We start from the raw sequence: 72,089 nt of genomic DNA on the forward strand, positions 1-72,089 counted from the left end.
ATTTCATCCCTTCAAAAATTTTTATTAAAAAGTTATACTTCCCTTTATGACACTGAAAACTGAGGCTTAAGAAGGTGAGTAGCTTGACTATAGATCTGTAGTTAGTAGGTAGCAGTGATAGAATTTTAACCATTTTAACCTTGTAGAAGACTCCTCTTTGTATTACTCTGGTACATTTTCCAAGTGAAAATTTACATACATATAGTTTTTTATTTCTGTATTTATTTTAAATGTATTAAAAATAAACACACTTAGTGTTATATTTAATCATTTAAAGAATAAAATCCAAAATGTAAAGATAATCTTGGAAATTGGTATCCATTGTTACAAGACTTTCCATTTCTTCATTATAACTAACTAGCTGTAAAAAACTGAGAAAAATATATGACACTTCTGTAGGTCTGTTCCTCAACTGTATAATTAATGGGTTGGCTTAGATTCTCTCTGACTCCTTGAGATTAAAGACTTTTTTTGGTAAAATTTTTGTAAAACTATTTTTTAAATTTCAATATTTTACTGTTTATGCTAATACAGTTGTCCCAATTTTTCCCTCTTTTTCCCCTCCACTCAGCACGCCCCCAACTCCCGCAGTCAATCCACTTTCCTCTATGTCCATGGGTCATTCATATATGTTCTTTGACTAATCCCTTCACCTTCTTCCAACCAGTCCCCACCTCCTCCCTTCCTTCTTACAGCTGTCAATCTGTTGCATGTTTCTATGCCTCTGGGTCTATTTTGCTCACTAGTTTATTTTGTTCATTAGATTCCACTTTTATTTTAGATATTAAACCCTTGTATGATATCTTGCTGGCAAATATGTTCTCCCATACAGTGGGTTCCCTTTTCATTTTGATGATGGTTTCTTTAGCTGGGCAGAAGCTTTTTGTTTTGATACAGTCACAAGATTGAAGGCTTTTTGCCTCTAAAAATATTATATAAATCAAATGCTTCAAAACACATTTTAAGAAAGTTATTTTGTAAACTTTTTGCTCAGGTAAAACTGCCCACTTTATTTTTAAATCAGAATGTCATATTTTTCTATGTATGTGGCTTGTTTTAAACAAGATATAAATTTTCTCACATAGATAAAATTCAAATTAGATACACATTTGGATGTGGGGAAAAAGATGTATGAAGGCACTATTAGCTACTTTCCTTCTGTCTATCCATTCTCCTCACTATCTCATTAATAGAAACTTATGTATCTATTTTTTGAGATATAATTGACATATAACACTGTTTAATGTGTGCAATGTGTTGGTCTGATACACTTATATATTGCAATATGATTATCATCATAGCATTAGTTAACAGCTCGATCACATTATATAATTAACATTTCTTTACTGTGGTAAGAACAATTAATATCTAGTTGTTTAGCAACTTTTATGTATATAGTGTAGTATTCTTAACTATAAACACAATGCCTTGCATGAGATCCCCAGAACTTTTCTTCAAAGTGTAAATTTGTACCATTTGACCACTATCTTCCCAATTCCCCCATCCCTCGGTCCCTGGTAACCACTGTTCTATTCTCTGTTAATAAAAATGAATTAAGTTCTGTATGGCAATGTGCCCAGCTATAAATTTTAGTCTCATCATCACACATCAAAGGGATGAGCATGTGACACAGTACTACAGGGCAATAAAATATGAAGTGACACTTTCTGGGAAGTGTTTGCTGTGCTGATTTAGATACCTCTCATTCTTCCTTCTTCCTACTCAGAGTTCCGACACATGGCTTTCAGGAGCGGCGGCCATCTTGCAATCAAGTAGACAAAAGCTGCAAGCTAAGAATGGCAGCAAAAGGGAAGAAGAAGCTTGGTCCTAATGACACTGTTTACAGTTTAGATGGTTGACTTCAAGATTTTTCTGTTACATGAGTGAATAAACCAGCATATTTTAAGTCACCAATATAGGGTTTTGCTGCCAAATGAGTTCATAACTGATAAAGCAGGTACTGATTTTAGTTTTCAACACTGGAGTGAAATATGAAGCACATTCCTTTTCTGTTCTCAAATTTAATCTACTCTCAGTATCCACCTACCCAGTCAATGGGAAATTTATCCTTGGTCATATTTGTGATTCCTTTTCTCTCCTCTCAAGAACTCCAAACTTGTGGTGCATTTATAAACAGAAGCACAAGGAAAATGCCAGATCCATAGTCTACAGTGGCTTTATTCACTCAACATTTATTTACCTACTCAACAAGAGCATATAAAGAAAGCAGAACACAGTGAAAACAACTTTAGATACACATTTTTTGTTGGACACTTGGCTTCAGGCTGACTTGGAAACACTTTGCATGTCCCCAGACTTGCCCATAGAATTCTTGGCCCTCGTGTCCTGACCAAGGTGCTGCATCCCAACTTTAGATATCCTTCAGTCTCCCATTGGGCACTATCTGGTCTTTCCACTAGTGGAAACATATAAAATTCTATCCCTATACTTGGTCTCAGGTTTCTTACCCTTTTCTGGGTTCTAGAAGCTTCTGCTTCATCCAAGTCAAACAATTTCTGCAATTCCTCCATCTATAGAAGTAACACAACTCAATTCTTACATAATAGCAAACACCTCTGTGCTATCCCAGCCATACAGATGAAGGAACTGAGGCACAGAGGTCAAGGCTAATCACCCAGCTTTTAGGTATCAATCACAGAATCTTGGTACAGATGGCCTAGCTTTAGTTCTTGCTCCTAACCACTATATTGTGCTTCCCTCTGTCTGTAACACAAAATCTCCTTGCTTCTGCCCACCATGGGGTATGAGCAAACATGCTCCAACTTGTAAAAATATATCACACCTTATTCATGGGTGTAATGACATTAACTTCAGTATTTTTTTCAATAACTTACTCTGTTACAGATCCAATAAAAATTTGCTGCTTTAAAAATGCATTTTTTTGTTGTTCAAGTACGCATGTCTCCATTTTCCCCCCATCACTCTCCTCTGCTCCATTCACCCACACATCCCACCCACAATCCCATCCTCCTTTGGCTTTGTCCACAGGTCCTTTATACATGTTCTTTGCTGATCCTTCTCCTTCTTTCCTCCATTATCCCCCTCCCTAAAAATGCATTAACTTAAGCTTCCTGTGTCTTAGTTTTCTCACATTAAATTGGGGACAGTCATTCAACCATGATTTTGCCTCTATATTTCACCTCATGAATATCTAGTGAGAGGATAATGTGTGTATTGTCTAAGAAAGTGTTTGAAATCTTTAAAAAAGTGATATGATCAAAAGAAAATTGATACAACACCAGGTACCAAAGCTGGTAAAATGAACTTTAAAATGAACTTTAACTTTGGTATTCCAAGATGCTCCCTATTCAGTTCTTAGTATATTTCAATCTAGAAGAAAATAGGGACCCTGCCAACTGTTATTAGTGCTTGCCAGCCGTTTAATTGAAGCACACTCATATGTATCTGGGGAAATATAATGCATTCAGCCTCAGAATAAATCTTTTTTTGAGTGAGTTGAACTGGGGATTTTTTTTTACTTTCCAGTCATTTCATAATGTTGCTGTTTTATCAGCTTCTTTTTCTTTGCTAAGTGGTAATGGTAATGCATACATTTGCCTTTCCAGTAGATCATCCTTTTATAATTTGGCTTTCTTTCAATCTCAGAGTCCCATCAGAAGGGTTTTATCTCAAGGCATATTGCAACCAATTTCCCCCATAATTAATGCCATATCTGCCTCAGAGTCTATTTCAACTCCCAAATGAAAATTGATGAGGCAGCCCACCACAAATAAGGCTCACATACCACTGATTAAACTATCAGTCTAGTTTCCAGGCTATCAGATTATAGTGCTGAATCATAACCAGAGGATGAATTTTCTGGTCTTTTGCACTGTATATTGTATATTGTTCAGTGTAAGTGTCCATAAATTGCCCTTAGCAGATGAGGAGAGGGGTTTTATATGACCCCTCTCAAATTCTACCAGAAAGACTAATGATTAAAGATACTTGTGTTACAAAGACTGAGACTCCACAGCACATGAAAAAAAAATGTGTCTAGACTTGATAAAACAAGCCAGAAACTGTGACAAAAACTTCCAGGAAAAAAAAAAAAACCCTACCGGTAAGACATTTTTTTTCTCATTCAGGTGGAGTGCAAATGGTTGAGCAAGGTAGCTGCATATTTCCTAGGAAGCATGGGCACCAAATCCTCTCCCTACCAGCCTTGAATTACAGAAGTCAGGGTGGAAGTGGGATTGAAGTGTGATATGTGAGGCAACTATTCATCAAATGGTAGGATCAAACCATTCATTCACTCACTTATTTCATTCATTAATTTCACTCAGTAACTTAACATTTATTTACCTATTTTCCAGGCACCATGTAAAGAAAAGACATCAGCTCTGTTTTGATGGAGTTGATACTCTAAAAAGGAGGGGTGTTAGGGGACAGATAAGTAGTCAGATTATTTAATACAAGGTATTAAATGCTGTGAGAGAAATAACTATATGGTACTAATCAAGTATGCAAGGGTGTGTGTGGGTGGGGGGAGGTTGTGATATTTTCATGAAGGAGATCACTAAAGCTCTCAATAGTTGGAGATAGGTAGCCAGGTAAGAATTGGAGCAAAGCAGGGCATTCCAAGCTGTAAAAGCAATTTAAGCCAAGTGTGTAATGGAGAGAGAGTGATTTGTTTACTAGCTTTAAAAGTTAATCATGGCTGGAACAAGGTGTGAGAACAGTTTTGTGGAGGAAAAAAAAAGACTAGAGGAAAGCTGCCAAATGTTCTCCTCTGAAATATTTGAACATCAGTAGCAATGAGTGTGGTCATGAAAATATAAGTACAAGTATGAGTATAGACGTACATATATCTGTAAAGGTATTACAGATTCTATCAGTAATGCATACATGTTGTTTGGGTATCCTTTTGACATATTTGAAAGAAAGGCATTTTAAAAATTAAATTCGGGATAATGTAGATATAAACCCCACCCCCGAGGAGCTGTTTTTGACACACTGAAACAGAATACTTTATTTCTCAATTTGATCTGACTTTGGTTTGTCTCACTAATATATGTAGCTAGCCTCTAAAATAGTAGCAGAGTTGATACAAGAAATCCCAGAGCTCTTTTCTATTAAAGAGCAACCTGTACTCAGTGTGGACTTAAATCACATCGACTTACTGAATTAAAAATGTATGCAACCCCCACAGGATATTACAGCCAGAGGTTTTGTCTGCCAGTCCCCACCTCACCTACAGTTTGCTGCCTTGTCTTGCCTCCTCTCTGCCTAGCTGCCCAACTCTGCCCCTCCTACAGGTCTTGATGAATGTTTCTTTAACTCCTTGGTCATCGGAGTTCCATGCAGTGTGATTTTCTGGCAGTTCTGGTCATTTTTTGTTTTTTAAAATGAAGTTCTGGTTGTTGTTATCCTTCTTTTAGCTGTGCAAGGAAGTGAAGCATTTCTATCTACACCTCCATCTTGTCCAGAAGCCCAGGAAGCCCATAGAGTCTCAATATTTTGGGCCCAAGGTAGAACATACCAAGGCACATCATAATTAAGTTACCCAAGATTAAAGATAGGGAGAGAATCTTAAAAGCAGCAAGAGAAAAGGAGACAGTTACCTACAAAGGTGTGCTCATAAGACAACCAGCTGATTTCTCAAAAGAAAGCTTATAGGGAAGAAGGAGCAGGAAAGAAGTATTCAAAATCATGAAAGGTAAGGACTGACATCTAAGATTACTATATCCAGCAAAACTTTCATTTAGAATAGAAGATCAGATAAAGTGCTTCCCAGATAAGGTAAAGTTCAAGGAGTTCATCATCACCAAGTGCTTATTATATTAAATGTTAAAGGGACTAATCTAAAAAAAAGAAAATATAAAAAATATGAACAGTAAAATGACAACAAACTCACAACTATCAACAAATGAACCTAAAAAACAAAAACAAAAATCAACTGAGCAAACAACTAGAACAGGAACAGAATCACAGGAATGGAGATCCATGGAGAGTTGTCAGTGGGGAGGGGGGATGGGGGGAAATGTACAGGGAATAAGAAGCTTAATTAGCAGACATAAAAGAGACAGGGGGAGGTTAAGAATAGTATAGGAAATAGAGAAGCCAAAGAACATATACATACAACACATGGCCATGAACTAAAGTGGGGGTGGGATACTGGAGGGTAAGGGGATTGCAGGGTAGAGTAAGATAAAGGTGAGAAAAAATTGGGACAACTGTACTAGTAAAATCAACAAAATATACTTTAAAAAATGTTGATCTGTCCACCTTTGAAAGACTTAACTTCTTGGTCCAATTTTCCAGCTGCCCAGGACCACTGGGTAACACAATTTTTAGACTTCTGCCACAGCAGTCCAAGGCAGGGAGCAAGGGCCAGTTTGTCACATATGCCCCACAGAATCAGTGGATACTCAAAAAAGGACCCTGATTAAAAGAGAGAGAGAGAGAGAGAGAGAGAGAGAGAGAGAGAAATATATGTTGAGCAAATGGCCAAGTACTATTGGCTCTGTTTGAACTTTTTTATATGTTGATATGCTTTCATAATTTATTTTAGAAAACAAAACTTTTTATTAAAAAATAATAAGCTAACTTTATAGTTGTGATAATTCTTAAAACTGATGATCATGATGATAGGAGTTACATGCCCAAGATAAATCCCAAGAGAGGAACACAAAAGAATCAAATGGAGAAATTTGGCTTTGCCTATGTTCCTCTGAACTAGAAGTTTCTAAAGGTATTTTGAGTGGCGTACTGCTCTGTGTGCAGTTTCTAACTTCAAGGACATCAAAGTATTGGAAAAGATTCAAGAAGGATAATAAAACTCTTATGGAGCTGCCTTACAAAAGTTGGCTAACTGCCTGAGAGAACAGAGCTGTCGAGTCAGCCCTTGCTAGGGAAGCCATAACAATAGGCTGCTGGGACCCCTCCACCATATATGGGACAAAGTCTTGGACACTTATTAATTACCCTGGCTGAACTTGAGGTGGCTGCCTTGCCTTTGAGGAGAATGCTCAGAGCACAGACCCATGCAGTGTGGTTTCTTCAAATAAAATTTAACTGTCAGTTTGCCATGGACAACTCCTTCTTCATCCTTTCAGTTTGGCCCTCAAACTATTACAAGAGCAGGGGAGTCCCAGGATCTACATCCTGATCCAAGAGTAGATTAATGACTGCAATGACTGCTTCAGGAAAATGCGCACCTTCCCACAGGCACTGGATCCCAGACCACCTGCTGAGAAAGCAAACGCTGAACTCTTCACAATAATTGAGTCCATCACTGGATTGAAGAGGTGACCAGATACACTACAAGATCTCAAAACTCCATTATTTTTTGTTTTGTTTTCACATGTAAACTTCCCTTGATGTATTTGTTCCTCTGCATCCAACCAGTCACTAGTTGCTTTTTCCTGCTCCTATGTTTCAGAAACAATTAGGCCAGGATTGGTATAAGTCCTACTCACATCAGAGTGAAAGAAACTGCCCCAGTACAGTTGAAACCTCATCATTTTCTCCTCACACACATGGATGCCTCCCCCTCATCTACCAGATTATAACAACCTCCTCCCCTTAGCATTTGGAACATTCCCCAAATTGGCCTCCATCTGCTATCTCAATATGACTTTTATTTATGCCTTCACAGTTGCCCTATAATTTATCCTAACTAAATTTCTTACTGCGCACCCCACTCCCAGACCATCACATTTCCACTTCTCTCTGAAACTAAGAGCAAGGGAAAGAAGGTGTTAACAAATTTAGTTTTCCTAAGAAGTTACCCCAAGAATCCAGGCCTAGTGAATCCCATAAAATTGAGCTTTTAATATTTGCTTCTTTCACTGGTCAAATATGTTCACATGGTGAAGAAATGTTTCCTTAGTCCCATTCTTAAGGGCAAATCTCAGTCCATAATAGGAATAAAGACCCTTATACCAGAGCCTGGTCTCTGACACATGATGTGAAAGTAAAGAGAAGGGAGATGAGATAGAAATTCATGTTCACTAAGTTCCCACTGTGTCCTGGGCACTGAACTACAGGTTCTGTGCAGATTCTCTCATTCAGTCCTCAGAGGCACTCTATGAAGTGCCCTTCAGTAATCCTTTGTTGGTCTCAAGCCCAAGCCATCAGGAGAATATATGATGAAGGAAAGTTTGAAACTAAGGGTCATGATGACTTAGAATAAATGTAGTTTTAAATCCTAGCTCTAGAAATTCTGTCTCTCTCCCTCTCTCTCTCTTTCCCTACATACACACACATACACACTGGGAAAAGTCCAGCCAATGTTAATATAATGAAAATGGTTTGTGTGACATCAGTGTCACCTGGCAGCCAAGGTGAGTACACTGGAATGTGTGTGCATGAACAATGATGGCTTTACTGTACTGGTTAGTGAAGACAGTAGATGCCATTGAGTGAGAACATGTACTGTGTGGCCATCACAATCAAAATGACTGAGCAAGTAGAGCAATGAATCTGCATTAAATTTTGCATTAAGCTTGAACATTCCTCAACAGAAAGTATTCAGATGATTCAGAAGGCCACAGCTATGGGTGCTTGGTGATTGACAGCTTCATCATGACAACATGCCATTCATACATCATGTCTTATACAAGGGTTTTTTTTTGTGAGACATCAAATCACTCAGGTGACTCAGTGCTCCTACAGCCCAGATTTGGCACCCTGCAACTTCTAGCTTTTCCTATAACTAAGATCACCTTTGAAAGGGAAGAGATTTCAGACTATTGATGAGATTTAGGAAAGTATGATGGGGCAGCTGATGATGATTCCAACAAAGGATTTTGCAGAGAGTTTTGAACAGTGGAAGAGGTTCTGGGAGAACTGTGTGAGGTCCTAAGGTGCCTACTTTGAAGGGGACTGAGGTGTCATTGTCTTATGTACAATGTTTCTTGTACCTTGTATCTTCTTAAGCAAATGATAGTGGCCTCAACCTGACTAGTGGTCATAAGGTCCAGATCTCTGGCTGGCTAAGGATAAGATCTTGACCTATATTGTGTTCAGCTCCTGAACCCTAAGTTGGAATGATCCCCTGACTACTTTCCCATGAGACCAGGAAGAAGGATGCTGGAAAAGATCTCAGAACTGTCCTCAGGACACGAAGAAATGATTTATCACCCATAAGCTCCCAGCATAACCCAGACCAACCCCGCAATCCACAGTGTATTGTAATTTCACCCCGTATAATCTGTAATCTACATTTCATTAGAGAGTTGGGTTTTCAGTATTAGCTTCCCACACTCCAGCTGGCCAATTTGACATTAAACTATTTTTTTTTCTGTACTGCAGACTCCTGCTCATGCATTTGGGCCTGTGCACACAGGCAGGAGACAGACTCAAAAACATTGAGGTCCTAGTAATAAGGTAACACCTGGATGTATCTGGCTCCTAAACCCATGCTATTTCCATTATGCCACATTTCTTTTCAAGGACATAGAAAGTAGGGGTTGGAACACTGTGGAAACAAAATAACTTATCTGCACTTAGTATCCAAAAAATACTATATCTTCTTCACTTCATTGATTTTTTTGCTTTAATTTTATTTATTTTTCTGTTTAGTTTCATTTTTAAGTATTTCTATTGATTATGCTATTACAGTTTTCCCAATTTTTTCTCCCTTATCCCCCCAACCCTAAAGCATTTCCCCTCACTTAGTTCATGTCTATGGGTTGTACATATAAGTTCTTTGAGTCCTCTGTTTCCTTTACCATTTTTATCTCTCCCTGTTTATTTTATGCCTACTAATTATGCTTCTGCTTCCCTGTACCTTTCCCCCACTATTCCTCCCTTCTCACTCCCCACTGAAATCCCTCTATGTGATGTCCATTTCTCTGACTCTGTTCCTGTTGTAGTTGTTTGCTTAGTTTTTGTTTTCATTGCTTTTCTTTTCTTTTCTTTTAGGTTCACTTGTTGATAGTTATGAGTTTGTTGTCATTTTACTGTTCATATTTTTGTTACATTTTTATCTTATTTTTTTCATTGAAGCATAATTACAATAGTTCTTCCAATCCCTCACTTCCCACATTCAATCCTCTCTGCTATTGTCTCTGTCCATGGGTCCTTCATACATGTTCCTTGATGACGATTCTCCTATTTTCCTCAATTATCCCTATTCCCTCTCCCCTCTGGTTACTGTTAGTTCTTACCATATTTTTGGACTATAGGACTCACTCTCTCAACCCCAACTTTGGGAATAATAATGGTCGTTAATGCTGCTGTTGAGTTCTGTTTACAATTACATTGGTGAAATATTATGTTATTTATGGTATTAAATATTTTATATTTTTGCTTCAATTTTTTTTTTATTTTTTTATTTTATTGATTATGCCATTACAGTTATTCTATTCCCCCCTTCATTCCCCTCCCCCTGCCCCCCTGCCCCCACCATTCCCCCCCCTTTAGTTTATGACCATGTGTCTCAAGTTCTTTAGATTCTATATTTCCCATACTATTCTTGCCCCCCTATCTATTTTCTACCTACCATCTATGCTACTTATTTTCTGTACCTTCTCCCCCCTTCTCCTCCTCCCACCCCCCTGTTGCGAACCCTCCATGTGATCTTCATTTCTATGGTTCTGCTCCTGATCTAGCTGTCCTTTTAGTTTGCTTTTGTTTTAGGTGTGGTTGTTAATAACAGTTTGCTGTCCTTTCACTGTTCATATTTTTTATCTTCTTTTTCTTAAATAAGTCCCTTTAACATTTCATATAATAAGGGCTTGGTGATGATGAACTCCTTGAATTTGATCTTATCTGAGAAGCACTTTATCTGTCCTTCCATTCTAAATGAAAGTTTTGCTGGATAGAGTAATCTTGGTTGTAGGTCTTTGGATTTCATGACTTGGAATACCTCTTTCCAGCCCCTTCTTGCCTGTAAGGTCTCTTTTGAGAAATCCGCTGACAGTCTGATGGGGACTCCTTTGTAGGTGACTGTCCCCTTATCTCTTGCTGCTTCTAGGATTCTCTCCTTCATTTTTACCTTGGCTAATATAATGATGATGTGCCTTGGTGTGTTCCTTCTTGGGTCCAAGTTCTTTGGGACTCTCTGAGCTTCCTGGATTTCCTGGAAGTCTATTTCCTTTGCCAGAATGGGGAAGTTCTCTTTTATTATTTGTTCAAATAAGGTTTCCACTGGTGGCTGTTCCTTTCCCCCTTCTGGTACCCCTATAATTTGGATATTGGAGTGTTTAAGGATGTCCTGGAGGTTCCTAATTCTCTCCTCATTTTTTTGAATTCTTGTTTCTTCATATTTTCCTTTTTGGCCATTTTTTTCTTCCTTCTGGTTCATTCCCTTGATTTGAGTCCCAGTTTCCTTTTCATCACTATTGGTTTTCTGTGCAATTCCCTTCATTTCAATTAGTTTAGCCTTCATATGCTCCTCTAATTTGTGACTAAAATCAACCAGTTCTGTGAGCATCCTGATCACCAGTGTTTTGAACTATGCATCTGAAAGTTTGGCTGTTTCTTCATCGCTTAGAGTTATGGGCTCTGGGGCTTTGAGATCTTCTTGAGCCATTTTTGGTCTGTTTCTGACCATTAAGTATGAGGAGCAGAGCCTTAGTTGTTCACCAGGGCGGGGCTGCCCAGGTCACTGGTTTGTGATGCTGTATGTGGGGGCAGGGTCAGAGCAGGGAAATGGCAGCCCCCTCTGTTGCCTCTCACAGCTGGGGCCTGCTCAGTCCCGTCTCACTGACCACTCCCTCGCTAGTCTATCTGCGCCCGAATGCGCAGTCCATAGTCAACCAGCCACCCTTTGCCCTCACTGGGTCTGCTGGTCGCTCATTGGATCACTCACTGGGTCACTCACTGGGTTGCTGACTGGGTCTGCCCGTTGCAACCCCACGCCTGAGATTCGCGCACCTGAGTCCGTCTGACTGAGTTTTCCTGTGCAACCCCGCTCCACCAGCTGCTGACTTCACCCCTCTTACAGGTCAGGCTGAAGAATTCATTGTTATCAGACTCCCGAAAAGTTCAATTTTCTGTGTTCTGGCTATGTTTTTTGTTGCTAATATTTTTATTGTTTATAAACTTGGTTGTGTGAGAAAGCAGGGTGTCTCCACCTATGCTTCCATCTTGGCGGAAGTACTGTTCATACTTGTTATCTTTCTTTTCTTACATAAGTTCCTTTAACATCTCATATAATAAGGGCTTGGTGATCATAAACTCCTTTAACTTGATCTTATCTGGAAAGTACTTTATCTGATCTTCCATTCAAATGAAAGCTTTGCTGCATAGAGCAATATTGGATGTTGGTCCTTGCCTGTCATGACTTGGAATACCTCTTTCCAGTCCCATCTTGCCTGCAAGGTTCCTTTTGAGAAATCAGCTGATAGCCTTATGGACACTCCTTTGTAGGTAACTCTCTCCTTTCCCCTTGCTTCTTTCAGGATTTTCTCTTTATCTTGAATCTTGGGTACTTTAATGATGATATGCCTTGGTGTGTTCCTCTTGGATCCAACTTCTTTGGGACTCTCTGGGCTTCCTGGACTTCCTGGAAGTCTATTTCCTTTGCCACGTTGGGAAAGTTTTCCTTTATTATTTATTCAAATAAATTTTCAACTTCTTGCTCTTGTTCTTCTCCTTCTGGCACCGCCATAATTCAGATATTGGAACACTTCGGGTTGTCCCAGAGGTTTGTAAGACTTTCTTCACTTTTTTGAATTCTTGTTTCTTCATTCTGTTCAGGTTGGATGTTTATTTTTTCCTTTTGTTCCAAATTGTTGCTTTGAGGCCTTGTTTTCTTCCTGTCACTGTTGGTTTGCTGAATATTTTGTTTTATTTCATTTTGGCTATCTTTCATTTGTTTTTTCATTTTCCGACCAAGCTCAATCAGTTCTGTGAGCATTTTGATTACCAGGGCTTAAATTCTCCATCAGATAAGTTGGCTATGTCCTCATCGTTTAGTTGTCTTTCTGAGATTATGCTCTGTTCTTTCATTTGGGCCATACTTCTTTGTCTTTGCCCAGCTGATATGTTTTAAGGTAGCGGAGCCTTTGGAATTTACCAGAGCAGGGCAACCCTCTTTGCTGCTTTGCTGTGCTGCCTGTGAGAAAGGGTCCAGAGAGGGGACAATGGAACTCACCTGCTTGTCCCTAACACACTTTCCAACAGACTCTCATGTGAGACTGGGAGTTTCTCCCAATGTAGCAACCACTGTATCAGCTCTAAGTCTCAGTTTCTCCTTGAGTCGGCCCCTTCTGCCTGGTCCTCTGCCTCACCTTGGTTTTTCTCTGCAGGCCAGCCCATGCTGTCCACTGACTTACTGGTTGGTCCGATTGATATTTTTAATTTTTTCTTTAATTTCTTGGTTGTTGGAGTTCCATGCAGTTTGATTTTCTGGCACTTCTAGTTGTTTGTTAGTTTTACATTGGTTGTTATCATCCTTTTGGTTGTATGAGGAGGTGAAGTGTTTCTACTTATGACTCCGTCTTGGCCAGAACCCTTTGTATTTTGTATTTTTTTAAAAAGAGGATATCGAACAGAAAGATAAATAAAAGAGAAACTTCTGGGCTCTACTTCATGCCTATTTTTCTTAAATATTTCAGTCACTAGAGAAGAAACTAATTAAAAACCATGTTTTGATTAGTTTCTGTCTCATTGAGGACAGCTTATTGAGGACTTTTCTGAATTTTCGGTATTTTTATACTTTGTTCATTAGAATGTATGGATATTTTTTGTATTTTATGATTTTCTGATTACAAGTAATGTTTTAATAATAAAAATTAACTTGTCACCAAATGAAGCCTTTTCATGCACCCAAAGAATTTCAGGTGGGCAACTGGTAGTCTGAGTAAGTCTGACTAACTCCCATTTTAATAAGGAGCCCAAAAGAACTTGGAGTGAATTTGTTCAAACATAGGAAGAGCTGTTGGCCCAGTATTTCCTTCAGTAATTACAGACATGTTGGTTGCATATGTCTTAGTTTTCCATGTCTCTTCATCCCACCCCACCTAAAATAATTGAGGGCTGGAGTTCTCTGATGAGCACAGAGATAGAAGCCAAGGACAGAGGATGTTAAGTCCCTCAGTTACTTGAGCTTAGAATTCTTTCTTAATGATCCCCTGTGTGGAGAAATGCCAGAGCAAAAATAGCTTGAGAGTTATTTCATGGATTACACAGCCACAATTAGATACACATTCAGCAGCTCTCAGACAACCAGAATGATAACAAACTCAGGAGTAAAAGGAGATAGGAAGAGATAAAGATACAAATATTGAGTACTAAAATGGATGACCCAGCAGAGCAGAAAAGAGTACAGTCATAGGCTGGTTTATGATTATCAGGCTTCATGAGTGCCAATCCCAAGAAGTACTGGGAAAGCAGAGTTAGTGGAAAGAATGACAGAGAGCATGGTTAAGGTCGGAGTGACATGGACAAGGAAAATGGAATGAGGGATGAATCATAAGAAGCAAAACAAGTGATAGCAGAGAGCAGAGACTAGGAGGAATAAGAATATACTCCAAGTTAAAGATGCAACAAAATAAGGAAAAGAATGACTCGTATGTGAGCACTGAATTTAGGAGCAAGCTGACTTAGAAATCTTAATGGTCCCTGAGGTTGGCATCACTGGATTACAGCAAAATACTAGAAATTATGCTTAAAATGATGTAGCTGAGTTACCAAAAACATTTTGAATTATGAAAGTATTATATGTGAGTCTGCAGAAAAGTATAATAAATTTTAGAAGGATTTAATGAAATATAGTTGAAATTTAAGCTTTATCAATGAATGCATAAACATTCAGCTTTTTGCAAGTATAACCAGTTCCTAATCATCCTGAGTTAAGTAAAGCATAGCCCAAAAGATCACTTGCCACATTTCCAAAGGAACCAAACTGAAAGTAGAGCCAGCATCCAGGAAAGGAATTGGATTTGTGTTGTTAGATCATAGGATACATGTAGTTAGGGTGCAGAGGGTATGGAACTAAAAGACTTGGGGAGCCACTGAAGGCATTTAAGCAAGAGTGTGCTCTGAATAGAGGTATGTTTTATCAATGTCATTCTTCCAGGATACTATAAGAATTTGCATTGAGAGAAAAATTACCAGCAGAGTAAGGTGAGTTAGGTAGTTATCTCAGATGCAAAATTTAAGGGGATACCAAAACCTCCAATAATCAAGATAAATGATATTATAATAGAATGTTTTTTTAAAGATTTTATTTATTTATTTTTAGAGAAAAGGGAAGGGAAGGAGAAAGAGAGGAAGAGAAACATCATTTGACTGCCTCTCACACAATCCCAGCTAGGTAACTGGCCTGCAACCCAGGCACCTGCCTTGACTGGGAATCAAACCTGTGACCTCCCAGTTCACAGGCTGGCACTCAGTCTACTGAGCTACATCAGCCAGTGCATAATGGAATGTCTTTAAAAATCAAAATTAGGGCACACATTTATGATGAACAAAAATATCAAACTTTTAAGTAAAGAGAAACAACAATGATCTTGAAAACACCAGGCTGGTTGAATCAGAGGAAGGATCAGGAAAAGGGGTTAGGAAACTAATGTAATGGGATGAAAGAGTGAGAAAAGGGAGTCAATGACAAAGCTCATGTTTATGACTCACGTGACACTGTCATCATCAACCCATGGGATTCAGCAAAGTAGGTAAGTGCTGAGTTTGTCACATGTCAGATGTACATGGGCTATCAAATGGAGGAAATCCCAAACATGACCGGAGAGATGAGATGATATTTGGCAGAAGACTGGGCTGGCGATAGTAAAAGAGGCTTTCTCTCATGCAGATGATGCTAGAAGCTGAGTGTGTAGGTGAGCCTGCCCAGAAAGCCAGTGTAATGAGAAAAGAGACAGATGATAGCACTGAACATAATAGTAAGCCATAGTAACATTTGGTGAGGCTTACTATGTTGTAGCTTCTCTGCTGAGCTGTTTACAAATATTATCTAATCAAATCTTCACAACAGTTCTAAAAGATCTATGCTATTATTATCCTCATTTTACCAGTGGGGAAATAGATGTTTAGAGAGGTAAAGTAAGCCATTTTGAGCTCACCAGGTAAACAGCAATGTTGAGACTTTAACTCAAGAAATCTGAAAAGGGAGGAAGCCTGCTTCTGGAGATCAAGGAATAAAATTTGAATTCCCACCTCTTGGCTTATGCCCTGTGTGGTGTTGGCCAGCACTCTAATCCCCCCAGAGTCTCTGTTTCCTCATCTGTAAAATAGGATAACAAAGGCTATCTCATGGTGTTGATGGGAAAAGGAGATAGGACACATCAATTGTCTGAAGCATAGTAGATGCTCAGCATGAGCTAGTTAACCATTATAGTCCTTAGGAACATGCCAGAGTAATGGAAACATTTAAAGAACTTTAACGAAGAGGAGACTGGGAGGAGAGTAAGATGGAGAGGTAAAAAACAGAGCCAGAAGAGATGGAATCAAAAAAGGAAAATAGTGTACCAGTGTTTGGTTGGTTTGCCAGCCATTGATGTCCTTAGCAGAAGCATTAAGGTTATAGAGGAGTGGGGGAGGACATTAAATAATATTGAGGAAGTAGCTAATGAATATGGACAATGCTTTCGAAAAGCTTGGCTCTGAGGGGAAGGAAAAGGAAGGATGTTGCATGGAGACACAGAAGTCAGGAAAAGGATAGTCTTTACCCCATAAACATCCCATGGTGGAAGAAATTAGATGGTTTTCCCCTGAGAGGGTAAGTTCATGGAAAGTGAAAGAAAAGAGTAAGCTTAAAAATCAGACTTTCCACTTAAACTTGTGCAATACTTGAGCACATGCAAAAACACTTTTTTACATCCAATGTGACATGGAACCTTCAGAACAATCCTGTAGAGTAGATTAGGCAGGTAAAATCTCCTATTGAAATAAAGACTTGGGCCCTGGCCGGTGTGGCTCAGTGGATTGAGTGTCAGCTTGCAAACCAAAGGGTCACAGGTTTGAATCCCAGTTTAGGGCACATGCCTGGGTTGATGGCCAGGTCCCCAGTGGGAAGTGTGTGAGAGGCAACCACACATTGATGTTTCTCTCCCTCCCTTTCTCCCTCCCTTCCCGTGTCTCTAAAAATAAATAAATATTTCAAAAAAAGAAATGAAGACTTGGGAGATTAGAGATCAATTTAAAAATTGTCAATTTGGAGAGATCAAGAGACTCTCTCCTCACCCCAGCTGGTGTGTAGAATGGAATGATTCTCTAGAATAGCCATGATAGGGGCTGTGCTCACAGGAGAGGGTTCTAGTGGGATGGGTGAACTCTGTGTAGGTGAGAATGCACTGGAGGAAGAAAGCGAGTCAGCAGAGGAGAGACTTTCACGTACTCCCCCACACAAAGACTAATCCATGAGGGAAATATCTAAAAAGTATTTAAAGTTTAATTTTCATTAAGAATATACCAAGTCTTTTGAATTTTCTTAAGACACTAAGAAAAGACTAAAATAGCTTATACTGTTTTGGCTTTTCTGGGGCCCTGGTCACATACAGCATAGTATTTGAACTACAGTTGGCAGATGGTGGCATTAGACTTGAGCACAGGTTTTCTAATACAGAGCCAGCATCCTGTCCACCAATTCACATGGTTTTTATTTGTGGGTAAGACTCTCAGTTTCTAGAAATAGAATAAAATATTTTTTTTACATTTTAATTCTGAAGATTCTGATCTCAACTTTACAGAGGATCATGAAGTAGGCTTCCAGAGAGACATAGGTTAGGGATAACTTGCATAATACTGGTTAGATGAGGAAAGGATTTTATTTTATTATATTTATTTAATAATAATTGAAGTCTGGATGTTATGCAGAACTTGGAGGGGATTGTGCAAAGAAACTAAAGTAGGTTTAACTTAACTTGTTCTTTGAGATGCCCCAAACCTGAAGCTATTTATGCCAAAGCAGAATTAGATTCATTGGCATGTACCTGACATGCCCTTTGGAAAGTATGTTAACCATTTTATGTAAGATGTGACATTTCATCCATGTTCTCCTATTTGCATACCTGTTATTTCATTTGCATATTTTAACTGTGCTGTGCTCTGAAAATATATTCACTTATTTTTATTACCTTTTAAAAATTCTTATACCAAATGTTAAAAAAACATTCTTGTTAAAAAGGAAGACAATAATGAAACTTATATATGCAATCTAAAATTGTATTTTATTCCTCTAAATATCTGGTGGCTACACTCCCCTGTTTTCTATTTTCACTGCATCACCCAAGTCTGGGCCTTTTTCATCTCTAATTGATCCCCTGGACTCCACTCAAAACCATCCAGTTCAATCTATCCTGTAAGTCCTGAATATTTTCTTTAACACACCACTCTCTCAATGTTAGGTGGTCTTCACAGTGATCTAATAGTGCTTTTACATTATTAGGTTTCTCCTAATCCAAATTCTTAACTTCTGCCATTGTGACACTATAAAAAATTAATAGCTATGAGTTTTTATCACCTTCTCCACTTTACCAGAAAAGAAAAATGTTTTTTCAACTCTATTTCTCCTCTTCTTACATTCTCTAAGAAGGATTGTGTCCTCACCAGCTTAGTTGTTTCTTGGAACAATGAGGAAAGTAAAGCAGAAAAAGAAGAACAAAGAATGCATCAGAAGGGCTGGAGGTTTTCTATTTTATTTTTCTTTTGTAGAAAAGAAGAAAGAACAAACATGGAAAGAAGCAGGGAGTGTGTAGAAAGACAGAGGTTTACAAAAAATTGAAGTTTTAGAGAAAGTGGTGAAAGTGAATAGAGATGGGCTGAGGCCAGATTCTGGGAGAGGAAATCTAAGCTGACTATTAAAGGAAAAAGTACAGAGAAGTTGGGTAAATAGATAGGATATTTGATTGACTGCTTTAACGGTGACTAAAAGAATAGTGGTGTAAAAAAAAATGAAAGGTTTATTTCTCTCACAAAAAAGTCTGGGCTGAAGGCAATTCAGGAGAATAGGGGTACTCTATGAAGTTGAAGAGAGGTTTATGTTTATCTTGTTGCTCCCACATGATTATCCTTGTCTGTGTGATCAAAGTTGGTTCATTTATTATATCCTTGTTCCAACCCAATGGAGGGAGGAAAAGATGGAATGAGAGCACTGAGTTTTAAGAGTAGAGAGAACAAAGACTTTGAACTGTGCAAATTACTCTATTTACATTCTACTTGCCAACACATTGTGAGGTTGCCATACCTAGCTGCAAGTGAGGCTGGGAAAAACAGTTTCCAGGTGAGCAGTCCTATGCCAGCCACAATTCAGGGAAGTATGTTACTGAAAGAAAGAAGTAAAGACTGTAAACTGAGGAACAATTAGTCTCTGCACTCATAGTTAGATACTATAGTTAAATAATCAGAAATATCCCAAATAAGTAAGTTTGAGTAAGTTATGCAGTTTAGGGCTAATCTCAGTTCAGATTGCAGAAGTAAAGTGTGTTGGTTTTTGAAGTAAGTAAGAGAATAGCAAAGGAAAGTGTAGAGGGTAATATGTATGTTGGATGTGCTTGACATCCTACTATAGTACAGCATGATATGCTCTAAAAGTTCATGACTGTGACCCATAAATATGTGTCAGCAAACATTTTCTGTAGAAAGACAGATTGTAATTATTGTAGCTTTCGTGGGCTATACAGCAACCTAAACAATATGTAAGCAAATAGGTATGATTGTTTCTCAATAAAATGTTATTTTTAAAAACAAGCTGTGAGCCAAATTTGACCTGTAGTCAGTTTGATGACCCTGTTCTACTCTACTGTTTTAAATGCGCAGTCCTCTTAATCAAAAGTCTGACCTCCTCAAGCATAACAATTCCATCCACCATTCAGTAATCAATTTACTTAATTGGTGTGTGTTCTATGTTAAGTTCAGTAATACAAAGGAACGTGAGACACAGTGCCTGAAGTATAGGGAAGTTAGTCTAAGAAGGATACATAAAAGGAAGTAATTCAAGCACCATGGTAATTTTTATATTAGATGTATGGGTCAGATTCTACAGAAACACAAGTGGAGGGCATGCAAAACTCTGCCTTGGGGTCAGGGAATCCCAAAGCAAGGCTTATTCTGGGGCCTGAGAATAAACGGAAGATCTCTGGATCACCAAAGAGGGAATAGAACTTAAGGAGAGGAAACAGTATGTGCATAAAAATAGGAAATGAGAGTTTGGGACTCTACAATTATTCAAGGAGCAGAGGTGTGAATGCTTAGAAGCCAGATTATAAAAGTTCACTAGTAAGTCATTCTAAAGAATGTTGTTTTATCTTGTAGACAGTGGGGAGCTATTGAGAAAAATTAAACCAACACTGACATTATCCTAACTGCCAAAGTGTCTGCCAGTGATAGAATGGGACAGGGACTAGATCAGGGAAGCCAGTAAGGATTATCATACGTTCAGGTGAGCAGGAAGAAGAGACTGAAATTATTTACCAGTGGTGAAGAGGGAAAGAAAGTAATGAGCTCAAGATTTTTCAGAGTAGAGATTATATAAGTTATTGATTTATGGGAAGTAAATTGTGTGGGGAGAAGGAAAACTTCGGTATGACATCCAGGTTTCTGACTTGAGAAACTAAGTGCAGGGTGGCACTTATCAAGACGTAGTAGAGAATAGCAAAGGACTAGGTTTTGGGAATTGATAATACTGTTGGTATGCATTTGGAAAATCCAGGTGGAGTCAACTATGCAGATGGATGTTTATATCTCTTACTTAGGAGGGACTCAAGACTATAACTGCAAACATAATCAATTAAGATGCTTCAATTTTGAGGGGTAATTATTTATACTCTGTTACATTCTGGAAAATATAAGTTACAAGACCAAAATGGGCAAATACAGAAGTAGGGGGAAATTCAACATATGGGCATGAGATATGAAATCAAACAAAAATTTGCCTATATTAACACCTGACTTCAGATTTTACAGTGAAATTCCTTGTGACCAACAAAGAATAAAGCCCTTGCTTGAGCCACAGGTTTATAGGATAAACTATTGATTTAGGAGCAGCCAGCTGGTCTTGGTACTAAAACTTGACTTTCCTGTGAGCGACTTCTCCAACAACATCCCCATAAAAAAAATAAAAGGGCTTCCATGAGTTGTTTCTTCTTTGGCTCTCAAAAGGGTCACACTGAAGCAAAGTGGTACAAAAAGCAGTTTTATTTGGCTTGGTCATTCTCACCTCATCTGTCAGATTTATAAAGTTCCCAGGTCAATAACTCCCGGGGCTGTGCAGAGAGAGATCTGAGTTAGGTAGATATTCTGGTTCCAAGGGTAGGCAACACCAGGTAAGCAATGGCCTTACATACAGTTGTCTTTTAAAAGACAATTTTTCTTCTCTTATTTTATGGATTTTGTTTAACTTCATTGTTTATATGTGTACATTTAAGAGATTTCTCTGAAGCAGGTTAACAATGTAGCAGAGGTATGTTTAAGGTCACAAGGTTTGGGGCAGAAAAAGCTTTTCTTCTTCAAAATGTTACAAATAGATCAACAGAATACTGTTTCTATGAGCCATTATTTGGAACATGGGAATGAACTTTTATTGAAACGCTATTACCCATGACTTTTACTGTCTCTAAAAAAAAGGTGAGCTGAGTAAACTTAGAGTGTAAAATGGAAGAAAAGCAGTTATCTAAATTAGGACATATGTTTTGTCAGTTTTCTTCTCAAAAACAGCATCTCTCAAGAGTATGTTTTATCATCTTTATTATCCAGATTTTATTCTTTACATCTAACAATTAGATTCTCCATGCACACTGACAATATCTTTCATGTAATGTAGTGAGCTGTGTTTATAATTATTCTTTAACCTTTTATGATTGGGAAATTCTTATAATTGAACTGGTGAAGGGAAATAAAGGATTGGAAGAGTATAAACAGCAATGATGTGAAGGCTGGGGCATAAGGATGTAACAAAGAGATTTATTTTCTGCACTCACATCTAGCTTAGGTTCCTAATATCTTTCTCATAAAGTTTTTGTTTTCATTTATTAAAAATTCTAAACTTGCATCAGTATTATTTTAAAGTCTTTTTATAAACTATAATACGCAATAAGAAAAATGCTCAAAACATACATATGTGATATTACAAAAGTTATGAGCACTTAAGTAACCACCACACCGATAACAATATCCCCTATATTACATGTCCCTTCCTATCACTAGCTCCTCTGTCACATGGCCCTTACTTTTATGGTAGTCATTATGTATTCCTAAATACTTAAATTTTAAACTTTCTATAAATAGAATCATATAATATATATTTGTCTGATTTTATTCATTCAATGTTATGTTTTTATAGTTCATCTGTGGTGTTGTATGCTATAATTCATCCATTTTCATTGCTGTATAATATTCTTCTGTCAGAATAAGCCCAAATTACTTATCGTTTTATTATTGATGGACACTTAGGTTATTTCTAGTTTGACGCTCCCCCTGCCCTTTATCCAATCACTCATATTGCTCTTCTTTTGTCATGTATTTTTCAAAATATAATAAAGTTGGAAAGAGAAGATCATAAGAGTTTACTTACTGAGAGTCATTGCAAAGTTTGTCTGGGAAATTATCTTCAACAAACTCATTTGACCAAACTTACCTTTGATTAAGTGTGATACATATAACGGTAATAAGTCAATAGTAAAACATTAAAATTTTTGAATATTAGTTATTCTATTACCACAATTATTATACTTTTAAAGTATATTTTGTTCATTATGCCATTACAGTTGTCTCATTTTTTTCCTCTACTTTATCTCCCTCTGCCTGGCACCCCCTTCCCTCTAGCATGCTCCCCACTTAGTTCATGTCCATAGGTCATACCTGTAACTTCTTTGGTTTCTCCTTTTCCTATAGTATTCTTAACCTCCCCCCATTTATTTTGTGCCTACCAGTTATGCTTCTTATTCCTGGTACCGTTTTTCCCCATTATTCCCTACCTCCCCATTGTTAACCCTCCATGTGATGTCCATTTCTCTGATTATGTTCTTGTTATAATTATTTACTTAGTTTTTTATTTTTGTTTTTGTTTTTTTCTTTGGTTCAGTCGTTCATAGTTAGTTGTGAGTTTGTTGTCATTTTACTGTTCATAGTTTTGATCTTTTTTTATTTCTTAGATAAGTCCCTTTAACATTTCATATAACAAGGGGTTGGTGATGATGAAATCCTTCAACTTGATGTTATCTGGGAAGGATTTCATCTGCTCTTCCATTTTAAATGAAAGCTTTGCTGATAGAGTAATCTTGGATGTGGGTCCTTGCCTTTCATGACCTGGGATACTTCTTTCCAGCCCCTTCTTGCCCATAAGGTTTCTTTTAAAAAATCAGTTGATGGTCTTATGGCCACTCTTTTGTAGGTACCTCTCTCCTTTTCTCTTGCTGCTTTTAAGATTCTCTCCTTATCTTTAATCTTGGCTAATGTAATTAGAATGTGTCTTTGTGTGTTTCTTCTTAGATCCAACTTCTTTGGGACTCTGAGCTTCCTGGACTTGCATGTCTAGTTCTTTCACCAGATTGAAAAAGTTTTCCTTCATTATTTGTTCAAATAAGTTTTCAATTTCTTGCTCTTCCTCTTCTCCTTCTGGAACCTCTGTGGTTCAGATATTGGAACACTTAAAGTTGTCCCAGAGGTTCCTAAGCCTCTCCTCATTCTTTTGAATTCTTTCTTCATTCTGTTCCAGTTGAATGTATATTTCTTCCTTTTGTTCCAAATCATTGACTTGAGTGCCGGTTTCCTTCCTTTCACTGTTGGATCCCTGTATATTTTTTATTTACTTCACTTTGCATAGCCTTCACTTTCTCCTCTTTTCTGACCACATTCAATCATTTCTGTAAGCATCTTGATTACCAATGTTTTGAACTACACATCTGATAGGTTGGCTATCACCTCATCACTTAGTTCTTTTTCTGGAGTTTTGATCTGTTCTTTCATTTGGGCTGTATTTAGTTGTCTCAGCATACCTATTACATTGTAATAGGCAGAGACTTAGGCAGTCACCAAGGCAGGGCAATCCACTTCACTGTGTTGTGCCCCTGTATGTAAGGGGAGGGGTCAGAGAGGGAACAATGCTGCTTGTTCTGCTCTCGCCCCACTTTAAGTCACTTCCCTTATTTCCCACAACTGGACTATGTTCTTTTAGGTGCTGATTCCCAAGTGGGTGGGCTTTTGTATGCTCTAGGATCTGGTGGGCCCATCCAACAGACTCTCCTGTAAGACTGGGAGTTTCTCCTGCCACCACAACCTCCAGGTTTTTATAGCCAGGGGTTTTGAGGCTTTTGTTTCCCATGCTGGAACCCTGGGTTGTGTAGTCCATCTTGCTCCTCAGTTGTTCCTTCTGGCTTATAAGTATGAGAATGTGGAAGCATCTGATCTGCCAGGTGCACTTTGCCTGCCCAGGTTCTGCCAGCCACTGCCTTATCACAGGTCCTCATTGCCCTGGCTGCCTGTCTCTGCCTCTCCTACCAGTCTGGATTAATGTTTTTTCTTTAACTCCTTGGTTGTCAAACTTCCATACAGTTCAATTATCTGGCAGTTCTTGTTGGTTCTTGTTTTTAAATTTGTTGGTATCCTTCTTTTGGTTGTACGAGGAAGCAAAGTGTATCTACTATGCCTCTATCTTTGCCAGAAGTGTCTAATTGGATGCAATTATTATACTTTTAAAACCAAGTTAGTTAGCTACCATCAATATATGCATATAGCATCAAGCATTGTGTCCTAATCCTCCCAAAGCCCCACATAATGAAAACCATTATTATCAACACTTTGTAGATGAGGAGACTGAGGTACAGAACTGGAGTCCCTTACATGCAGTTACATGACTTTTAAGTGCTGTGTTTAGAATTCAACCTAGATGATCAGACTCCATAACTGTGCTTCAATTATTGCACTAAGTACCTCAACTAAAAACAAATGTAGAAGAAAAGATAAAACTTAAGTGTTTGATCAGGTTATTTTTGCAAGATTATATGATACTTATTTTTGGTTAAAAGAAAACCAAACTTCTGCTTTTCTTTGTCATGTCTCTTTAGCCACAATAACCTGTGTCAGGGCAGAAGAAGTATTTGTAGCTGAGCCACTCTTGGCTTGTTAGGTCTCATCATTTTGTTCTCCCACTAGACTCAGTCTTGTACAGGTAGAGGGCCTCTGGAAGGTGGCCTCATTGAGAACTCACAGAAAAGTGGAACCTGCAATCTATAGCCATGATTCCTCACCACCTGTGGAAAAGGTTGCATTGGGCTTGGTCACCATGGTTAGGGCCATAAGGCCATAACGTAAACAGCAAGGACAACATAAACAGAGGCATTTCACTCCATACAAAATCTTTAGCACTTTTCTCTGGACCTGCCTCTTTACCAGCTCTCAAGAAATGCCTGGTGAATGAGTGAGGAGAAAAAATATGAAACTGGTTTGACTGGTTATAAAACTGAATCTTTTTGCTGTTATTGAGAATAATTAAAATGTCATTCTGAGCAAAAGTCTGATTTCCATGCTTCCCTCCTCTTTGGTAATATTTTATTCTGTGAAACCTGCTGTGTGTGAGCATGCTCAAAAACAGAGTTGTATGCTGTGTTTTCTGCCAAAGCATTTGTGATGGTAGGGCAGGCACAGCCATGAATATTGGGCCTTATCTTGCATCCAAAAGCAAAGGCAGCCAACTATGACCTCAATTTATTTATTTCCTCCCCTTTTTTCAATTGAATATCTTGTTTATAAGAATTGTGTTAATATGATTTATCATAATAAACAGCATGGTGTCTGCTTTAATCGATTTATCTATTTCTCTATATAAGAATTTCCCTGAATCTCTGTTCTGTACTAACTTTTATTGCCTCCCTCCCTCTTCCATATCTTTGTTGCCTTCAATAATTTCTACAAAAATTAGATGTTTTATAAAGCCTGCATCTTAAATCATTCATTTTTATTTAATTTTAAAGTGCTGACTATAATTATCCCTTACATTTAATGAAATTAGCATGGGTTTTAAACCATTAGTTAAAAAAAAGAAGAGGCTTTTTTTAAAGCCTGCTGATGTTTTTCATGGATGAAACAGTTGACATTTTGCTAAGAGATTTTTATCTCACTTTAATTCTCTAGCTTTAATATATTCTCAACAGTTATAAATGGGATAGTTTGTCTTAAATGGAAGTGCGTCTATGGTAGCATAGTTATATACAGTCTTTAAATGGATCATTTTGTTTCACACATGCCATAGAATCTTGTATTTCACCTTTACTCATCTCAATTTCTTTACTGAAAATGACTATATTGCTCCAAATTTCTACATCAATGTATTTGATATATCAAATTTTAGTAGTAATTGTTCATAAGTATATATTTTGTAACATAAAATAATAGTGCAATAAAATATATTGTAATAACAATATGCTCTTCCTGGTAGAATTTCATTTTGAGACTCCATTAATACACTTAGCTGGTATAAGCTTTTGAAAGTGCCTTCCATTGTGATGGAAGGGAAATACTCTATGTAAGTAAATGGAGAAAATGCGATTCAAAAAAGAAATTTCTAGGAAGGTCGAGCAGATTAAAAAATACAGAAATATAAATGGATACTGACCAAGTATTTTTTGACATTTCTCAAAACTCTGGATTCATTCTGAGACTTTCTGAACTCTCATAACAGCCTTTCGCCCCCAACAGTCCAGCTATTGCCCTAGTGAACGTGAATGACATTGCTTTGCCACTACTAGGCTTTTAACAGGCAACCCCAGTGGCTTTATCTTAGTTTTCAGTTTCCTCCTGCAGATATTAGCCCTTTCTTTATTTCAATTTCTCTCTTCATTGACCTGTGTGAGTCTGGCTTTCTACCTGCCTGAATGATCACTTTCTAGCATGTTGCTTGCTTCTTGAGCTCCATGCTGCACACCCTGCCCATTCCTCAGGTTCTTCTTTTTCCCTCTGTTCTTGTGCCTGTCTCCTCTCCTTCCTTGAAATTCTCCCTTCCTCTCACCTCTTCACCACAACCAGGCTGACTTTTATCTTCATGCCCATGCCTGTGAAATACAGATGCCTCAAACTAACCCATCTGAAATCAGACAATATTTCACAGTACTCATTTGCCCTGTGCTTTTTACTAGGATCTTCCTGTGATCCCCTCAGACTCTCCTGGCACACCCAGCCTCAGTCGCTGATTCTTTTGTTACCAGGGCTTTTGCTTTTGTTCCCTGCATTTCATTCCTGAGTTCTGTCTTCCAATTTTTGCTCCTGGTATATTGGGATAGACTTTGAATTGTTTCCTCATTTCTCCTCTCCACTGACTCATCCTGCTCAGTGTTGATGTAAGAAACATCCAAACCTGCAGAGAATTTTTATGAATTTATTTGAGCCAAATCAACAATGATTTCTAGAAAACAAAATCTCAACAAATTAAGAAAATTTTCTGGAGAATGGCATTTTTGCAGGTAATTTTATACAACAAAATAAAAGGAAGACACATAAAGGGGAGAGATTACATGAAATTCATTGGCAGTAGATGAGGGAGGCAAGAGAAAATAACACAAAAAAATCTCTAGAATTGGGTAAAGACTAAAATGGAGAGACATATACTTCCTTCACATAGATGGGTACAGAATACTTAACAACATTTACAGCTCGTAGAGGGGCTCAGGGAACAAGATAGGGGCTCTGTGGTCTTGCGCTCTGCTATAGTGGGTGTACCCTGAACAGTCAGAAAAAGGGAATTACTTAGTGTATATACTATCTTTGTGTATATTATCTTAGATGCAAAAAGAAAATATGTTTATTTAATGTAAAAACTGACCTTTTTCAAGGAAGCTATAGGCCCAGGATGTGACTACCCTCCATGACCCACTTTTAGTTAGGAATTTTTAAGTTCAGACCATCCTATGTGGTTACTTTGGATCTCTGAGTTTGTATGGTCCACCATGCAGGCCTCCCCTGAGCTTGTCAGGTTTAGTACATGACCCTTTTTATGTCCATATTAGTACTGGAAAAGGGGTCTCCTAACATGTTCTCCAGAGAGGCTTCTACTAAAAACACCTCCAGTGGCCCCCTATCATCTGCCAATTAAAGTTTATTCAGGTTTCTCTATGACTAAGATTTAATTTTTTCTAGACTTAATTCTCACTACTTGTGCCTGGGTACTCTGTACTTCAGCCACAACATACATCTAATTGCTTGTAAACATAATAGTCAATAAATACTATTCCCACTAGCTCTCAGATACTGTAAATATGTTAACATATAAATGACTAAATAGCATGAGAAGAACCACTTAATATAGCCCATCTCACCATGAGATACTTAATGATAAAATTACAATTTAAAAAAATGTAAGGTTTTAAAAAATTCTTATATAAATTACATAGGTTATCTTAAAAATTAAGAAATTCTGAAGTGAATTTCTTTTTTATCTTTTTGTTTGTGTGAGTGCCTGTGGTATTGTGATCTATAATAAGAAATATCTGGTCTCGGTCCTATATCTGGCACTCTAGAGGTCCTAAAACCCTTGGACTTTCCTGTGATGAGAGCAATAAAAAGTGCCTTTGCCTATGATCATGGGATGATTGTTGGAAAGTACTTAAGGGGCCAATTGAATTAGTAAATTCCAAGAAATTAGTACAATTTTTTAAACCTTCCACATTAGTTTAAAATTGTAATTGATAAGATTAGAGCAATAGAACTGAGAGTTTCTATCCCAACCCCTCCCACCCCTGCTTCACCTTACCTGGGGTAGAGAAAAGAGGCTGAATATTGGATTCGGTGACCAATAGCCAATGTTTTAATCAATTATATGTACTTAATGAGGCCTCCATAAAAACCCAGAAAAGACAAAGTTTGGAAAGCTTCCAGGTTAGGTTGGTAAACACATGCAGGTGTGGGGACAGTGACACATCTGAACAGGACGAGGAAGCTCCGAGCCCCTTCCCATATACCTTTCTCTGTGCTTCTCTTCCATCTGACTGTTCCTGAATTACATTCTTTTATAATAAAGCAGTAATCAAGTAAGTTTTGCCAAGCTCTATGAACTGCTCTAGGAAATTAATTGAACCCAGAAAGGGGCCATAGGAACCTCTGATTTATAGCTAGTTGGCCAGAAGCACAGGTAACAACCTAGGCTTGTGATTGGCATCTGAAGTGGGGACAGGGCTTGAGGGATTGAGCCCTTCCTCTGTGGAAGGTAAGGTAACTGAGCAGAGAGTGTCAGAATCAAGATGAGTTTGCTGGTGTCCAACAAGTGCTTGGTGTGGGAGAAACACCCACACACATTAGAACTGTGAACAATTGGAATATCCTCCCGCTTTTTTGTAAAAAAGAACCTGACAGCTTGAATCCTAACACCTGACTTTATTTCCCCCAAATCAAAGGTCACTTAACTTACATAGATTATACTCTTATTCTTTTTTGTTTTGTTTTTTGTTTTTTTTTTATTTTATTTATTTATCTTTAGAGAGGAAGAAAAAGAGAGAAGGGAGAGAAACATCAATGTGTGATTGCCTCTCATGAGTCCCCTGCTGGGAACTGGCCTGCAACCCAGGCATGTGCCCCGACTGGGGATCGAACCGCAATCATGTGGTTCGCAGGCCCTTGCTCAACCCACTGAGCTATGCCAGCCAGGGCTACTTATTCTTTTGATCTTAACTCCTTCTCTGGCTGTATGCATTTTTGACTGACATGTTCATCATCCTGGTTGCAATGCATTTAACATACCTTTCAGCTCTCCAACCCTTCCATTAGGAAATAGACACATTTACACCTGCCTTTTACACACTGTCTGACTCATGAGCAGCTTCCATCTCCTCCCCAAACCCTTTCTCTCCACCTAAGCTTGGATATGTTTCAACAGACCTCCTAATTTATGGGACTTCACCTCCTGATCTTTTCTCATTGACATAAATATACAATACAACACATACAGCAATAGCTTATTGCATTTAAATATATCACATGGAAGGTTGTCAATGGGGAGGGTTAGAGGGAAAATAAGGGAAAAGGTAGAGGGAATAAGAAGCCTAAATGGTAGATACAAAATAGACTTGGGGAGGTTAAGAATAGTATGATAAATGGAGAAGCCACAGAACTTATATGTATGACCCATGGACATGAACTAAGGTAGGGGAATGATGGTGGGAGGGGGGATAGAGGGCAGAAGGGAATATAGGGGAGGAAAAATGGGACAACACTAATAGTATAATCAGTAAAATATATTTTAAAAAATAACTAATGTATTTATAATAATGTGGTTTTTTTCTTATATAAGCTGGGCTTCAGAAACATCACTGACTTTCGAAAATAATTTGTCATTTTGATCATCTTTCTAGGCTCATTACATTATTTTTAGAATAGGAAATTTCTTTCTCTAGAACTCTCTGTTTATAAACAGATACTCATTTCCTCTCAGGAATGTCTGCCACACATCATGAGCCAGGGGGATGCTTGGGAACTCACACCACGCACCGTCTAAGTGTTGGTTCAATTACGGTTGGATAACTGCCTCTGACCCTACAGCTGAGCTATGATTTCCAATAGCTGTGGGAATAGCTTCTACTGCTGATCTGACTGAACCACTGTGTAACTGGCATTGTACAATAGCCCTAATATGGAGAAAAATATGGGAAAATTCTCTGGAGGCAGACAGAGATTGATTTCCAACATAGGGATTGATTATATTTTAGGCAATGGGCTGTGATTTAGGGGGAAAGCAGAGTCAATGAGGCCAATATAATGGTTTCCTCTACAAGAACTGATTCAGTTAGCAACTCATTTTAATTGAAAAAAAATGCAGAAACTCTTGGATAGGTTATGATCACTTTCATCACAAAATAGGAAATAAGAGGGAAAACCAAGTCAGGATTCATTTTGGTGAAATTGTAATGCATATTTAGTAATATTAAGCCCAGAAAAAAATAAATAATTTTAGTAGATTCAAGTACCGTTATAACAAACCTTTGGTTTGACCTACCTTTGAGTAAGAATAATAATCTGTATATTTGCACAGGTTATTTAACATTATTAAGGAGATAGTTCTTCTACCCCAAAAGCCTCTCTCATCTAGCAGTCTTTGGCCCTAAATTTTTGCCAAGGTTGCCAAACAGAAATTTATTTTATCAGGGTTAAAGTATCATAACTACTGAAATAATTCCTTAAATGTTAAGTAAGTCACACTTTAGTAAGTGGAAGTATCATTGGAGTGCTAGTTCTCAGATTCTGATGCACTGGGTCTGGGAGGGGAGCCAAGAATTTGTGTTTTTTTAAGCATCCTCAATGAGTCTGATATATGGATTTTATTTTGATAAATATTAAGCTACATGTATAGATTAAATAAGAATTATATATAAATTATTAAATGTCTTCAGCTTATCTGAAATCACTTTCCTTTAATAGCTATTGGAAGATTGGAACATAAAACAACTATGTTTTAAGAGAAAGAGTTATGGCAAGAAGAAAGAGTGTACTGTGGGTGGGACCAGTGTCTGCCAAGACAGGCTCAGATGAGGCATCTGGGCAGGAATCCCTGACTGTGTGATCAGAAGTCAGCATAGGCGCCTGAGTCCATGTGACACAAAGCAGGGCCAAAGTGAAGTATGGGAATGAGGTATCTAGGGAGGGACTATATGGGATTCACTCTCAGGGTTGTGTAATAATGAGTGTTTCCTTCCATTTTGCACCCTAGACACCTGACTCCCCTTGCCCTAGTCCTGGCTTTGGTAGACAGCTTATGAAATGGCTCCCAAAGATCGCTACCTTTTGCTATGTAACTTTTCCAAAGTTACCCTTTGGAAACTCACTACTTTTATGTGGGGGTTGGATCTGTTTCTAATGAGTAGAACACAGCAAAGGTGATGGATGTCATTTCCAAGATTATGTTATAAAAAACTGTGATTTTCACCTTTTTCTCTCTCTCTCTTTTGTTTCTGACTCTGATGAAACAAGCCTTCTTTTGTGAACTGCCTTATTGTGAGGAACTGAAGGTGGCCTCTAGACAACAGCCACTGAAGAACTGAACACTGAGTCCAACAGCCCCCAAGGAGTAAATTCTGCCAACAAGCACAAGAGTGACCATGGAAATGGATTCTTCTCTTATTGAATCTTCAGATGAGACCATCATAATCAAGCTGACACCTTGATGCAGTCTGTGAGAAATGCTGAGTCAGAAGCCCCTGCTCTGTCTTGCTCAGAAGCCCCTGCTCTGTCTTGCTCAGAAGCCCCTGCTCTGTCTTGCTCAGATTCCTGACCACAGAAACTGTGTGACAATAAACATTGTTTTAAGTCACTAAGTTTTGGAGGAACTTTTATGTAGCAATAGGTAACTAATACAGTACATAAAGATTTAGGAGAAGATGGTGATCTGTTTGTTGCTGAACCTGAATAAAAATGTAAATAGGGAAAAGTAAGAAGTTACTGAGGTTACACTGAAAGCTTTGTCCAGGTGTGGTTTTTCATGCACAGGTTCCTTCTTTTTTTCTTCACCTCTTGAAAATCCTCCCTCCCCTAAAAATAAGCTAGGAAGTTTTCTTATCAGGGTTGATTGATAAACTTTGAAAACTCTCTATTAAACATCCAAGATTATTGCCATAGCCACCCCAACATCTACTTCAATCTCCTTACTTGAAATTTGCCATAGTTCCAAGTAAGAAGGTCACTATAATTAATAGTGGTAATATTTTTTACCCATTGAAGTTTTCTTCTGCCCAGCAGCCACAGTCACTAGAATTTACAAAAGAAGAAAGGAAAGGAAAAGAAGAGAAAAGAAAAGAAGGAAGAAAAGTCTGATATTGAAAGGATGTGGAACAGCTAGAACTCATACATTACTAGTGGGAATGAAAAAATGTGTGGCCACTTTGAAAAACAGTAAGGCAATATTTTGTAAAGTTAAACCATATCAGCCAGTAATTGTACTCCTAGGTATCTATTGAAGAGAAACAAAAAGTTCAGACAAACACTTACATTAAAATATTTATAGCAGCTCTATCAATAATAGTCCAAAGTCAGAGAATTCCAATGTTTATCAGCTAGTGAGTGGATAAGCAAACTGTGGTGTATTCATACAATGAAATACACTGCTACTTGGCAGTGGAAACAAACTGCTAATACAGGGTGAGACAAAGGTAGGTTTACAGTTGTGAGTATACAAAACACAGAATTTATTCTTGTATAATTATTTATTAGTATATTATTTTCTATATGAACAACCATAAGCCTACTTTGCCCCACCCTGGCTATGCAACATGATGAACCATTGTAGCATTATGTTAGAGGAGAGAAGCCACACACAAAACACTATATACTATGGTTTCAATTGTGTAAAATTCTAGAAAAGGCTAAACTATAGTAATAGAAAGCAGATCAGTTATTTCCATGGTCCAGAGTTGGGGAGAGGAAATTGTCTACAAAAGAACACAAGCATTTTTTGAATAATGTTAACATTGTATAGCACGATTTTGGTGGTGGTGATGTGACTATATGCATTTGTCAAGACTCGTTAAACTTTAAATGCATTTGTTGCATATGAATTGTACCTCAATAAAATTGCTTTAAAAAGAAAAAAAGTGGCCACATAGAATAAAGAATTGCAGTAATTCAAGTTCTATTGCTTGTTTTTATAATCACGGTATCTACTGTTCATTTTAAATCTTTCAAATCTTTTAAATCTACTGTTTAAATGAAGGAATATGTAGTACCACAGTGGCTGGAGATATGTGAGCTGATACTGTATGGGTTGAGAGTTCTCTGAATTACTTTCCATGAGGAATAAAATAATTACCAAAATGACAGTAATAAAAATGTGCTACTCTGACTACTTTGAAGCTTACATATAGACCAGGGGTGTCAAACTCATTTTCACAGGGGGCCACATTAGCCTTGCATTTGCCTTCAAAGGCCCAAAATAATTTTTTTGTATAAATGTAACTATTCCTTAACTCTTAAGAAGCTGAAATTACATTCAGCCCTTTGAAGGCAACTGCAAGGCTGATGCTGGCCCCAGTGAAAATGAGTTTGACACCTCTGGCATAGACCATGAAAACTCAACAGTACCCTCAGCATTTGTTTAGAAATTAGACCAGTGAAAGAATTTTGGGAAAGGAATATTTTATCACTGATCCTGTTTAGAATTACTGCTGACTCATGGTGATGACAGAAAGCAGCCCAACTTTTACTCAGCTTCATTGCTGTTTTAAAATTCTTTACAGACAATGTACCCCTATTAGCTGTACCTGAGATGGACTACTCCTGACACCTGTTCTTGATAAATTACTGGCACTCCTTATCAGTAGTTGTAACTTCCTGGGATCCTGGAAAAATATCACAATCTCAGACACCAGTCTGAATTGCAGTCTTTGGATGTTTCTTTATTACTCAGGAAGTGTTATTGATTACCGACTAAAGGCCATGTGCTGTTCTATGTTCCAGTAATTTCAGGTGAAATGGTCACTGATCTCAAGAACTTTCTGATGATGTGTATTGACATTGTGAAAGCAAGCTATATACTCCCAATAAATCAAAGTAGTAGACTTTCCTAAAAGTTACAGGTTGTCCATAATTCCCCTTTGATCATCTTTCTCAGTGTTTTCCCATGTAAGCATCTTTTTTCTGGCACCATAGTGGACCACATTCTTTATAAACTTTGGGCTGGGGCTTAAGAGGAAGGCTGTAATCTTTTCTGAAGGGAGAGTCAACAAGTAGGCTCTTATTCCGTACAAACTTAGATCTCTCTGTCCTTCTATAGACATTGGGCCTATAACATTTGCTTGCCAATTAGCTTTTAAATCCTCTATCAGAAAGTAGGTTCTCCTGATATTTGGGATGCAGGGATGCAACTCAGAATTATAAGAGGCATCCTTGATATTCTACATCACTAGCTAGGGCTTACACAACAACTGTCTGTGGGCAACAGGAAAAAAAGTCTAAAATAAAAGTGCATGCAAGAAACTTAAAGTGATAAAAGCCCCATCATGGAAACAATGGAAAGAATAGTATTGACTGATGTAGGTATACTACACACCTCTGTCCCTCAGGAGGGCTGTCCTATGGCTCACTCCAGTGCCTTTTGATATACGTTTTTAAGTCTATCTAATGATTCTTGACTTATAATTGTAAAGCTACTTAGAGTCAGGGCCAGAATAAGCAGAAGTCAAGAAGTTTCTCTATGACTTAGTGAAAGGTCAGCATTGGCTTTCCCAAGTCTTCCTCTTGGACTTGAAGTGGGCGAATCATGTCTCTTGTTCCTCCCAAAGAAAAGTCAAATAGAATCTCAGAATCAGTATTGGGAGTTTTCAGAATGTTATGATAACTTCTGTATCTTCTACACTAATGGTTGCAGAGAGATGATAATAATCACCAGTGAGGCTTTTTGTTTTTTGCCTTTTTATTTTTTCTGCTAATTTGTAGCATCTTCCTTTCAAATTAATGTTAGCAAATCCCTTTTTAGGTAAGTTTATATTCCATCTAAGCCAACTCCTTTCATGGGCATGACAAAGTCATTGGCTGATTTGAATGAAAAAGGGGGCTGAACATTTAGAAAGAAGATGAAAAAAAGGTATTTTTTATGACCTTATATGAACATTGATGACTAATTTTTAATACATAGAAAATCACTAGTGTTGAAAATAACTATTAATTATAATATAATACTATAATTTTGATATAATGATTTGACCTCTCATTTTTTAGTTCTAAAATTTCATTCTTTTTATAAAATTTATTAAACTTATTGGGGTGATATTGGTTAATAAAATTATATATGTTTCAAGTGTACATTCTAAAATACATAATCTGTATATTGTATTGTGTGTTTATACCCTAAGTCAATTCTCTTTCCATCAACATTTATGCCCCCTTTACCCTATTCTACCTCCCACCACCCCTTTCCCTCGGTAATCACCATACTGTTGTCTATGAGTTTGTTTTTTGATTAATCTCTTCACATTTTTCACCCAAGTGCCCAACCCCCTCACTTCTGACAGCTGTCAGTCTGTTTTCTGTATCTGTGAGTCTATTTTGTTTGTTTACTTTGTTCATTAGATTCCACATGTACATAAAATCATATGGTAATTGTCTTTCTCTGACTGGCTTAGTTCACTTATCATAGCAATCTCCAGGTCCATCCATGCTGTCACAAAAGGGAAGATTTCCTTCTTTTCCATTGCCAACTAGTATTCCATTGTGTAAATGTACCACTGCTTTTTATCCACTCATCTGTTGATGGGCATTTGGGCTGCTTCCAAATCATGGTTATTAATGGTTGTTTATAAAAAACAACACTGCAATGAACATAGGGGTGTATATATTCTTCAAAATTGGTGTTTTGGGTTTCTTTGGATATATTTCTGAAAGTGGAATCACTGTGTCATAAGAAAGTTCCATTTTTAATTTTTTGAGGAAACTCCACACTGCTTTCCACAGTGGCTGGACCAATCTGTGTTGCCACCAATAGGGTTCCCTTTATCCACATCCTCTCAAAGCACTTGTTTGTTGATTTAGTGATTAGCCATTCTCACAGTTGTGAGGAGATATCTCGTTGTGGCTTTGATTTGCATTTCTCTGATGATCAGTGACATTGAGCATCTGTTCATATATCTAATGGCCATCAGTATGTCCTCTTTGGAAAACTCTTTGTCCATCTTTTAATTGGATTGTTTGGTTTTTTGATGTTGAGTTTTATAATATTTTAAAATAAATTTTGAATATTCACCTCTCAGCAGATGTATCATTGGTGAATATGTTCTTCCATTTAGTGGGTTGTCTTTCCATTTGTGGATTGTTTCCTTTGATGTACAAAAACTTTTCAGTTTGATACAGTCCTATTTCTTCATGTTTCTTTTGTTTCCCTTGCACAAGGAGATATATGCAAAAAGATATTGTTATGAGAAATGTTTGAGATTTTACTGCCTACATTTTCACCTAAGATTTTTATGCTTTCAAGTCATACATTGAAGTCTTTAATCCATTTTTACTTTATTCTTGTTTATGGTGTAAGAAGGTAGTCTAGTTTAATCTTTTTGCATGTATCTGTTTAATTTTCCCTACATCATTTATTGAATAGACTGTCTTTATCCATTGTATGTTCTTGCCTTCTTTGTCAAATATTAATTGACCATAAAGGCATGGGTTTATTTCTGGATTCTCTGTTATGTTCAACTAATCTATATGTCTGTTTTTATGCCAGTACCATATGCTGTTTGGATACCATGGCATTGTAGTATTCTCTGATATCAGGTAGTGTGATTCCTCTAACTTTGTTTCCCTCTCTCAAGATTGCTGTAGCTATTCAGAGTCTTTTGTGGTTTTATATAAATACTTGGAATATTTAGGAATTTTACTGAGTCTATAGATTGCTTTGGGTAGTATGGACATTTTAATGATGTTAGTTTTTTCTATCCATGAGCACGATATATGCTTTCACTTATTAGTATCTCTTTTCAATTTATTTCTTCAACATCTTATTAATTTTCTGAGTATAGGTCTTTAACATCCTTGGTTAAATTTATTCCAAGGTATTATTTTATGATGCAATTGTAAATGGGATTGTTTTCTTAGTTTTTTATATAGTATATTATTTGTGTATAAAAATGCAACTGATTTCAGATATCTAGTTGGTGTCCTGTTAGTTTATTAAATTCATTTATCAGTTCTAGTCATTTTTTTTGCTAGAAACTTTAGTATTTTATGTATACAGTATCATGTCACCTGTAAATAATGGCAATTTTGCTTCTTCCTTCCCAATTTTGATGCCTTTTACTTTTTCTTGCTTGGTTTCCAGTACTATATTAAATAAAAAATGCTTATAGTTTCTGTGTGTTGAGGATGACGTTGGCTGTGGATTTGTCATATATGGCCTTTATTATGTTGGGGTATGCTCCCTCTATTTCACTTTCTGAGATCTTTTTATTATAAATGGGGGTTGAATTTTTATCAAATGCTTTTTGTTCACCTTTAACATCATGTGATATTTTCTTCTTTTTTTAAGGTGGTATATAACATTTATTGATTTGCAGATATTGTACCAACCTTGCATGCCTGGAATAAATCCTGCTTGATCATGGTGTATAGTCTTTTTAATGCATTGCTGGGTCCAGTTTGCTAATGTGTTGTTGAGGATTTTAGCATCTATCTTCATCAGTGATACTGGATTATAATTTTCTTCCCTTGTATATTTATCTGGTTTTGAATTAGGATAATGCTGGTCTCATAACATGAGCTTGAGAGTCTTCTCTCCTCTTGAGTTTTTTTGAAATAGTTTGAGAGGGATATGTGTTAGTTCTTCTTTCAATGTTTGGTAAAATTAACCTGAGAAGCCATCTGATACAGGGCTTTTGTTCGTTGGTAGTTTTTTAATGTTATTATTATTAGTGCTTTAATTTAATTAGGTGTAATCAGTCTAATAAGATTTTCTGATTTTTAAAATTCAGTTTTGGAAGACTGTATAATATTAGAAATTTATCCATTTCACCCACATTGTACAGTTTTTTGGCATATAGATAGCTGTTCATATTTTCTTTCAAACCTTTGTATTTCTGTGGTGTCATTAATTTCTCTTTTACTTTTGATTTGATTTATTTAGGTCTTCTCTCACTTTTTTCTCAATGAGCCTGGTTTATCTTTTCAAAGAATCAGCTTTTATCTCATCTTTTGCTTGTTCACATAGTTTTGTGTGCTTTACTTAAAACCATCAAGGCCACTGAAAGATTAGACTTGTAATTAGTTTTCAGGGGCTATTTCTTGTTCTGCTGAGAGTGTACCTCCACTTACCAGGGGTGTGGGGTATTTGCATGAATTCTTTTACCCACATCAAGGTTAATTGCAGAATGTAGAATGAACTTAGCTGTTGTGGGTTGATAATTTCAAGTTTCAAGATTACACAAAAGAATTGTTGAGTCAGATGAGAACCAGATTTGGGGCCAAGTTGACGGCTATTGCTTGATGGGAAAAAAGAGAGGAAGGGAGACATGAAAATTTATAGTCCCAGTGTAGCTGAGAAGATATGGCTTCAGGAATCCTGCATGCTGAGTGTTAACTCTGTGTTGTTTAGGGTATTTTCAATACATGCAATAGGTAGCTTTTCAGGGATGGTCACCCGGTGATAGAGAACCTGGCAACCTCTGATTACTTTTCCCTTTTCACTGTTTTTGGGACTTCTCTAGGAGGTTTTAACTCAAAGGAAACTTTTACTTTGAATGCTTCAAAAGTCATTTTACTCTATAGATATGTCAAGTAAAAGGAATTCTCAATGTGTTTTTGTTGGTAAAATTTATATGCATAGGAGAAAGATGATTTCTACTTGTGGGTTTATATTACAAGATTTATTTATGCTCATTTACAAATATATACTCAGTATTCACTAGATGCTAGGAGTCCATGAACACACTGCCTGTTTTAGATCTTGTGCCAAGTCTTGGCTCCTGTGGATCGGAGCCTTGCACTTTTGGCTCTGGGTTGAACCACAGACACTGGGAGTGCTGGCAGCCATGTTCTTGTCATGGCTGAAGCCCTCCAGGGAATGGTTCTTTGCAGAGCTTCCTTGGCTGAGGCTTTCTTGGTTAAATCTCTAAGTACAGCAGTACAAGCCAAGGCCTCCTGCTGAGTAATATAACCTAGGGGAAAGAAATAAGAGAGATGTTAAGGTCAATAGTTTTACAAAACAAATAAGCAAAAAACACTGGAAATATTCAGATTCACAAAATTTCTTCTACTCTACAGGATAAAAGAAAATTTTTAGCTCAATTGTTCAGCACAATTGAGACAATTGTTTAGCACACCCAGATTTTTATGATTTTTTGAAGACAGGAAGTATATTTCTTCTTTTGCATCAATCATTCAGTAAATTAATAAATACATAGCCATTGATTATCATGACAGATCATTTGGAGAGGGGCTTGAGCCATGAAGAATCTTCATCTGAATTGTTTATTAGTATCAAAATATTCTTCAGACCAGAAGCAGATATATTCAGTCTCTCTGTGTTATTAAAGTAGTCTGCAGATCACCTACACAATCATCTGGCTAAGACCGCTTTTCATGATACTTTTTAAAAATGCAGATTTCTGGTTCTACTCCAGATATCTTTGAATCATAAATTCAAAAAGTTAGGCCTGGAAATCTACATTTTAATAACATACACAGTTGTATTTTATGTGTACTAAACATTGAATATTCTGCTTCTAGGTTCATTGACTTCTAAGCAATTTTATTCTGCAAACAAAGCTCTGCTATTTACTAGTTACATGACCCTAGTCAAGTTATTTAACTTATCATGTCTCAATTTTATCTTCTGTAAAATGTGGGTTATAAAGGCATCTACCATGTAGACATGTTTGAGTTTTAATAAGACAGTACATGCAAATACAAGCAAAGTACTTAGACTAATTGCTGAAACCTAGGAAGACATAATAACAGATAACTACTGTTACTGTTTTTCTTATTAAACACTTGCAGAAGACATGTTTTCCTTCTGTGCAAATACAGAAACAATAGTATAAGTAGATGTGCTAGTGCGAAGTGAGTAGTTTAGAAAAAATAATAATAAATAAAGTTCTATGGGAGTTACAAGAGTGTAATAGAGAGGAGCTGAAGACTGAAAACATTTTTGAAAGAAAAGAGATTTAACAACAATTATATCTTTTTGTAGGTTGTGACTTATGATCTATGAAGGTTTTTCAGAACCATTATTTCATTTATGCTTCATAAAATCCCATGAAGTTCATAGGAGAAGAGAGACATTGGGGCATGGGAAAGAAAGTGCACGATCTTTGCAGGTGATGGTCCTAACTGACATTTACTACCTGTGCAAGCTTGGTCGGGTTATATACCTGCCTGACCTACATTGCCCACAACTGTAACATGGGGAGAAATGAGAAAGCAAGCATAGGACTCCAAACACAATGTCTGGAACATGGTAAATGCTCAGGAATACAAGTATTCCTTTTGTGAGGAAACCATGTCTCTGAGTTTATGCAATCAGCAAGGGGCTGAGCTGTGGTTTTTAGCTTAGACCATCTGCTTGAGGCCATGGCTGTTTCTATCACATCAAGTTCCTGTAAATCTGAGAGCTGTTGATATTTTACAACAATTCACCCTCCAGTTTCTTTAAACCCTCTTAATTTACCCATAAAACCTTCCTTTCTGTTGTCAGGAGTAATTATTTTTAAAGTCGGCCTGCCAACCACATTGCTAAAACAGCTTGTTGGCAGAGGGCATTCTACTTGAATTTTTATCAGGAGACTTGACTTCTGGCTTCAGTGAACAAGTCTTTTCTTGAGGTGCTTGGTCCAGGTCAGGTAGTTAAACTCACCAAGCAGCTGCTGGTGCTGAAGGCTGTGAATATATCGGGTCTGCAGGGCCTCCCACTGGGGCCTGGAGTTGTAAATCCTCATGATGCTGTAAAAGTAGCGCTGCTGCCCTCTGGTTAGGTCCTGTCAGAACACAGCAAGTGATACTGATGAATTGGTGGAGTTTACTGAATTAAGAGTGTCATGTATTCAAAGCTGACTTCCCCTTAAGTAAGATGCTTCTCTCCCTCTTTTCTTTTTCTTGCTCTCTCTCTATAATATATACATTATATATCACATATATAATATATACACTATATATATATCAATTGGAAAACAACAATTGGGTAGTTGTCTTCCTTAGGTTACTTAAACAATCTCACTGGTCTGTATAAAGGTGAAATGTCTAAGGAAAGGATTCTAGCTCAGTACGTCAAAGTTTTGGGCAGAGGGAGATCCAAGGATTTTTAGTTTTTATTGATCTCTTATAGTCCTTGTTGAGAAAGGCAGGTTGTGAGGATCTACCCAGGTCTAGAAGTGCCAGGCCTCTGCATGGCATACTCAGCCCCTTGCTGACTGCATAAACTCAGAGGCATGGTTTCCTCACAAAAGGAATACTTGTATTCCTGAGCATTTACCATGCTCCAGACATTGTGTTTGGAGCTCTATGCTTGTTTCCTCATTTCTCCCCATGTTACAGTTGTGGGCAATGTAGGTCAGGCAGGGTAGGACAGAACTTTCTGCGGAAGGGTGTCGGTAAGCATGGGGGATAGGTAGATGAACAGACATAATATGGTAGAGGTTCAACAGAAGGAAAATAAACTCTGCCTGCACAGTCAAGGAAACTCCTTAAGTGAGATGATCAACACCAGTAGACTTACAGGTGAATAGGAAGTCCTTAAGAGATTAGAATTCTGGTTCTAAAAGGCATCAGCATCACCTGGTACTTGTTTGAAATGCAAATTATCAGGCTCCACCCTAGACCTACAGAATCAAAAACTCTGGGTGGGGTCCAGCACTCTGAGTTTTAACAAGTCCTCCAGGTGATTCTGAAACATGAATGCTAGAACTGGAGAACCACAAAAGCGGAAGACAAAGAAGGTAGAAAGCAGTACAATTTCTTTTATAGGCACAACATGTCCAGATATATTGGGAAGCAGACTTTTTTTTAAACTTTAATCAGAACATGGAGTTTGAACTAGAAAAGGCTGTAGCATTAAACAGGGGAGGTCGTACACAACTTCATGCCAGGTTAAGAATTTAAAGATTACCCTTTTTAATAAGGATCCATTGATGGTCTTTATTTAAGGCAGTGCTTCTCAACAGTGTGATTTTGACCCTCAAGAGACATTTGGCAATGTCTTGGGGAAATCTTTAATTGTCACAAATGGTGAGAGGGAGGAAGAATGCTACTGGTATTTGGTGGAAAGAGGCCAGTGATGCTGCTGAACACCCTACAGTGCATGAGACAGCATCCAGTTCTTACAACAAAGAATTATCAAGCCCAAAATGTTACACATTTAAGCTGACCAGATTTGCATTTTAGAAAGATTTTGCATGGAGAAAGAGCTCACAGGAAAATGGACCATTGGTGTGGAGATAATTTGGAAGGCTGTCATCTATGCTAGGGAGAAACAAAAAGGACCTAGGCTCCCAGTCATGGACAAACAAACATCATGCAGTCTCGCTTGTATGTGGAATCTAATGAAAAAAGTAAACTGACAAAATAGAAACAGAGTAATGGACGCAGGAACAGACTGACCCCTGTCAGAGGGGAGAAGGGAGGTGGGGACTAGATGAAAAAAAAATGAAGATGAGGCAGGACAGCAAAAAGCTAGGGAAATTCCTAGATAAGTATAATAAGGGAAATTGAAGCAAAATAATTAAACAAGACCTAGCAATTTTAGCAACTTACAGCCAGCTAATGAATCACAAGGCTTTATCTTCCCTAAGGACAGTTAGGAGCAAGTGGTTTACACACTCCAGACTGTCCCAGGGCAGAACAGCCTTGGTCCCCATCCCTCCTCAATGATGTTCCTCCTCAAGGTTCACTAGTAATGTTTTTTAAAAATAAAACTAACCAGAAAAATAACCCTGACCCCTCTATACACACGTTTTGATGAACAAGTTGAAGGACACATCTGGAAATCTAATGAATATTCTGTTAAGAGCCTTCCCCTGAGATCTCCCCTAAAATTCCTGCTGCTTCCAAGGAAAGATAAAAAGCCTCAAGACAAACAATCCACTTCACACTTTCCCTCCCTGGAGGACCCAGCACCTTTCCCTTCCCCTACTTCTTCCCCTACAGGCCTGCATCTCCCAAACTTTAAGGGATCCCAGGAAACATGCAACCAGGGAAGAAAAAATGGGCAGTGGCAGCTCATCCTGGCTAACTCCCTGAACCTGCTCTAAGGACCCCTTTTTCTCTGACTTCTCAGGGAGCTCACTTCTTTTACTGTGACTGCTATTTCTTAGAGAGCCGAAGACCCACCTAGTCTCCCTCCTGTTTCTTCATCTATCTTATGTCCTTCTGTATTTCGCTATCCCCAGCTTTAATAAACGTCCTCTCAAAATCAACTGGACTTATTTTGTAAAATCTTCCCTACACAAGGTCGAGAACCCACACATTACTAGTGGGTCCAAGGCAGACCCACTCTGGCCCAGACCTCATCCAATAACAAAGGGATTAGCCGAAAAGCATTTATGCATAACCCATAGACACAGACAACAGTGTGGTGATGGCCAGAGTGGAGGGGAGAGTGGGGACTGGATGGAGGTGAGCAAAAGAGAGTGGGAAATGGGAACAATGTAATAGGGTCAACAATAAAAAGTAAGGCTAAGAAAGGAGTTGTGGAGTTAAATTACTATTATATACTTAATAGTTTTTAAAAAAAATTCCTATGAACTTTTTTCCCCAAAGTTGTATTTATTTATTTATTTATTTTTGGACAGAGGGTAAGGATGGGAGAGAGAGAGAAACATCAGTGTGTGGTTGCCTCTCATGCACCCCCTACTGGGAACCTGGCCCACAACTAGACATGTGCCCTGACTGGGAATAGAACCAACAAAACTTTGGTTCAAAGGCCAGTGTTCAAACCACTGAGCCACACCAGCCAGGGCCTATACCTAATATTTCTTAAGTATTTATTGTATGCAGATGAGGAAACTGAGATAGTGGCATCAACATTCTGTAAAAATAAAGATAAAATAAGTTTATCCCAGGCCAGAAAATTCAAAACAATGACAGAATTTTAAAACTACTTGGTAAGTATGTAATAAATCTAAACTTAAAGTAAATATTTATAAAAATGACTTTTATCTGTTAGAAATTTTGTTTGGAGATGAAATATGTAAACCAGTTTTTTTTTTAAGCCTAGAGATCTTAAACTTAAAAAATATATACAGAGTAAAAGCGGCAAAGCCTAGTGCTTCAAAATTTGAGACATCATCTCAGCTTTACAATTACTGAGTTACATCTTTTAAAAGATAATATATTTGAAGAAAATTAATTCCTGATTAAGCCTTTTCAAATGACTGAGAAAGATATAATGTGAAAATTCCAGGCCAATTTCAAAAGCAGAGCTCTAAAATGCAATGGGAGTTTCCATTATATTAGATAAAACCATAAAAGTTATGGTTTTGTTAAATAAGAACAAAAAGTCTACATCTTTTCCTTAGTAGAACTGTCAACTTCCAAAATAAGAAGTAACAGTAACATTTCTAATACTCTTATTTAGTTGTTCATTCTTCCTTGAGCGGGATGGCAGGATACTGAAACTTTTACAGAGTATTTATGCGAATGGCTTGAACTAATTTTGACTGAAAGGAGCTAACAGCTTTGTAGCAGAGAATCAGAGTGTGGTCAGTCAGTGAGCTTCCCACCACTGCTGTGGGTGTAGAAATAGATAATCCACACTCATTCACTCTCCCACACACACTGGCAACATTCAGGGAGGGCCTACACTGGGCCCATTGTTCTTGCTACTGCTGGGTGAACAAAGACATGAAGATTTCTCAAGCCTTGAGGGAGACACAGACAAGGCCTCTTCATCTGTGAATAACATGCTGCACCTTCAGTAATGTCATGTCAGCAGATGGAGGCACTCGAATGCAAGGAATCTGTGTAATAGTCTGAAGCCTTTGTTGTCTTTTCTGTTTTTCTCCCATTCTTTATCCTGTATCTCCAAGGAACAACAAAAAATAGCATAAAATTGCATTTTGCTCAACAAATTTTAGGAATGTACCTAAGTAATTAAGTAAGCAAGCAAATAAACAAATAAATGCATGTTATTTGTTTCCAGGGATAAGAAATTTTCTCACAGGTTTCCAAGTAAGTGGATTTCACCACACCGCTTAGTTCTGTGCTTTCCCCTGTTCTCATCCTTTTTTATGGGAGGAATAATTCAGAGCCCCATGTCTCTCTGCTGAACACTGTGTTTGGAAGACATGGGTCATAGAGCCATATAATGTCACAACAGCTGCTACTTGATAATTTTAAAAAACATTTAGTATCTTCTCTGATTCTAAAATTAATAGGTTTCATTATGAAAAATTCAAAAAAATTAAAAATTAAATAAAATAACACATCAACCATAACCTAACTTTCCATTACTATTGTTAGCATTTGACTGATTTCTTTTTATTAATTTTCTGCGTACATTGTGTGTGATTTGAGAGAAGAGCAATCATAGTCTATGTGTTGTGTATTTTTCCAGCTTATTAAATATCCATTAAAATATGTCTTTTAGTGACACTATAGTATACTTTTACTTCATTCTCCATTTCTTACACATATAGATTTGCAGTTTTATAGCTCTATACTAAAAAAAGCAACTATTAAATCTAGCCACATTTTTGCCACTTTCCTGCAAAGATACAAAATGAAGTCACACCTGCTTATGAGTAAATCTTCTCTCCATGTAATTTAGGGTTTAGAATCTGAGATGTATATAATAATTTAAAAAATTAACAATCAAAGAAGAATAGACATATTGGAATAAGGTTGAGAGACACAGAATGAGAACCCCCAGCATATTCCCCTCCATTCACAGCTTTGCTCTTGGAAACAATGCCTATCTTATCAGGTTGCTTGATTAACTGAGATTATGAACACAGAACAATCTTTATGCTCTTCTCCTCTGTCATTATGTTCATGCACACATATGTGTACAAGTGCACAACGAAAACACATGTAAGAAACACTTTAACATGTGAGAAAACTCTGGTTCTGAGTTCACAGAGCCCAAGCTCAAATGTTCCAAAAGAGAAATGTGTTAGGGAAACATCAGTCAGCACCTCCATGTATCCTGTTCCCATGATATAAACTTATAAAATAAACTATAAATATTTAATACTGTTTTCCTTCAACATGCACTCCAGAAACCACACCAACCAAGACGTACTCTTTTAATATTCTCTGTGATGGAAGCCAAACTCTATCCTGTACTCAAATCATCTTAATATCTCTTCTCCCATTTTCCAGATCTGTAGAGCAGAGCATAAATATTCTTCAAGGCTGGAAAGATTTTTTCTTTCCTAAAACAGCATAACAAATGACTGATGATATTTCTTGTGGCAACAATTTATGTGTGCTGAGAAAATCCATCTTACTTATTCAAGTGGTCTGCACCTGATACAGTTTGATTAAAATGCTTAGGTAGATAATTCAGGAGGAAAAATTTACAAAATAACATATCTGAAACATAAAGACATGTGTGCTTAAAAGAAACTTACCCTGTGTTGCAGTCTCTCTTTTTTTAAAAAGCACCCATTCATATTCCATTAATTTTTTACAAGGTCTCTTTCTTCTTGCAGTGGTGGGGTGAAAATCCAATCTGTTGATGAGCTGATATCCAAGCAACATCATGTGATTAAACAAAGAGCTGGGAGAATTTGGCCTCATGCCTTCTCCTGCTTCTGGACTACATTCAACTGAACCGTTTAATCTTTTTCTTTTCCAGATTGTGTCTACTCAAGTGTCAACTTCTAAATTTATCATATCTGTGTTGTATGATATAATACAACACAGCAGAGGAAAGTACATGAAAACAGAGGGGGTGAATGTTAAAGGTCAAGCAATCCTTTGGAACAACAGGCCATCACATGAATAGTTCCCAGGTTTGGAGTCAGTAGCCCCCATCCCCATTGCTCAGAATGATGAAGGAAGCTGAACATAGAGGTGCAGGCATCAATTTGACTGTGGTGAACTATGGGATTGTTACATAGTTCAAGATAATGTTCTCTCTTAGTTTTAGAGGAGTATGATATTTTCCATATTTAATCTTGGGCAGAGGTTATATATCATGATAATGAACCTATGACACAATGTTCTTGCCACACTGATGTCATTAGTGTACATCTCACATTTTAACCTGGTTCATGAGAGCAATCTTATCCCTTCCTCTGGGCTAGCATTATTATTAGAGACTTCCTTTTTTTCTTGAGAAATCTCTTTCTGAATGCCAACTTTATCTGCAAAGATGAAAAGGTTTTAGAAAAAATGGGAAAAAATGTCAAAAGAAAACCACAAATTAAAAATTTTTGGAAGGCTTAGAGGAAGGAAAACACAGGAAGATAAGGGTTATGAATAGCTTAAAGAAGAAAGAAAGAACCCAACAGACACAAACAGTTTGATTTTTTTTCAATTATTTAAATGCAAATATTCTGGACAATAAACAGCACAAACAAGAGTATATAAGTGCTAGTGAATACCACAAAAACTCTCACTGGATCTGAGAGTTTGGTGAGTCACTACTGAGAGACAAAGAAAAGTTAAATGCAGAGTTGGCATTGTCAATGGAGTCTTCCTTGAATGTTTTTCCAGGATGTGATGAAATGCATTCTGGAGCATACCACATATGCTGACTGTTACGCACAGATGCTGATTCATAACAGCGTGCATCCAACCCTGACCAATCAGAAAAACGAAAATAGATCTAGGTGTTCCCCACAGAGAGGGAGTATGATATAAGGAATCTCCTACAAAAGTATTGGAATGGGCTAGAGAAGCAAAACAAGAAAGGTAAGATGATCCAAAGATTGACAATTACACTCAAATATGATCATACCTGGATCTGGAAAACAAAAGGGAAAATGATTTCACCCAGGGTCCATGAACACTTTACCTCTGAGATGCTTCTGCTGGGGCAGTGCTGCTTGAGCAGGGACTTGGGACCCACAGGTCACCAGCCACCTTTGCTTCTGTGTTTTTTCCAGAACTGCTCATATTACCATTGTGACCACCTCTGTCACTACACTGCTGCTGCTGCTGTTGCTGCTGCTGTGCTTGATGCTATTGTTCCTACCACAGATGTGAGCAGAAACCATGAAAAGAGCTTCTTCTTGAATACAGGTTTCCATTTCCTACCTCCCATTGGATGCCAGCTGGAGAGGGATGTTGTAAAATGTATTTTGCAGTCTTCCCACTGTTGTGGTATAAAGAAGGTTAAATACAAAGCTGGGAGGTAATGGAACATTACCTTTTGTTGAGGATTACATCAACAAAAATCTGAGAGATACCTATGAAATCAGGCAGAAGGTTTAGAGACTAAATATACAGTTAATGTTTGCCTATGCCATTAAAGTTTGGAATTTTATAAGAAAGGGCAAAATAAAAGATAATTAACTAGCTCTATAGATGGTATCAAAGAATGAGATATATATTTTTGATCAATATCTTAGGTTTCAATCATAATAAAACAATAATCAGTTTTGGATAAAAGAAGTTGTTTTCACAAAAAGCAGCTATACTTTTCAAAAGAATTAAGAAATGCAAAAAATTAAAAAAATAATAGTAACAAGCATCATCTAATTACTATAAAGGAGTAATTTTTAAACTTTTCATCTTATGACATACATAAACCAATTACTAAAATTCTGTGGCACACCAAAAATACATGTTTTGCCAGTCTGACAAAAAAATAGGTATAATTTTGATTCACTCACACCAGGCAGATATTACTGTGTTGGGAGTTGTCATTTTTTAATTTCACAATCTAAAGGAAAAGACATGAGTGCCCCTAACTACATAGTCAAGTATTGCATATTTTAAAATTCTTGCAGCACACTGGTAGAAACTTGTTGCTATAGAGCAGGGGTCCCCAACCTGCAGGCCTTGGACTGCTACCAGTCTGTGGCCTATTAGGATCTGGGCCACACAGCAGCAGGTGAGGGCAGCCAGCAGCCAGCAATGGAAGTTGAGCTCTACCTCCAGTCTCTCCCTACACCCTTCACCAGGTCCCTGGAAAATTGTCTTTCACAAATCCGTTTCCTGGCACAAAAAAATGTTGAAGACCACTGTTAAAGGAGAGATTGAAGAAAAAGATGAAAGAACTCAGATGTGGGCAATAGTGTGGTAACTGTGGGTGGGGGAGGTTTAGAGGGATAAACATAAATAAAAAAATATAATAAGAAATACTGCACAGGACTTCCGCCAAGATGGAGGCATAGGTGGAAGTACTGTGCCTTCTCACACAATGAAGTTTAAAAACAACAAAGTTCTAGCATCAAAAATGCAGCCAAACCACAGAAAACTGAACTATACAGAAGTCTGACAACAACGAACCCTTCAGCCAAACCAGTAAGAGGGGGGTTGGGCAGGAAAGATCCACCGGACCAACCCGGGTACACAACCCAGGTGCGCTTGCAGCAGTGGGCGGATCCCAGGTGTGGAGTAGCAGGCAGACCCACTGAGGGTGCAAGGTAGTGGACTCACTGAGGGCTGACCACGGTCACACATTTGTGCGCAGATAAACCGGTGAAAGAGCGAGCGGTGAGACAGACCATGCAGGCCCAAGTGGTGGGAAGCGGCAGAGGGGACCACCATTGTCCCTCTCTGACCCCGCCCCCACATACAGCATCACAAACCTGCGACCTGGGTAGCCCTACCCTGGTGAACATCTAAGGCTCCGCTCCTCATACCTAACAGGCACGAACAGATCAAAACATGGCTCAAGAACAATTCAGAGCCCCTGAGCCAATAAATCTAAGTGATGAAGAAATAGCCAAACTTTCAGATGCACACTTCAAAACACTGGTGATCTGGATGCTCACAGAATTAGTTGATTTTAGCCACAAATTAGAGGATCAGATGAAAACTAAACTAATTGAAATGAATGGAAATGCACAGGAAACCAATAGTAATGGAAAGGAAACTGGGACTCAAAGGAGTGGACCAGAAAGAGGAAAAAAATGACCAAACAGAAAAATATAAAGACACAAGAATTCAAAAAAAAATTAGGAGAGGCTTAGGAACCTTCAGGACATCTTTAAACGTTCCAACATCCGAATTATAGGAGTACCAGAAGGGGAAGAGGAACAGCCATGAGTGGAAACCTTATTTGAACAAATAATAAAGAAGAACTTCCCCAGTCTGACAAAGGAAATAGACTTCCAGGAGATCCAGGAAGCTCAGAGAGTCCCAAAGAAGTTGGACCCAAGAAAGAACACACCAAGGCACATCATAATTATATTAGCCAAGATTAAAATGAAGGAGAGAATCATAGAAGCAGCAAGAGATAGAGGGACAGTCACCTACAAAGGAGTTCCCATCAGACTGTCAGCAGATTTCTCAAAAGAGACCTTACAGGCAAGAAGAGGCTGGAAAGAAGTATTCCAAGTCATGAAAGGCAAGAACCTACATCCAAGATTGCTCAATCCAGCAAAGCTTTCATTTAGAATGGAAGGGCAGATAAAGTGCTTCTCAGATAAGATCAAATTCAAGGAGTTCATCATCACCAAGCCCTTATTATATGAAATGTTAAAGGGACTTACCTAAGGAAAAGAAGATAAAAAAGATGAACAGTGAAAGGACAGCAAACTCACAGTTATTAACAACCACACCTAAAACAAAAGCAAGCTAAGAGGACAGCTAGATCAGGAGCAGAACCATAGAAATGAAGATCACATGGAGGGTTAGCAATAGTGGAGTGGGAGATGGAGAAGGGAAGAGAAGGTGCAGAGAATAAGTAGCATAGATGGTAGGTAGAAAATAGATAGGGGGAGGACAAGATTAGTATGGAAAATATAGAATCTAAACTTGAGACACGTGGTCATAAACTAAAGGGGGGCATGGTGGGGGAGGGGGTGTACAGGGTAGAAGGAAATGAAGTGGGGAGATAGAACAACTGTAATGGCATAATCAATAAAATATATTTTTTAAAAGAAGAAGTACTGCACAAAAAAATTAAAGTCACTGCTCTTGTCTGAGGGAAAGCTTGGGGTAGGAAGGACCCAGGCAGTGACCTCAATACACTGAGTTAAACTGAGCAGTGACCTCACTTCCTGACCACAGAGCCCAACAGAACTTGGAACCCTGGTAACCAGGCAGCCACATTCTAAACCTGCTCCTATCCAGCTCATTTTGGTTGGAGACTTTGACACTGGACAGGATGTTTTCATGTTATCTGCTCATATCCCAAGGCTGTGACCCCCAAAGAGGCAGTGATGATAATATTCCACTGTGGCTGCCACTGGGTCCAAAATCATCCCAGACACCTGTGGGCATTTTCACAGCGGGACCCAGAGGTAACATGGGATGGCCCAGGGCTGTTCTGTTTGGGCCAGGTCACCTCTCCTATTCCACCTGAGAAGCCCTATGCCTCATGTGTATGTACACGCATGTGTATGTGGAAGAGACTAATGTAGGGGAGGGTGTGTACCAGCAGGAGCTGGCTGAAGGAGGCTGGGTCAGAAGCCTGGTGGGCAGGTCATGTTCATACCCGAGGTCAGGACAGGCTGAGTGGACATGGATTGTGGGTGGTGACCCCTGCCCGTGGTTTATCCCAGGCCCTTGAGGTGAATCTCATTTCTCCTGGGTGGAGGTTTGTGCAGATGCAGGTCTGGGCCAGATCTGGGAGCCGAGGGTCCAGTGGGTAGAAGCAGCAGGACTTAAGAGACTAGGGCTGGGTAGGCCTTAAGGTCACTGGATCAGAACCGAACACTGTCATTGCAGAGTGGCACCCAGGTCATGGAGGAACAACAGCTGGTTGACAAGGACCCCCACCCTGTGTCCACCAGTGAGGAGCAGGTGTGCCACATCACCAAGGGCCAGAGCAGGACCAAGGTGACTGTGGCCACCTGGGGGTCTGGGGAACCAGGGCAGGTAGACAGCCTGTGAAGGACACCATCCTGGAAGCTGCTGGGCTCCACAGCCAGCTCACCATTTCCATTTCGGACTGCATCCTGGAGCACAGTGCCCACGTTGCACACACAGGGCCAGATGACCTGGAGCCCAGGAGGCAGAGCCCAGGGTGAGAAGGTGGGGGAGGAGGGGGTAGTATGGGGGTGGAGGCTCATGCAAGCTTATTGGGAGGGGTCAGTATCAGACAAATGGGGGGCACCCACAGAGGCTGGCCAGGAGAAAAGGGCAGCCTCAGACCACTTGTGTGCTGGACTGCCCATGGGGAGGATATCCTGTGGTTGGTCCTGGGCTCTGGCTGTGTTCTGTGTTGGGGGGGGCACATGGAAATGCAGGCACCTGGGTGCTCTTTTCTCCTCTGGGAACTTCAGCACCAGCCCAGGAGGCAGAGCCAGGTCCTGCATCAAACCTGTCAGACATCCCCAGGAGCTCCATGCAGGGGCAGACCAGGAGGCGTGTCTGCCTCCAGTGGTCATTCCACCTGCAGCAACCACTCCAGCTGCAGCTGTGGAGCCAGGGCTGGCCTGTGCAGCATCTCCTGACCTGACTGAGGCCCCACCACCCCTGCCTGAGGAGCCCTCCCTGAACCTGCTCTGGTTCCTGCCACAGGGGAGGGGCTGCCTCTGGAAAATGCAGCAGGACCAGCTCTAGAGCAGCCTGTTGAACCTGTTGAATTTGTTTTACCTTCATCCTTTGACCTGTTTCCTATATTTGCTTTCATTGTTATGTTTTTCTTTGCTCCATGGTGTGATTCAGTTTTTTATTATTTGGGGTTCTTTAGGTTTTTTTCCTTGTATTTTCTTTTCTTATCCTTCATTTCCCCATGATGTAATTCATTTTAAATAATGAATAAAAGTTATATTTTGTATTTTAAATTTGTGCCATTCTCAAGTGTGACATGCATTCAGGATGCAAGCATCACGACCACTATCTAGTTGCAGGATGCTCCATCACTCCAAAGGGAGATCCTGCACCAGAAGGACTCACTTTAAAGATGTTTCAAAAATTAAAAATGGATCTGCCTTTTGACCCAGCAATCCCACTTCTGGGAATATATCTGAAGGACCCTAAAACACCAATTCAAAAGAATGCAAGCACTCCTGTGTTCATGCAGCATTATTTACAATTGCCAACATGTGAAAGCACCTCAAGTGTCTATCAGTAGATGAGTGGATAAAACAACTACAGGACATTTATATGATGAATACTACTTGGTCATAATAAAGAAGAAAATTTTACCCTTTGCAATAATATTGATGGACCTGGAGAACATTATGCTAAGTAAATAAGTCAGAAAAAGACAAATACCTTATGGTTTCACTCATATGTGGAATCTAATGAAAAAAATGAACAAACAAGCAAACAGAGACAGACTCATAGATAGCGAGCAGGAAGACAGGTATGTTGGTGGGGTTAGAGGATAGAATGTTAACTACTGGTAGAGAAGACACATACTATTTCACAGCTGAAACACTGGTAAAGCAATGGGATGCAATGCTTGAGACTTTGGTATGAATACACACCGATATTTAAAACATGGGTAATAAAATGTGTTCATAGAAAAGCAGAATAAATGTGACTTCGTGGGCATTAGAGTGTGAGGAAGAGTGATCCAAGATTGCAACCCAAGATAAAGTTAAACCCTAATTCAAAGAATCCGATTGTTAGAACAAGAGGCAGAACTTTATTGTACACCAGGGAGATGAATACTTTGCTTGAAAATCACAAGCCCAGTGAGAAAGAAGAAAGCATTGAGAAGTACAAATTGATACTTACAAAATAGCCATGAGAATGTAAAGTACAGCACAGGGAATACAATCAATAATATAATAGCTATGTATGGTGCTTGGCGAGTACTAAAAATATCAAGGAGAACTTTGTAAAATACATTGTTATCTAACCACTATACATACACGTGAAACTGATACAAATAATATTGAGCGTACACCGTAATTAAAAAATAAAACTAAAAAACAAAAACAACAACAACAAAAAACATGAGCCCAAAATGAACTTATCTGCTCATATCCTTCTGTTCCTGTTCCTTCTGCAGGATATTCTTTGCTTCCAAACTCTCTATGGGGATAAGACTGCCATGCACAGCCCTTGATTGCCCAGGCTCTCAGAGGGCCTCAGTGGACAATAATAAAGTGAAGGAGTGTCTCTTTCCCAATCTGTACTGCAGTCTCTCACATAGACTTCTGAGTGTCTCCACTCAGAGTCTTACAGTCTCTGTTGGACTCTGCTTTCTCATAGGACTACATGATCTTTGAGCTCAGTCTTGTTTGATAGAGTAGATGTTGATTAGTCTTTGATTATTCTGCTTTTTTCCTCCAATTTCTTCACTGAAAGTGCTATTTCTCCGAGATCCTAAAACAAAAGTTGTCACATATATTGATGCCTTAGGGATCACTAGCCTCAAAAAATGAGAAAACTTCAAGCCCCAATTTGGCCTCTAAGAGCCACTTTCAGTAAGTGGAAACCACTTTGCACACTTAGAAGCAGTGATTATCAGGAAAAAGAAAGCTGGATATGGTCATATACAAGGGTAGACAAAAATAGCTTTACAATTGTTTGTATGGAGAATAATACAATAATTAATCAATAATAATAGAAAAATAAGCTCAGTGCTTGACACACTCACAACTATAAACCTACTTTTGTCCAACTCCGTATATGCTAAGGACTTTGGAAAAACATATTTCAAAAACATTTAGGATTTCAAAAAATCTAAAATGAAATACAACTCAGCAAGAGAATGCCCTGAAGTTTCATTGTGACTCTATGATCCCAAATAAACTCTATGGAAGAAAGAGGCAAGATATCAAAAGGAACTAAAATAGATAGACTGGGAGTTTACATACAATGCTAGACTTGAGGCCAGGATATATTTTTTATTGTTGGTCAGTTATAGTTGTCCCAATTTTTCCTCAATTACTTTTCCCCTGCCCTACCTACCCCCACCTCCCACATTCAGTCCTCCCTGCCCCCTGCATTGTCTTTGTCCATGGGTCCTTAAATACTTTTCTTTTAAATTCTTGCAATTTTAAAAATGATCCTGGCCTCAGAAATCAGAGAGCAATAAAATTGCAAGAATTTAAAAGAAAAGTATTTTGTATTAGGCATTAACAAAAGTCTTCTAAAAACAGATCTTATGCATAGCTATTAAGTAGTGGAGCCAGGAGTCAAACCTATGGTTACCTGTCATTTCTCCCTTTGGTCTCTGGAACTAAAAGAGAACCCAAACAACATATTGCTATAATAAAAAATTATCCCTCCTATGCAGCTTTTATCAACAGACGAAATTTATGTATCTTGCATACTTCTCTGTTTGGGATACGTTTGTTCCCATCTGAAATACCTGTTGGCTAAGTAAAGAACCTTCAGTTTCACAAAGATTTATGGTCATAATTCTGAAGAAGGATATTAATCATTAGTCGAGCAGGATATTTGCAAAATACCAAGTCACTGACCTTCTAATAAGGTTCCTAGGAAGGCTCCTTGCAAACAAATATATAACAGGCCTGTCCTATCGGTCCTCGAAGCTGCTGAAGCATTTCCAAATTCACAGGGGATATGGACCTGGAGCATGGGTCCTTGCCTATGAAAACACTTTCTGCATGTATTCTGATTCTTTTAGAGGGGATTCAATAAAAATATCATTTACCACTAGGTAATGGATTAGCAATGCAACTTTAACAATACTGCAAGGTCCGTGCTGTGGCTATCTCTGTTCGGCCTATGAGGAAATGGAGGCAAAAAGAGTTTAAACAATCTACACATATTCCCACTGCTGGGAAGTGGTAGAACTAGAACCTAAATTCAGGAATTCTCTCTTCAGCATCTGTGTTTTTAGTGACATCAGTTCATCTCTGAAGTGAGGAATCAAAGGAAAGGACTTGTCTCACCTCTTCCTACCTTTTGCATAGGGATCTCACTTTTATATTTCTTTGGCCCAGATGTGGTAAGGACACAGGAAGAATAAGGAGAACTCATGGAAGATGGACAAAGGGAAAAGGTTCAAAAAGTAACTTCTGCTACACATGAAATATTTTAAGGAAGATTCTCTAAAGGAAATGAATCTCTACCCATCAACATGGTTATGGGGACTACAGGTCCCTGGAAAGACTCCCTAAATACTTGGATATCCAATAAATTAGCAGGTTATGCTGACTGAATGAACAAGTGAGGTCATACATACAATATAATATAAAATATCTGGTCACTAACCAGAAATAATAGTTGGAAATGTCAAATATATTAGCTTATGTTTTAAAAACCAAAACCTTAGAGTTAAGTCATTCTAGGTTTCAATGCTGACATGTATCATGTAGGATGTATTCAGCTGCATATAACAGAGATGACAAAAATGTGCTTTAAATGAATAAAATTTATTCTTGTCACTTTACAAGAAGCGAAGCAATTTGGTAGTGGTACTGGGTCAGTGATTCCCCGCTGGTGTCTGTGATTCTCTTGGCCTTCTCATGGTCATGAGCTGGCTACTTCGATGAAAGTCAACATGTGTCACTAATCCAATAGTTTATTATCATGCACCTTCTCCTTATCAGAGAGGAAAACTCTCCCAGGAGTTGCTCAGAGGATTTTAAGTAATATTTCATAAGCTATGTATATCAGTCAGTCGATGCTATTACTGCCAAACAAATATCCACAAATCAACTCAGGGACATACAGTAAGTAATACACATTTGCTTCTGTTTCATGCATCTTCAGATTAGTTGAGATGGCCCTGCTATAAGCTGAAAATGGGCAGGTCAACCAGGAAAGCTGCTCCATGTATCTCTCCTTATGAGTCCTGGGATACCCAAGGGCATATGTCATTGTGGCCAAGATCAGAAGCTCTGGGAGAAGCAAGGCTGGGCTTGGTATTGACAGACTTCTACTTCTGCTACTTCCCAAGTCCAAAATCAATGGGCCAAAAAACGATACCCTTCTAAGAGAAGTCATGGAAATTGAGTAAATATTTGCTTAAAAAGGTAATATAATCTGCCATAACAGGATTGGATGTAGCCCAGACAAAGAGCTGACTTTCCGGAAGCCAAAGGTTGCTTGTCCAGTCTTAAATGTGTAAGCCTTGTATCCAGAAAGAAAGAGGTAATGGTAGGTAATGATAGATAAGGAACAGTCCAACGGGGTCTGCCACAAGGTGGCAATTTCATCCAGAAGGGATTTTTATAAACTTGTATTTATCTCTTAAACTGTCAAAAACTTAAGATGTGGAGCATTTGAACAGATAATTTTCTTTTTATGCTCATACCTCCAGAGACAAGAAATAAGATGAAGAAGGGAACTACTATTTATCGTGTCTAATATGTGCCAGAAACTGCTAGGAACTTAAGGTATATTATTTTATTTTTAATAATGCTTTGGGATAAATGTTATTTAATAGTTTTATGAAGAAAAAGTTGAGGCTTTCAGAAGTAACTTAACAGCTTATATACAATATTATTATACAAGGTAGGTCCAGGACTTAAGTCCAAATTTGTATGAAACTAAGGCTTTGAAAAAATGAATACACTAGTATCTTATTTTATTTTAATTGAATTTATTGGGGTGATATTGGTTAATACAACTATATAAACTTCAAGTGTAAAATTCATATATATATATATATATATATATATATATATATATATATAAGACGCCCAAAGTCAAGCCTCCTTCCATCACCATTTATTCCTCATTTATCCTCCTCTACCTCCCTCCACTCCCCTTTGCCTATGGTGATCATCATGCTGTTGTCTGTGTCTATGAGTTTTTTTCTTAATCCCTTCATCTTTCTCACCCATCTCCTCCCAGTGGCTGCGTGAACCTGCATTCCCACCAACAGTATGAAAGGGTCCCCCTTTCTCCACATCCTCACCAGCACTTGTTGTTTGTTGGTTTGTTGATGATAGCCATTCTGACAGTTGTGATATGATATCTCTCATTGTGGTTTTAATTTTTATTTCTCTGATGTCTAGTGACATACAGCATCTTTTTTTGATTGGCCACCTGTATACCCTCTTTGGAGAAATATCTATTCATGTCCTTTGCCTATTTTTTAATTAGATTTTTGGGTATTGAGTTCTTTATAAATTACAAGTTCTTTATAAATTTTGAATATTAACCCCTTATCAGATGTATCATTCCTGAATATGTTCTCCCATTCAGTGAGTTGTTTTTTCATGGTTTCCTTTGCTGTGCAAAAGTTTTTTAGTTTGATGTGGTCTTATTCATTTATTTTCTTCTTTTGTTTCCCTTGTCTGAGAAATACCTGAAAAAAAAATACTACTATGAGAAATGCTGGAGATTTTACTGCCTATGTTTTCTTGTAAGACTTTTATGGTTTTGAATATTATACTTGTCTTTAATCCATATTGACTTTCTTTGTGTTTATGGTGTAAGAAAGTCATCTAGATTCATTATTTTGCATATTTCTGTCCAGTTTTCCCAACATCATTTACTGAATAAAGTGTCTTTACCTCATTGTATGTTTTTGCTTCCCTTGTCAATGTGAATTGACCATAAAGATGTGGGTTTATTTCTGGGCTTTATATGCTGTTCCATTATCTATATGTCTGTTTTTATGCAAGTACCATGCAGTTTGTATTACTATAACCTTGCAGTATAGTTTGATACCTGGTAAAGTGATTCCTCCAACCTTGTTTTTTTCCCTCCTCTCAAGATTGCTGAGGGTATTTGAGGTCTTTTGTAGTTCCATACAAATTTTTGAAATATTTGGTCTAGTTTTGTGAAATATGTCATTGGTATCTTGTTAGGATTTGTGTAGAATCTACAGATTGTTTTGGGTAGTATAGACATCCTTGTGATGCTAATTCTTCCTATCCATGAACACAGTATATGCTTCCACTTATTTGTATCTTCCTCAGTTTCTTTCTTCAGTGTCTTATAATTTTCTGAGTATAGCACTTTTAATTATTTGTTAAATTTATTCCAAATTATTGTTTTTTCTTTTTTTGATACATTTGTGAATAGCCTTGTTTCTTAGCTTTCCTTTCTGATAGTTCATTACTGGTGTACAAAAATACAGCTGATTTTGGATTTTATTTTGCATACTGCTACTTTACTGAATTCATTTTTGAATTCTAGGTAGTGTTTTTGGTAGAACCTTTAGGGTTCTACATATATGGTATCATGTCATCTCCAAATAATGAAACTTTTACTTATTCTTTTCCAATTTGGTTGCCTTTTATTTCTTCTTGTTTGATTGCTGTGCATAGGATTTCCACTAGTATGTTGGAAAAAAGTGGTGAAAATGGACATCCCTGATTTGTTCCTGACCTTAAAAGGTAACTCTTTTCGTTTCTGTCTGTTGAGTATGATGTTGTCATATGTAACCTTTATTACATTAAGGTATACTTCCTCTATGCCCCTTTGCTTGAAGTTGTTTTTTATCATATATGAGTGCTGGATTTTATCAAATGTTTTTTCTGAATCTATTGATATAATCATGCGGTTTTTATCTTTTATGTTGTTTATGTGGTAAAACACATTTATTGATTTTTGAATATTATATCAATCTTGTATTCCTGGAGTAAATCCCACTTGATTCTGGTGTATAATCTATTTAATGTATTGGTGTAACTGGTTTGCTAATATTTTGTTGAGGATTTTAGCATCTATGTTCATCAGGAATATTGGCCTATAATTTTCTTTTTTAAATTTATTTTGTTGATTATGCTATTACAGTTTTCCCATTTTCCTCTCTTTATTCCCCTCTACCCTGCACACCCCCTCCCACCTACATTCCCCCCATTTAATTCATGTCCATGCATCATACATATGAGTACTATGGTTTCTATGTTTCCTATACTATTCTTAACCTCCCACTGTCTATTTTCTACCTATCATCTATGCTACTTATTCCCTATACCTTTCCCCCTTCTCTCCCCTTCCCACTCCCCTGCTGATAACCCTCCATGTGATCTCCATTTCTGTGATTCTGTTCCTGTTCTAGTTGTTTGCTTAGTTTGTTTTTGCTTTTGTTTTTATTTTAGATTTGGTTGTTAATAACTGAGTTTGATGCCATTTTACTATTTATATTTTTGTCTTCTTTTTCTTAGATAAGTCCCTTTAACATTTTATATAAGGGCTTAGTGATGATGAACTCCTTTAACTTAATCTTATCTGAGAAGCACTTTATCTGCCTTCCCATTCTAAATTATGGCTTTGCTGGATAGAGTAATCTTGGATGTAGTTCTTTGCCTTTCATGACTTCAAATACTTCTTTCCAGCCCCTTCTTGCCTGCAAGGTTTCTTTTGAGAATCGGCTGACAGTTTTATGTGCACACCTTTGTAGGTAAATGTATCCTTTTCTCTTGCTGCTTTTAAGATTCTCTCCTTATCTTTAATCTTGGATAATGTAATTATGATGTACCTGGGCGAGTTACTCCTTGGGCCCAACTTCTTTAGGACTCTCTGAGCTTCCTGGACTTCCTTAAAGTCTATTTCCTTTGCCAGATTGGGGAAGTTTTCCTTCATTATTTCTTCAAACAAGTTTTCAATTTCTTGCTCTTCCTCTTCTCCTTCTGGGACCCCTATGATTCAGATGTTGGAACATTTAAAGATGTTCTGGAGGTTCCTACACCTCTCCTGATGTTTTTGGATTCTTGTTTCTTCATTTTGTTCTGGTTGAATGTTTCTTTCTGGTCCAAATGGTTGATTTGAGTCCTGGTTTCCTTCCTGCCACTGTTGGTTGCCTGTACATTTTCCTTTATTTCACGTAGTATAGCCTTCATTTTTTCATCTAATTTGCATCCATATTCAACCAATTCTGTGAGCTTCCTGATTACCAGTGTTTTGAACTGTGCACCTAATAGGTTGGCTATCTCTTCATCACTTAGTTATATTTTTTCTGGAGCTTCGATTTATTCTTTCATTCGGGCCTTTTTTTTTGTCTTGGCACACCTATTACATAGTAAGGGGCAGAGCCTTAAGTGTTCACTATGGTAGGGCAACGCACATTGCTGTGTTGTGGTGCTCTACATGGGGGAGGGGGACAAGAGGGAACAGTGACACTTGCTCTGCTTTCTGCTGGTTTTCAGTGTCTTCCACTGCTACCCACAAACAAATTGAGCCCTCCTGGTGCTGATTCCTGGGTGGGTGGGCTTCTGTATGTACTAGGACCCTGTGGGTCTCTCCAACAAACTCTCTTGTGTGACTGAGAGTTTCTCCCACCACCACAATTTCCACAGGTGTTTTCAGTCAGAGATTTTTGAGACTTTATTTCCCCTCACTGGAACCCTGGGTTTCATGGTCTGTCTTGCTCCCCAGTTGTCCCTCCCAGTTTATCTGCACATGAATGTGGGACCACCCAGTTCACAATCTGCCACCTCACCATGTCCACCAGCCACAGCCTTGCCTGCCCCTGTCCTTCAGCCACCACCTTGCCACAAGTCCTCTCTGACTGGCTGCCTGTCTCCGCCTCTCCTACCAGTCTGGATGAATGATTCTTCTTTAACTCCTTGGTTGTTGGATTTTCATAAAGTGTGATTTTCTGTCAATTCTGGTTGTTTTTTTGTTTTTAAATTTGTTGTTGACCTTCTTTTGGTTGCGTGAGGAGGCACAATATGTCTACCTATGCCTCCATCTTGGCTGGAAGTCCTATAATTTTCTTTCTTTGTATTATTTTTATCTAGTTTTGGAATTAAGATAATGGTGGCCTTGTAAAAAGAGCTTGGGAGTTTTCCGTCCTCTTGAATTTTTTGGAGTAGTTTGAGAAGAATAGGTTTTAGTTTTTCTTTGAATATTTGGTAAAATTTACCTGTGAAGATATATGGGCCAGTACTTGTTTGTTGGGAGTTTTTTGATCACTGCCTCAATTTTATTAGTTGTAATTGATCTACTCAGTTTTTTTCTGATTCTTCCTGATTCAGTTTTGAAAGATTGGGTGTTTCTGGAATTTATTAATTTCATTCAGGTTGTTTAGTCTTTTGGCATATAGTTGTTCACAATATTTTCTTATTTTCTTTTGTATCTCTGTGGTGTCAGTTGTTATTTCTATGTTTTTATTTGGGTTCTCTCTCTTTTTTCTTGAAGGATGGGTAAGAGACTTTTAAATCTTGTTTATCTTTTCAAAGAACCACACTTCATTTCATTGATATTTTGTACTTTTTGGACTATTTCTTTTATTTTTGCCCTGATTTTTATTTTTTCTTACTTTTACTCACTTTGGGCTTTGGAGTTTTTTCTAGTTCTCTTAAGTCTAAAGTTTGATTGTTTATTGGAAATTTTTCTTGTTTCTTGAAATAGGCCTATAATGCTATGAATTTTTCTCCTAGGACCACTTTCACTGTATCACATATACTTTTTTATTATTATTGTTCAAGTACAATTGTTTCCACTTTCCCCCTACCACTTGCCCCCACCTCCCTTGGTTTTGTCCATATGCCTTTTATAGATGTTCCTGAAAACCCTCCCCCTTCCCCCATTATATCCTCCCACCTGCCCTCTACTTTTGTACTGTTGTGTTCCCATTTTCATTTGTGCCAATGTATCTTTTGATTTCATGCTTGATCTCATTGTCAACTCATTCATAGTTTAGTAACACGTTATTTACCCTCCATGTGTCTGTGTGTTTTTAGTTTATTTCTTGTGATAGATTTCTCATTTTATAACATTATGGTCAGAGAAGATGCTTGATATGATTTCAATCTTCTTAAATTTATTGAGATTTGTTTTGTGCCCAAACATGTGGTCTAACCTAGAAAATGTTCCATGTGCACTAAAAAAATATGTATTCTGCTGCTGCTTAGGGATGAAATGCTGCAAAGATATCAACTATGTCCATCTGATCTAGTGCATCATTTAAGGCCTCTGTCTCCTGTTGATTTTCATTGTTGGTTTCTTGTTGAAATAAATATCCCCTACAGGGACTGTGTCACAGTTGATCTCTCCCTTTATGTCCATCAAGATTTGCTATATATATTTAGGTACTCCTATGTTGGGCGCATAGTGGCTTACAAGAGTTACAGCTACTTGTTGGTTTAATTCTTTATCATTATGCAGTGTCCTCTCTCTTATTATAGTCTTTATTTTAAAGTCTATTTTGTCAGATGTAAGTATTTCTACCCAGCATATTTTAAAATTTCTATTTGAATGAAATATCTTTTTCCATCCCTTAACTTTTATTCTGAGTGTATCTTTCAATCTGGGATGGTTCTCTTGGAGGCAACATCTATATGGTTCCTTTTCTCCTGTCATTCAGCTACCCTATGTCTTTTAATTGGAGAATTTATGCCATGTACACTTAAAGTGATTATTGGCTAGTGGGGGGATGGCGGCACCATAATATATGTGACAGAAGATGGTTTCACTTTGGGTGGTGGGCACACATTGCAATATATAAATCTTGTATCACAGAAATGAACCCTTGAAACCTAGATGATCCTATTAACAATGTTATTCCAATAAATTTAATTAAAAATTGTAAAATTAAAATGATTATTAAGATGCATATGCTTATTGCCATTTCTTTAAACTATGTTTTGGGTTTTTTTTTTTGACTTCTTAAAAATGACCCTTTAACATTTCCTGTAATAATGGTTTGCTGGCCATGAACACCTTTAGCTTTTACTTGTCTGGGAAGCCCTTTATTTCTCCTTCAATTTTAAATAATAGCCTAGTGTATAAAGTAATCTTGGTTATAGTTCCTTACTTTTCATTACTTTGAATATTTTATAGCACCTCTTCTGGTCTGAAATGTTTCTGTTGAGAAATATGCTGACAGTGTTATGGAAGCTCCTTTGTAGGTTACAACTGCCTTTCTCTTGCTGCTCTTACAATTCTTTCTTTGTCTTTAACCTTTGCAATTTTATTTTTGGTGTGTCTTTGTGTGGCCTTCTTTGGGGTTCATTTTGTTTGGGACTCTCTGCACTTTTTAGACTTGTGTGTTTTTTTCCTTCCTTAGATTAGGGAAGTTTTCAGTCATTATTTTTTCAAACAGATTCTCAATCCCTTGCTTTTTCTCTTTTATTTCTGGTACCCCTGTGATGCAGGTATTGTTGCACTTCATGTTGTCCCAAAGGTCCCTTAAACTATCCTTGTTTTTTAAAAATTTATTTATTTTTTTTGCTGCTCTAACTGGGTGTTTTCTGTAAATTTGTATTCCAAATTGCTTTTTTGATTCTCAGTTTCATCCAACCTACTGTTTATTCTTTCAGTTTATTCTTCATTTCAGATATTGCATTCTTCATTTCTGATGCTTTTTTATGGTTTTTATGTTCTTTCCTGTTTTGTGCTTACTATCTCTTTGTTAAAGTTATCCCTAAGTTTCTTGAATATTCTTATAACCATTTTTTTAACTCTATATCTGGTAAATATCTTTCCTTTATTTATTTAGCTATTTTCTAGAGATGTCTTCTGTTCTTTCATTTGGAGCATGTTTCTTTATCTTTCCATTTTAGCTGCCTCTTTGTGTTTGTTTCTATATATTAGATAGATATGCTATGTCTTTCAGTCTTGGTAGGGTGACCTTATGTGGTAGGTGTCCTTTGGGACCCAGTGGTGCAGTCTGCTTAATCACCTGACCTGGGTGCTTCAGGATGCCCCTTCTGTGGTCCTTCTGTTATAATTGAGTTTTGATTGCTATTGGCCAGTCGTGTATAGGATCAACCTTCAAGCTGGCTGAATGAGGACTGACTTTGACCACAGTGTATGAGCTGTTGTGCAGGTGCTGACTGTGGTAAGTAGAATTCACCTAAGCTGTGTCTGCTGCCTGCCAAGACCTTCCTTTGGATATGCCACTTGTGATGCTAATTTGATGCTCCTCTGATACTGTCTGAAGCTGGTTATTGTGAGTATGTTCTAGGATCTCTTAGGATGAAATTTGGTACAGGTCACCTGAAACAAAGGCTTTTATTCTATTTATTGTACCTTGTTTTTTTATTGTACTTTGTTCAATGTGCTTAACAGCTATTTCTAGAATATTCTAGTAGATCCTCATAGAATAAACTTAATTATTCTCAAAAAAGATAGTTCTTTATATGTGTGAAATGAAAAATTCAATCTCTCTAATTCATTTCTGTCCAGATTAAAAAATTTTCTGATGATTCTTTTATTATATATGTAAGCCCTGTTCCATTTTTCAGAAGGCCCCTAGGTAGTCATATATAGAAGAACTCTTAACCAAAACAATCAAGACAAAACATTGGCTGATTACTCTTATAATAGTCTATGTAATATTTAATTCGAGCATGTAATTAAAGTAGTAAGTACAATAACATAAACAGATTCAGGAGATACCCAAATTGGGAAATATACAAAACAATTGAGAGTACCATTAGTTAATCAAGAGAGTTAACAAAAATAAGATTGGTTCAGAGACCTTTGACAAAAATGTTTCCAGAATCGCTATTAATGGCTCAAGGACTTATGATGGAATCACTTCCAGATAAACTTATTGTAAATTGAAATATTGTTAAGAAGAAAATGTATTCAATATACCTAACCTATTAAATGTCATAGCTTAGCCTAGCCTACTTGTTAAACATGCTCAGAACACTTACATTAGTCTAAATTTGGGCAAAATTTTCTAACACAACAAACACATTGTGAAATAAGGGTTGCCCACCTTGTGATTGCATGGCTGACTGGAAACTGTGTTCTCACTGGCACTTTTCAGCAGCATGGAAGTATCATAGAGCATATGGCTAGCCCAGAAAAAAATCAAAATTTAAAATTTGGAGTTTTTATTAAATGTGTATTGCTTTCATACCATCATAAAGTCTAAAATGCACAACTTGAACCATTATAAACTGGGGACCTCCTATATGTAGACTGAAATTCATTTTGCAGTTCAATTTTTTACCAGGCTGTTGCTTGTTTTCCTTATTTCCCACTTTTGCTGGGTCTTCTACTGCTATTGTATCTTTTATATGTGTACTTCAAATCTTTATCAGTTATGTAATAAAATGAAACCCAAAGAAGAGTAGTTTAATGAGATGTGGCTTTATTTTTCTCACATGTTACAAGAAAGGGCTTTCATCTTTGCTTACCCTTCTTATTTTACTGCATTTGGATCTAGTAATCTCATTTCAAACAGCTCACCTGGTGAAGCTGACCTGGAAATCTTTTATGATGTTGCCTCTTATGTTTGCCCCTCCATCTTCTTTCCATCACTCTGTTCCTTAACTATTGGTATAATTGTCAAAACTCTAGCCTTGTTTACATTCAGTGTCAGAGATTAATTCCTGTGGACAGCATCTTCAGCCCTTTGAAATTCATGATAATGTTACAACCTCTGGTTTGACAGTTTGTCCACACTTGTGATCCAGGCTCCCTAGCTATCTTGAGATCAACTTAGGCACAAACAATAAAGCCCAGATATGAAAATCTCAGGTGCTTGAATCAGAAAAAACTTGAATTTGCAGAATAATTCCACAATATTCTACCTACACAATACAAGGATTGTTTTGAGTATTAAAGGAGATAATCAAGAAGGGTTTGATCCCTGATAAACTTGTACAGTGCTTACATGTGAAGCACAAGTCTAAGAAGTTTACTCGCTTTATCTTGTTTAATTCTCACATCAACCTCATAAGCTAAGTATTAGTAGTTCTATTTTGTAGATAGTCTGAGTCATAAAGTATTTTAAAAGCTCAGTCAGTTATATAGCTATATAGTTTTATATTAAGTTGACCAAGAAGTTTGTTTTTCTCCATAAGATGGCTCTAGTAGTACTTAGTTGTCTTTAACTTCATTTAAACAATTTTGTTAGATTATATTGTTACAGGGGTCACATCAGTGTACATTTTAAAAATCTTATTAAAATTGGTGAATTTTTGTCACCATTTTAATATTGAAGATGGAAGAAAATAACCAACACTTTCCATATATTATACTTTATTATTTCAAGAAAAGTAAAAACACAGCTGAAACACAAAAATAATTTGTGCAGTATATAGAGAAGGTACAGTGACTGATCAAACATGTCAAAAGTGGTTTATAAAGTTTTGTGCCAGATATTTCTCACTGGATGATGCTCCATAGTCCAGTAGACCAGCTGAAGTTGATAGCAATCAAATCAAGACATTAATTGAGAACAATCAACATTATACCATGCAGAAGATAGCCAACATACTCAAAATATCCAGATCAATAAAGTTATTCATGAAAATTTAAAATGTATCTTTTATTTTATGGAAAAAGCCATACAGATATTTGGACAACCCAATAGCTATAAGTGGTAGCCCTAGGACTTAAACACAATTTGGCTAGTTCCAGAGTTTTCCCTGCTGACCACTATGGTGTACCATCTCTATATTGGTAGCTCTTACTATGGGTGTTATTGCCCTTAGCTCATAACCTTGACAGAGAGGAGATGCAAAAAGACTGAGGCTTCCTTTTTGGCATGAAGTCATTCTTTTCTCTTTCTTTTTCCATCAACTTACACTCCTCTTTCACCTCTTCTGTGCAGATGATAAATCATAGACAAACTTCTTTCTGCCTTACCACTCATGCCCAACTCTTCTTTTCACCTTTCCTCACTAGGAATTTTCTTTGCTACTCTGTGCCAGTTCCATGTGGTTCTGAACTCTTCCTAATTCTCACTGCACACATGGACTACATTAGTTTGTCATCAGCCTTTCAAAACATTGTAGGAGACCATCTTCATGGTGTGGGCCCACCTCCCACTCAGAGATGCACAGGACCCATGCCCACAGATAGGTTCTCCCATGGGGAATCAGGCCTGCAATAATGCCTAGGCCACTTTGAGTCTTGCTTTTTGCTAAAAACTCCCTTACCTGGATTTGTGGCAAACATTTATTGCAAAGTAACTTCCTAAAAACCATGCTAAACCTTCCTAGAACCAGTGTAACTGGTTCGACCACTTTTGTCCTTTTCATTTGCAAATATACCTCTTCTGTGATGTGATTAGCAGCACTGGCTCCTTTGTTTTTTTGTAAAAGATAATCACCTAAAGCAACCTGTGATAGTAAATGAGGACCATCATGTAAAGTGCTGAGAAACCCAATAAAGGCTGGTCAGGACAAGGGCTGTGGCTTTTGCTTCCCTTGAGAGAAAAAACATGCTGTCCCTTCCCTTTTCCTCCACTGAACCTGGTAGTCCATGTGACTGTCTCATTTCATTCATAATGACTGCAGGCCTGTGTCCATATCACCTACCTGAACGAGTTACCATGTGAATGACCAGAGTGCATTCTCATGAGAGTAGTTACTTCCTATGACCTGGATGTTATACTTCTTTTTATATTTCCCTAAAAAGTGTTGATTTCTTTAGAGGCACAGTGGAAAAAATAAAGGAGAGATGATATTTGGAGATAAGGGTTGAAGATGAATTATAATTTTAAGTAGAGTGGTCAAGGTACCTCACTGAACCAGCATAATGTGAACAAAGACTTGAAGGAAGTGAAAAGTGGGCTGATTTTTCATTGTTGATATTAATTACATATCTATTTTCTCTTTTTTATACGTAGGCTCTTATGATCTGGATCAATTTAGAAAAAGAATGTCACATTTTATCCTTCCAATTTTCCATTAACAACCCCCAGATTTATCTCACCTTCTTTTATTCAGGGACACAGAGTAAAGCTGTATCCAATTCTCTTTCTTTATTTTCCTTCCTTCCTTCCTTCCTTCCTTCCTTCCTTCCTTCCTTCCTTCCTTCCTTCCTTCCTTCCTTCCTTTTCTTCTTCTTCTTCTTCTTCTTCTTCTTCTTCTTCTTCTTCTTCTTCTTCTTCTTCTTCTTCTTCTCTCTCTCTCTCTCTCTCTCTCTCTCTCTCTCTCTCTCTCTATATATATATATATATATATATATATATATATATATATATATGTAGGGAGAGGGGAAGGGAAGGAGAAAGAGAAGGAGAAAAACATCAATGTATGGTTGCCTCTTGCACACCCCTTACTGGGGACCTGGCCCATAACCCAGGCATGTGCTCTGACTGGGAACTGAACAGGCAACCCTTTGATTCTAAGGCCCACAATCAATCCACTGAGTGACACCAGCCAGGGCCTGTATCCAATTCTTAATTTCAGCTATCAGATAATTTTTCTTTTCACATAGTAGACACTTCACAAATATTTATTAAGTGAATCAATAAATGAACAAAGACCACTAGCTCATAATAGAAGGTGGTAACTAATAACATATTTTTAAGACTCCAAGAATATATTACCTTGAATGGGATCCTTTGAAGAAGCATTTATGCAAGACCTGAAGGTAGATTGCCAAAATAGTAGGTGGTGGATCTGCCATTTGGGGCTGAAGCTCTTCTTATGCAGTTCTCTAAGAATTGCCTTTAGTTAGAGGTTCATAGCTCACTCCATGAGCTACTCCTGAACTTGAGAACTGGGCACTCATTGATTCTGTGAGAATAGTAAGTGGGAAAGTCAACCTTGAGGTATTTTTTCATTTAGCTTTTAATCTTCCAAGCAAGCTTTGCTGCCATTTACCACAAAGCAAACAGCAAGCAATTTTTCCCAGGGTCCCACATCTTGGGCGGGCTAAACACAAAAGGCCCCTGCCAAAAGTCCCTGCACTGAGAGTTGTTTGTAAATGAAAGAAAACAGAAATTTTGGAACCATGGAATTCTGACATAACATGCAGGAAAACTTTTGGGGACATAATTTTTCCTTGGCTTGAAATATGCAAACTGTGGAAATCAATGTAATCTATGTGTGTGAACATAGGTAATGAGCAAAAGAAACTTAGAAGATGAGTGAACTTATAGTTTATTGTCCCACCTGGAACATTTTTGACAGTAAAAGGGTCTCTATTAATCATCACATTAGGAAGTCAGGCATAAACCAAGACTATCTCAGGCAAATCAGAATATATGGTGACTTTATAAAAGAAAAGTAATGTAAAAAAAAAGTGTACAGAGAAGTATAGGTAAAATTCAATATTGTCCCTTTCTACCGTGCATTTTACACACCTTTGATACTGCCAACCTAACCATAGAATTACCAAATCATAGAATTTGATTTCACCAATTTCAGATGTGCCAGCCCTATAACTGCATGAGCCAATTCCTTAGGTTAAGCAAATCTCTCTTTCTGCCATCTCTACACACACACACACTGACATACACACACACCCCTATTATCTTAGCGGTTCTGTTTCTTAGCAGAACTCTGCTTAATATAGTCAGTATTGCCAGATTTCTCTCAATGCTTATTTAGCCAGAAGTTAATTGGCAGACAGACTTTGGATGATCTGTCGCTAAGTGTGAAAGCTGCAAAAATCTCTGTTCCCAAGTCCTCCACCTGAAGAGGCAGGGTTCTTTTCTTATTAATCAACCTATCCTCAGTGCCTAAGACTGTGCCTGGCACAGAGGTGGAGGAGGTACTCAGTAAATGTGGGTGAATTTACATGACAGTAATACTTACCTGTGCAAAAAGTCAGGTTTAGGTGATATTGTCAATTGACTAACACTTTTGCAAGTAAACAAGAAACTATTTATAAAAACCTTAAGGAAAGTCATTTTGTATAGACAGAGATGAATTGAAAATCTAATGTAGTCTCAGTAAATCTGGAATTTTTGAGGGTTCAGTAGAGGGAAATGGAATACCCAATTTTCCTCTTAATATCAATGAACCATAATAGTTAAAAACACAAACACTCTTGCTAGAATATCTGGGTTCTAATCCCAGCTCTGCCATTTGGTATCTATGTGACCTTGAGAAGTTTACTTAAACTCTCTTAATCTCAGTTTATTCACATGAAAAATGGAAATAAAAATGCGCTACCTCAAAGGTTGAGTCAATACAAATAAAATACAGTTCCTGACTTAGGCTGGTGCAATTTATGATCTTTCTACTCTATGATGGTCCAAAAGTGATACTCATTCAGTAGAAACCAAACTTTGAATTTCAAGTTTTGATCTTTTTCTGGGCTAACAATATGAGGTAAGATCCTCTGCTGTGATGCTGGGCAGAAGCGCTGACATGAGTATGCCCAGCTGTAGGCTAAGTAATTGTTCTGAGCATGTTTAAGCTGTGATGTTTGGTAAGTTAGGTACATTCAACTCACTTTTGACTTACAATATTTTCAAAGTACAGTGGGTTTATCAGGATGTAACCCCATCAAAAGTTGAGGATCATCTATGTTCAAAATAGTGCCTAGCATCTAGCAAGTACAGTAAAGGTGTTGGCTGTCATTACTATCATCCTCTTTCATTTGGTGATGAAAACTTATTGTCTGCAACTGTATTCAGGGCTAGATATTTAAAAAGTAAAGCAAAAAGGCAATTTGTGAAAAGATCAATCAGAGAAAATAGTCAGAAAAGTTGTAACAGCAGCTCTGAGCTATGCACAAGGATGAGTATGTGGGAGAGAAAATATGAGGGTCATCAAGGACCATGGTGTTTAAGGAGTAAGTGGGGGTGACACACTTGCCACAGAACAGTCCAAGAGATATGGCAGAAACACAGAAGGGAATGGTATGGTGGAAGCTGAGACAGAGGAGCATTTGAAGAGTGAAAGCATGCTAATTTCTTGTCACTATAATTTTGCTATTCATGTAAATAGAATTTATTAAAATACATGGTATTTTCCTTCACTTAGTATATTGATTTAAAGGGTCATCTATGTCATAGCATGTGCCAGTACTTCATTCTTTATCTGTGTGGTTGAATAATTTTCCATTGAGTGGATATTACACATTTTGTTTATCCATTCATCATTTGATGGTCATTACAGTTGTTTCCACTTTTGGGTGTTATGAATAATGCTGCTATGGATATTCATGCATAGATTTTTGCATGAACATATGTTTTTAATTTTGGGGGGCCCAACAATTGGAAATTACCTCAACAATAT

The 72,089-nt window shown here is 37.7% G+C and overlaps 1 protein-coding gene across 1 annotated transcript; it reads right to left on the bottom strand.

Moving 5' to 3' along the window:
• Positions 1–39,255: 39,255 nt before the first annotated feature.
• Positions 39,256–45,314, bottom strand: FAM216B (family with sequence similarity 216 member B). The gene is made up of 3 exons (XM_037143758.2): positions 45,219–45,314; positions 41,171–41,291; positions 39,256–39,473 (listed from the first exon to the last, which is right to left on the bottom strand). The coding sequence occupies exons 1-3, from the start codon at positions 45,312–45,314 to the stop codon at positions 39,256–39,258; spliced, it is 435 nt and encodes a 144-aa protein (XP_036999653.2).
• Positions 45,315–72,089: the final 26,775 nt, after the last annotated feature.

The sequence above is a fragment of the Artibeus jamaicensis genome, unplaced genomic scaffold, assembly GCF_021234435.1.
Source record: "Artibeus jamaicensis isolate MK-2021 breed Jamaican fruit bat unplaced genomic scaffold, CSHL_Jam_final contig_414, whole genome shotgun sequence".
Taxonomy (NCBI): Eukaryota; Metazoa; Chordata; class Mammalia; order Chiroptera; family Phyllostomidae; genus Artibeus; species Artibeus jamaicensis.

Excerpts from the sequence above, each read along its gene's own strand:
- FAM216B (XM_037143758.2), bottom strand. The coding sequence starts at position 45,314 with ATGGGAGAAAAACAGAAAAGACAACAAAGGCTTCAGACTATTACACAG. Across the intron at positions 41,292-45,218 it reads CTGACATGACATTACTGAAG|GACCTAACCAGAGGGCAGCA; the intron begins GTGCAGCATGTT and ends GTGTTCTGACAG. Across the intron at positions 39,474-41,170 it reads TCAGCACCAGCAGCTGCTTG|GTTATATTACTCAGCAGGAG; the intron begins GTGAGTTTAACT and ends TCTTTCCCCTAG.